Consider the following 72089-nt stretch of genomic DNA (forward strand, 5'->3'; position numbering starts at 1 on the left):
CCTAAAGTCTTATCGTAAAAAAGAAGAAGAGAAAGGGATGATCACTTCGATGGGATCGGCCTCCTTGATCGCTTCGAGGGGATCGACCCTCCTTGATCGCTTCGAGGGGATCGACCTCCTAGGGTTTGTCAAAGATAAAAATAGTATTTTTCATAAATTACTGAAAAGAAGCAGTTACATCCCTATTTATAGAGTTCCACCCAAAGTCTATCAGGACTTGAACTCTAATAATAAATAAATATTAAATAAACCTCTACTTGACTCTAATTGAACCAAATCGACTCAATAAACAACTGGACTAAACAGACTCAATAAACATTATTCAAAAGCTCAAAAAAAGGGTCCTAACAGTTCCTCCCTCTTCAAATCGGCCTTGTCCTCAAGGCTGAGCAGCATCAATCTCTGGGAGCTTCTCTTTCAGCACTTTAGCCATAGACTATCTGTAACGCATCACAACCCGTTGATCAAGTAAGTATGATCTCCACTTTTTAATAGTGTAAGCAACAAGTCGGTCTTTCAATGTAGCAATCATTGCATGAAACTTCTGACCCTGTATAATCAATTTTATCTTTGAACCTTTGCTATCACAAGTGAAAATCCGTCCATCAACGATCTTTACTTCGAATCTGTCATAGTCTTCAATGTGGTGGGCCAATCGGTCAACAGTCTCACTATCCATAAAATTGTTAGTGCTACCAGTATCAATCAAAACTATAACAGGCTGATGTTCCAGAGTTTCGCTAACTTCCATAGTTTGCGGGTTAGAGTAGTCGGCTAATGCATGCATTGTATATATGGTAGGTCCAACATCATTATTAGAATTTATACCTTCATGATCAGAGTCCATATTCTTAGCTTTCGGTTCCTCTCCAATTGGTTCAATCATCAAAAGTTGCCCTTGTTTACATCGGTGCTCCATACTCCATTTTTCATCATAATACAAACCCCTTGCTGATCTTTCCTTGCTAATTTTTTTCTCATGTAGATTTGCAAATGAGATCGCAGCTACCATAGTACGGGGTTGACGAGCCTTAACTTCACAACGGATCTCTGGAATAAGCCCTTCAATAAATGTATCCAGAAGTTGTCGGTTCGACCAATCTCTAGCTTGATTTGATAATGTTTGAAACCTACTCTGATATTCTAACACTGTAGAAGTTTGATGAATTTTGGCGAGCTGGTAATCAACATTCTCATATTCGGATGGGCCAAAGCGAACAAGAAGCCCTCTTTTGAACTGCTCCCACGAAGGAACTCCGTGAAACGTTTCATACCAATCGTACCACTGGAGTGCATCTCCCTCGAGTTGGATTGAGGCCACTTCTACCTTGGATTATTCTGGGGTTCTGTGAAAACGGAAAATATTTTCTGCCTTAGAGATCCAATTGGTCGGATCTCCATCTTTCCATCTCGGAAATTTCATCTTCATGTGTGAGTAATTTGTGTCATAATCTTGGGGCCATTTTCTTGTATTTTCAGATCTTTGCAACGTAGAACTTGAGCCCCCATTTTGTTGAAATTTGCTGAGTCTCTCCAGCAGGCTCTTTTTGAAATCATTAAGTGTTTCTTGCAGTCAGTTCTCAATTCTGATTTCCAATGCTTCCATTTGTGCTTTCACCGAATTATCAGTGGCCATTGTGTAAGACTGCAAATTTGTAATCTCAACTCCTGTTTTTGGTGTCGGTCAAGGACATCAATACTGTCGATGCGAAGTTGCCGAGGAGGTGGACGCCAAGGGCAGTGCTGTGATCGCTGCGTTGGAGGAAGAGTAGCTGCCCTGTTTCTATCGCTGCGTGAGGTGAGAGTGCTGGGGTTGGAAGACGACTGCGTTGATGTGGTTGCAGTTGCTGCGACCCAAGGGGCGATCGCCGAGCAATGGGGTTGAGGCAAGGCAGCGTACTTACTGTGGTTGCTGCGTTCGCTGTTGGAGAGCGGCTGCTGCAGAACTAGGGGTTGGTCGTTGGCCGGGAGCGACGACGATGGTTACAATCGGCGACTGCGGCAGCAGAGGGTGCCACTATTTTTGTTGCTGCGTACTCTGTTTTTGTCACACCACCGAAGGAGTTGGCCGGAAGGATCACGAGCAGTAGAGGAGAAGGCTGCGGTGACTGGCAGCAGCGGTGGTCGCTGGCCGGAGCGCAGCGTTGGCGGTGGAGAAGGAGGCAGCGAGGGTCGCGGCCGGAATCGACGGGGCTGCAGCAACAGAGGAAGCTCTGTTTCTGCAACCGTTGCAACGAGGGCTGCGGCTGCGACCCAAGGGGGGGGCACGACGAGGGTTGCGGCTGGGAGGCGGGCGGCGGTGATAGAGCGATCGAGAAGCAGCGGCGGCGGTGGAGAAAAAGGCAGCGAGCGTCGTCGCTGGCCGGGAAGTTACGATGCTGGAGATGGGAAACAGGGTGCTCTGTTTCTATCGCACCACAACCGGGAGCCGCTGGCGATGCTGGCAACGGCGGTGCGGCGGTGATCGTGCGGCCGAGAAGCAGCGGCAACGGTGGAGAAGGAGGAGTCGGCAAAGAGCGAGTGGATGAAGGTCGATTGCCAAAGGAGTGAACACAATCAAAGGTGGAAGAGGCCATACAATATGTTGGTAGAGGCCACACATGGACGGATCGCAATCCGAGTTCATCCCATAATGATCATAATGCAATGGAGATGTCACCAGGAGGCGACATGGTGTAGCGAATCGTGGTGGAATAGTTCGTGGCAATGTGATACACATAGATTGTAGTCCCGTGAGGGATTATCTCATACGGAGGTATGATCGGGAGCTATTGGAAGCTCTATTTCGGTGAACACAACATCAAGAAAGGCTATGGATTCAATGAGTGATGGTCATGGTACCGTAGAGGCGGGTTTTCCATGCGTGCATTGAGTTTTGCATCGGATGAAAGCAATGGTTATCAGCATATGGGGGCTATGTACTACTGAGAAAAAAGTTCGAATGCAACCAGTGAGCCCCATGGGAGGGACTTGATCATGCAGAGGTATGATCGAAGTAGTTAGAGAGTTGGACTACTCTAGAGCCCATATTCGCTTAAGGGGGCCCGACAAGTCAGAAGATAAGGTTGAGTAAGCGAACGTTGCTACCAAGGAAGCTAAGGAGAACAGAATCGATGTGAACCCTGAAACATGATGGTAGAGACCATGCATGGGAGTTGCAGTCTGTCTTTCCATCGATCAAGGGGAATTGCTTGGAAAACATAGAGGTGTTGAAGCAGGGGGTCGAAAGATGTTAAGAAGCAACGACGAGTCCAGAGAAACTTAGCTACCCAAAACCAAGCATCGATTAGAATAGAGGTGGACTCGGAGGAGTGTCACAGTGCCATAGAGGCAGATCTACCGATCGTAAAGAAAGGGATATAGATGTGAGGCGACGGATAATAGGGCCATAGGCATGACAGCGCCATAGTACCGCAGAGGCAGGACTTCCGTGAAGTCATTGATCCCTTGCTCTCATGAAGGGAGAGTGCTTGGTCATGAAAGGGGCCGAGAAGGTGGAGTATGCAGAGGCAAACTCTAAGTACCAAGACAAGGCTGAAGGGCAGCGGCCAAAGAACTTCGTAAGACCGGTGTCAATGAGCTTCTCATCAAAATAGCTAAAAGTGAATGATTTTGGGTCGTGCAAGAGTACATGACCAAGGAACGAAGTAGGCAGTATGCGATATTGTACCTTTGCTACTCAGTGGAGTAGGCGGCAAGGTTGATGAAGAAGATAGTACAATCCTAGAGGCGACCAAAACTATTTGAGACTTACTCCAAATGGAGTGAAAACTTCTTGCATTCCAGAAGTTTGATGGCATTGAGAAGGTGAATCACAGTAGCTAACTCAACGCAAGGAGTGCAAACACTTCAAGTGCTTCAGAAGTGTGAGCAAAGAGCATGCGAAAGCTAGTAACCAGCTTGATGCATGGAGTATAACCCTCGAGGAGGCGGACAAAGTCAAGTAACCTTTGCCTTCTCAACTCTTAATAGAATGGGTGAAACTGAGTATCCCAATTCTCTTATCTATCCAGCAGAGGAACTCTTCACAGGTTCAAAGACCCTTTGAAGATAATGGAAGATAATAATTATCAAATCCTCACCAATGGTAATCAGTGCTATTGAGAGTAGATTATCCGCTTCATTTCCCAACAGAATGTCAATCGAAAGCGAAAGTGATGCAAATCTACTTGGAAGTGACAACTAAGTGAAAGAAGAGTAGATGGGCAAATTTGGTGAAGGACCCAAAACTTCAAAAGTTTGTGAGGCGATGCTCGTTAAACCTCCAATAAGCATCCACCCAGTTTAAGCAGTATGAGACATTTGGGAGACTGGCGCATAGTAAGGATGGTCCTTTTTTTCATCTAAAGGATCCGCAGGAACCAACAGGGATGTACACAACTCAGCCAAACCCACACTAGAGTCAGAGTCATTAGCGAGTTAAAGTAGTGTGGCAGATCAAAAGTTTGACTACTCAACAATAGTAGTAGAGAGCAGCTAGGAGCCAAGAGGCGCATTATAGTTAGAGCAGAAGATTGAAGGCTCAACAAAGACGATGGGTTGCAGTGTCGGCAAAGGCTTCAACTAAGAACGTCGAAGGAATAAATGGAGGTTTGTTCATGCTTATGTATGTCTGTATCTCTTGGTTTGTTCATGCTTTGTACAACATGTAGAGAGACGGTCGAAGGCTTAATAGCCCCATTTTAGTTGGGTTTGGTAGCCGTTTTAGGCTTGTAAATAAAGATTATGTTAAGTGGATACTTATGAGAGATATTCGATCTATAGTGGACCATTTTGATCCTTTGTTGTGTAACCATTCAGAGCTTGCAAAGTGTATTTGTAATTTGCATTGGCTATGAAGTATTTTTGAAAATGTTTGCTTGTGAATCTCGAGTGAGGCGCTTTCTCTAACCCATTTTCTCTTTTGTAGGTCCTAAGAGACCATTGGAGGTTTCAGGAAGGTTGACCTTTACGGACGGACACGCAAGGGTGCCCACGGCTTAAGCAAAACCAGCTAAGTTCGTGATAGAGTGGCAAACAAGCTACTCGACATCTGCATTAGTGGCCCTTTCGCTGCTCGGCAATTGCATCAGTGTCGACGCAAATGTAAAGCAGCATTGCTCGGCAACTGCATCGGCGCTAACGTAGATGCAGAGCAGCACTACTCTCCATCTACATCAACGTTGATGCAAATGCAAAATAACTAAAGGGCCACTCGGTAACTACGTCAACATCGACACAGACAATGTTGCTCTATATCTATGTCGACGTCGATGTAAATAGAAAGTAGCGAAAGGGTCACTTGGCAACTGCATTGACATCGACATAGTGCAGAGCAACCCTCGCCTCTCGTCATTGATCTTCTCATCCACAACAACCACCCGAGCAACCTTTCTGTCGCTTTGCATCTGCGTTAGCACCGATGTAGTTATCGAGCAATGCCACTCGGCAACTGCGTCGGTGGACGTAAATATAAAACGGCCCTCACCTATTATCACCGCTCTCCTCATCCACAATAATCACCCACGACCTCCAGTGACATCGATGTTTACCACCATCAATACTATCCGTCACTATCAACTAGAACGTTAAAATTATCTTTTTATCATTTGTTTTTGTATTTCTGTCTATAAAACCAACAATATTATAGTAAATAAAATTAAATATTTCACTTTCATAATTATAAAAAATTTAATATAAATTTTTTAAATATAAAAATCAAGATGCTAAGAAAATTTAACTAGATAAAAGATAATATACAATTAGATTAACCCGAGAAGAGAGGAGAGGAACAAGGGTGTAGTTTAAACATTATGGTAGTTTAAACTTGGGAGTTGTCTAGTGCATTATTGTAAAAGCCTGTTGTCGGAGTGTGATACGTGTCCTATTTTTATTGATGGCTCACCTGTGTGCATGCTTTGATAAAAGCTGGAAAAGGGATTAAAGAACGCAGACCAAATTCAAATACAACCATGGATGCACGGAGGGGCAAAGCAAAACCAACACATGCAGAAAGACAACACGCTGTACAGAAGAATACAACTACGCAAAAGCAAACATAATAATTCTTTAGTTCAAGAATCCATAGCAGACCCCGACCGGAATAGATAACCATGTCCTAAAAAGCATCCACGCTTCTCATCACTACCAAAGTGTAGGTTGATTCTAATCATCGCCCCCTATTGGTCGGTCGGACTTGAAAACCAATTAAATTCAAAAGAGTAGGTCAATCAAACACCCATTCCAAACAAACAAAGCAAAAAACGAGTTCCGATGATAGAATACAGATTAGACGTGTTAGACAAATCTACACTGAACCTGGACATTTAGATTCCAACACATGATAGCCTGTGCAACATGGAACCATCACGTTGTGAAGAATGTCCAGAGCTTCCTCCCCACTGAAGCATTCTGTTGCTCGCATTCCTCCTCATCCTCATCCTCATCATCTGAAGGAGATGCTGGTCTGCTTCCAGTGGCTGCATCATCCAGAATATGCCCATCTTCTCCACTCTGATAGCTGACTTCAACTGATTTCACAGTATCATCATTACTCTCTGCCTAAGCACATGAGATACAGCACATTAGGCCTGATCCATACCAAGTACTCGAAAAAAGAAAGGCAATGAATGTTTATGCATCTCAGACTCACAAACTAAACTCCAATGTCCCGAGCATATCCTAGTTGACCAAAGTAGGCCAACTAATTTAGCGATATTCCATACAAGCTCCCAATAGGTAATGAGCCATGTGAGCTACTCCTAGTTCAACTTTAAAAAAAAGTCTTCTTTCAACAAATAGTTTCTCTAACAATTAGTAAAAGTTCCAATCAACAGCGATGTATCTGAATAGCATGATCACATTGCTGATTTTGTGAAATACATTCCAAGTGTTATGCATCTATCTACAATAATAAACAAAAATATTTCATATATCCTGACCTAGTCTAATGAAGTCTGTCATATAATGAACCCAATTCCAAAAACCGAACGACATCTATAAAACCAAGAAGCTGCAGAAAATTCACATCCCAAGTCATTCAATTCCCGATGCAATCTAAAGACTTCAACTTACTTGAACAATCTTCTGGGAGGATATCTCACGTACTTCTGCGATACCTACCGCAGCTGTCTTTTGCAGCATATTTGATGCTATTATGCTATTAACAACATCTGACACAGGTTCAACCGCAGGTCTAGAGGATCCTTCACCACCAATTTCCTCCAGTATCTCATTTCCAGTTAATTGTCGATCATAGCCAGCCTTAAATCCTTTAGTCTGATCAGACATTGTTTGAGCTGCAGTAGTGGTAGCTGCACTGAAAGACAGAAACAAACTTGAAAAGTGAGCTACTTGTTTTCATTGCTATGGTTCCAATGCCAAAAAAACAAGATTATAATGCTAGGGAACTAGTTAAAAAATGTAAGCGAGAAGCATGAACAGCGGCAAGGCAAGCATCTCCTCGATACATTCCATTCACACCCGTTATCATAAGAAATAACCCAACTTCTCATTAGAAAGGAGACTGAATAGTTCCAATTTTTTACTATACCACATGATTATGAAAATCATACTTAAGTAGCTTTGATGGGAGCCAACTTACATTGTTGACCGTCTGAAATTGTAGCGCTTCTCTACAGGAACTGCAGAAGCCAATATCTGCCTCCTTTTGCGGTGTCCTCCAAGTGAAATGCTCTCAGAGTGTGCCTCACTATCCTCAGCATCCGGATCACTATTTGTCACTCCAGATGTCTGAGCAACACGCCGCTTCCGCCCTGCACTTCTCACCGTCCTAGTAGAATGGACTAAATCTCCTTGGATATTCTCTGGGGCATTTACAGGATCTTTTGCTTCCCCATTATGTGGTCCATGATTCTTCTCATCAGAACTCTGCTCAAGGATAGCTTTTGCATCTTTAACAACTGCCTTAATGGTGTGTGTTCTCTTTACAGCTTTTGGCCTTCCTCTCCTGCCAGGTTGAGATTGTCTTTGTTTTAAAGACACGCGTAGGTTGTCACTTCCAGCAGGTGCATATTTTTCTCTATCATTTAGAGAAACAGAGGGCATAGCCAGCTGGTCTACTACATCCCTGACACCATTATCCATCTGGGTCTGGGTCCTCATAATATGAATAGAATTATTTGCTACTTCAAAAGAAGGTTCTGGCTCCTCTACAACTCCACATAGCCTTTTAGATTCTACATTGTCTCCTATCCCAGTAACAGATTGGGCCCTCTGGCTGTCAGAAGAATCAACAACACCATAGGATGCTGCAGGTTTATGGCTGGCTTCACCATCAAAAGCTTCTCTGTCGAGACTTGAATAAAGATTAGAATTGTCCAGTGGACGCTGAGAAGAATCCAAAACCTTTTTCCCAGGAGAAAGGTTAAAAAGTCTTGAACATTTTTGCAGCCATGACATGCGGCCACCAGAAGCTGCAGGAGAAACCTTAGCATTAGTAGTCTCAGCATTTGTGTCATTCAGATGCTCTTCAAAACCCAGGTTTGGTAGTTGAACATCTCCTGCATCTTGGATGCAGAAAGTGTCCAAAACACCAACTAAAAGCCCACAGTTTTTGCATGTCTTCTGCTCAGCCTGAGCCAAAAAGCGTTCTTTCTCCTTCATAAATTCCTCCCTTTGTTCTTTAAGATTCCTGCTAAGCATCCGAAGAGCATCAATGTCCTTCTGAATCTCAAGACGGTCAATTTCCAGCCTTTTTCTGTACGAAGAGAGATCTTCTTTTTCTCTTTCTAATCGATCTTCTTCCATTTTTAGCTTCTGAATCTTTAAATCATTTGAACTGCTCAAAGATTTCATTTGGTTAAAATCCAAATCCCTTTTTCTCTGAAAATCATTCTCTTTATCAAGCAATTTCTTCTCCGTATCCTCCTGTCTTTTCTGCATATCCATCTCAAGCTCATGCTTGCAAAGCTCGAGTTCTCGAGCCATATCAGCTCGTTCCCGCTTGAGCACCTCAAGGGCCTCCAACCTCTCATGCTCCATTATTTCCCCAAAGGCTTCTGTCTTCTGATTTAGTTCCTCCAATTCCCTCTCAAAATTAGCTCTTGCTACCAGAGCCTCATTGTTCAGCCTTTCTTCTTCATCATGTCGCCATTTTTCAAACTTCTCTCTTTCATCATTAAATTTCTTTCTCTCTGCTTCTAATGCTAACCTTTTCTCATCTAGCACTTCCCATTCTTCTTCAAACTTCTCCCTTTGCTGTTGTAGATCCTCGGTATCTCGAAGAAGTGATTCCTTCAATATCCTGCAATCCTCACTTTCTTGCTTTAAATTGGACTGCAGCAGTAGATGTTCTTCCCTCTCTCCCTTGGTCAGCCTAAGATTTTCTTCTTCCTTCATAATTTGTTCTTTCCTTGATTCGATTGCAGCCTTTAAGCTCTCAAGATCAGATTTAGACTTCAGAAACTCCTCACTATCACTAGCCAGTTGTTGCCTTTCTTTCTCCAATTTCTTTTCATCATTTTGGACAGATTCCTCCCACTTCTTCAAATCATTTGATTTTAAATCGACGTCTTTCTCCTTATCCATCAATTTTTGCAAGTTCATTTGTAAAGCCTGTTCTCTTTTTGTGATTTGCTCCTCCATACTGTCAATTTCCCTTCTCTTCTTCTCCACTTCACGTATTTTACATTCTATCTCCTTACTCAAAGATTTTCTCCTTTTCTCTAAATCTAACTCGAACTCCTCTTTCTTGGAGCTTATTAACAAATTGTGATCATCAAGAAGCTTTTGAATCTCAACCTACAGAATAAAAATAAAATAAAATAAAAGGCCAGTATCAATGACATGAAAGAGAAAATAAGAGATCAAATCGCAAGAGACATCTCTTGGATACAGAAGTATTAGAGAACTCAGGATAATCCAGTTCGATCTTTAAACTAAAGAGCACATTTAAGAAACAAATGAAAGTACAAATTCAACAAGAGTCCAATGTCAGACTAAGTGAAAAATAGTACCATGTCTTTCGTAATTATTAAAATTAAAAATAGTACCATGTTTTTCAGAAAAGAAAAAGAATGCTATTTATCAAATTTATGACAAGTATAATTTATAATGAGATGGCAAGGACTTGAGGGAGCATTCTATTAGCAAATATAAACACTTCAAACAAAACTCACTCTTTCTCTAGCATTAAGTTTTTCTTCTCTTGAAATCAAGTCTTTTTCCTTATTCTCCAGGCTTTCAACCTTAACATCTACTTCCTGCAATTGAGTCAAGTACCACGTTACAGATGACAACTAATATCAGTATAAACAATACAGGAGTCTGCACCTTTTCTTTGGCAGCTAAAGAACCAAGTCTTTTTGTAATTTCTTCTTCTTTTGTCTTCAAAGACTTTTTGGTGGCTTCAATCATCTTCCGAGCCTCTTCAGCATCTGCTTCTTTCTTCTTAAGAACCCTATCTGCCTCATTAGTTCGATCCTCTCTTTCGTTAAGATACCTCTGCGTCTCAACAAGCCTCTTCTGACTATCTTGAAGCTTTTGTTCCCAGTCACGCAGGTGTTCTCTTTGTTCAGTAATGTCCTTTTCATGTAACTTCCGTCTAGACACCAAGAGTATCATACAAGGATGACATACAACAAGAAAGAAAATACTACACCCAAACGGAACTTAACCAAATCCAGAGTGAAATTGGCAGACAAATCAAGAAATGACGTAAAAAGACATACCCAGAATCAAATAAGAGATACTCTTTTTGAAGTTTATGTTCACGAGCTTCCACATCCTCCAATTTTCTGTCAACATCAGAACTTTTACGACTTGCTTCTGCTAGCTTGGCATCTGCGGCATGCAACTTTTGTTCAACTTCCAAATATTTTTCTTCTAATCCGATTTCTAGGGCATGGGCATCATCTAACTTCTTATCAGATGTAAACTTGACTTCTGCAAGTTCAGAACGCATCTCACGCAAAGCCTTTTCGAGCTGCAAATGTTGTGAATCCATAAAAAAAGAAAGAAAACACTTAGGTAACAAGGATAATCACCGCACATAGAAGAGGTATAGGAAAGTAAACTAATGAAAAGGAACCATACAAGATTATGTGATGATAAGCTTATTTCAATCATAGAGTAAAAAAGTCAAACTTTGCAGAGAATGTTGGTGGTGAATGTTAGGAAAGACCATAAATAATCAAAGAAGATCCATTTGGTAATGGACCCTCTAGCTAGTGACCTGAAAGGATTCACGTAGTTGATTTCAAACAATAACAGTACCCTCTATTTAATAACTGGAAAGGATTTGTGCAGTTGATTCCAAATAATTGGGAGCAACAGCTCCTTTTTTTTGGGGGGAACAATAGATTGATAATGTTGAAAGAAGGAACTTACCAAATCACCTCCAGGAATCAGAAAATGTTCTTAACGGAACAATACCACAAGTAACAGATATCACTTGCTCATCTTCTAGGGTCATGCAGATTAGGTTAAGAAGCCAAACATTATTCAAGCTCTATAACAAATTAAAAAAAGGAAGTTCCCAAAGAAGTAACATTGAAAAATGAGGGGAGAGAGACAGGGAAGCAAAAGAATCTGGAGAAACAAAAAATAGATGATGAATTAATTAGTTCACATCTCTTGACATAGCATAGACCATTTCTATCCAATTTTATACTAAAGTAACTCTTCCACTTATTCACAAGCAAAATAAAATAAACCGCTTGAGAAAGTGTCAACACCTAAAATGACCCAGCTTATAAACTAGTCTCATAACAAGATTTAATCCAGACACAAAGACAAACTGTGCTTGTTAATGAGCAAGTGGCATGAAAAGTATGATTGCCACATTGATTTCACATGTGAAGTTATTATAAGCATTCAAACATCACTGAGTGCTCCCATTATGTTTCAAAAACAAAATATTTAATAACATATTATGCCAAAGGCATAAAAATAGAAAAAATCTTTAACCTGATGCAGAAAGAGATCCTAACTTATGATACAAGGAACCATGGTTTTTTCAAATATCATTGTTGTGTACAGATGGTACCAACCATATCACAAAGACCTGGTACCACAAAGGCATACATGCACGGCTATACTTGTCAGCGTCTAGTACCTATATATCACCTACATTTTTGGTATTTGATTTTATGAACAAAGGCATAACATATCATTGCATAGTACCTATATATCACCTACATTTTGGTATTTTATTTTGTGAACGAAGGCATAACATATCAATGAAACAAACTAGCGATTCCAATAATGACATTGGAACTTACAGCCTTGCTAAGAACCACAACCATATTAATTACATGTTCATGTTTATCCATGGAAAATTACTGCACAAAAAGAAGAACTGACTCAATGAGAATTTTAAGTCAGAAAGATGATATCCAATAGCACATATCTAGAAATCTAGTTTGCTCAACAAGAATTATCATGCTTATTCTTAAAAGAAGAAACATGATTTAGCATGACCCTAGAGGCTTTTGTTCAACAAAAAAATTGAAGATGAGTGAGAATTAAATTCAACTCATACATCTGAGACACACTGTTGTTCAACTCCCAAGGCCTTCTGCAAATTCTCTTCTCGTTTTGCAAATTCAGAAATGGAAGCCAAGCATGCTGATTTTTCCTTTTTTAGAGTTTCATCTACTTCTGCAAGTGCTTGACGAATTTCTTCATACTTCGAAGCCCAGTCCTTCTTCTCAATCAAAAGAAGACCCATGTTGTATTGATATTCGTGAAGCTACATATAAAACATTTGATGAATATAATTCACTTAGCACAGTTCATATTTAATTGTTAGACAAAAACGATAAAGAAACCAAAATAAACATGCTTGTCAATAAACAAAATTGAAGTAGAACTTTTCATACTTTCATTGTGGATGTCACAGATGCATAAAATAAACACAGAAATATTGCTAAACAAAATAAACGAAGTTTTCGCTCCATCTGGATCTCGATGGAATTCACCCTCCACAAAGAAAAATAAAATATTATAGTTCCCCCAGTTCGTCCATTCCTTACTGACAGGATAAATAGCAAAACAGAAAGTAGAACTGAATGTAATGCCGGTATATTTATGCGGAACTACACTAGCATACTCCAAAAGAGAAACACTGATGTAGCCAAGTAAACAATCATCAGATCACTATTTCAAAGCATAACCTTATCATGAAATCCACAAAAAGACCAACTCAGTCCAATTAAACTCCAAAAATACATGTGTTACTTATATGTTCTCAATCTACAAGCATGCAAAATAAGAAAAGCAATGAACAGAAAAAAGATGCACTATCCCTTTGCAAAAATGTAGCATAGAAAAATCCAGCCACTCCATGTTATCTCATGAAATCAAGGAGACAAAGCCAGAAACCTTTCACCCTCTAACTTTAATTACTTGATATCAGACTTCAACTCTCAACCATGGCATGTGCATTTGTCTATGCACTCCATCTCTTTCCGGTTTACAAAAAAGAGAGGGAGACGGAAAAAGAGTGACATCACAATCAACTCCTCATACTCACCACTCCCCTTTCCTATGACAGATGCTTGGCCCTAAGGAAGAGATGCAAACAAGAACATGAAGATTAGATGAAAAGAAGAAAGAAGAGAGGTGCTCACCATTAACTTAAGGCCACGCACATTGTCTAGCACTTGGGACAATACATGCTAATATATTCTATAACAAAAGTCAACAAAACAGAGTTCTTTCAAAATTCCAACCTACGCATTTATACTATACAAGGCTTCGCCACAAGTACTTTCTAAACCATGCTACAATGTTTGCAAAGTTGCCGCTTGTCACCCTATATATTGCATAAAGAAATCCATGTGAATACCAAAATTAAAAAATATTTGATAATTCTGAAAGATAAAATATTTATTTTATTAATTTCTGAAATAAAAAACAATGCATGGCATGAGTTGATAGCTAGTTCAAACAAAAATAGAATCAACCAATAATTAAAGCATACTTTTTTCGGATATATCAGACTCAACATACACAGTCTCTCTTTCAATGATTATGGAATTTGCTACCTGTATTACACTTCCCTTTCAACCAAAGTCATGTTAGATAGCTTACACATCCTTTGCCAAAAATGAGACAACACTAATTGGAAATATAGATCAATTGTATCCAAGGACAGAAATGGGCAGGGTGCTACATCAAAAGGCATAGAAATATCCGAACCAAAGAAAATGGCACATAAACAAGTCAAAATATCCAATGGGTTGAAAGAGGTCATAAGAACCAGGACTTTTAGGTCCAAGATTCAAGACATGCAAATAACTTTTCCTTGTAGGATACAATTCAGTCTTGCCTTGTAAACGAGAAGTTGTCCATCCCCCAAATAACATGCAAGTTGACTTCTGACACAAAATTCCACTAAGAAGCCATCAACTATATAATACAATCCATAATTAACACAAGAATTTGAACGTTCACAATTAGCATGGTTAGGGATCTGCATAAACAAAACATTAAGACAGCAAGCAAACAAAGCGACGATGTGACCACTTACCTCCTTCTCCAGTTCTGAAATCCTCTGAACGAGAGCGTCCCTGTCCTTCCTCTGCAGGCTGGACTCATCCAGCAGTCCAGCCTCTCTGAAACTCCGCCATACCTCCGCATCGCCTTGATCCACAACCCCAATGCTGCCATTCTCTCCAAGTAAAGCCTGCAGTGGAGGTGGCGGAGGCAGCGCCTCCACCGCGCTCTTCCCCTTGCCCTTCAAGAAGGCTACTCCACTGCCAGTCCTAGTGTTCACCGCAGGGGTCTTCATCCTATTGTCGACCCCATCGCCATACCTTGGCGAAGGCGACCACCCTTTTCTCTGCGGCGTAAACATCAAGAACCCCAGCTCCTCATCAAGAAACTTTAAGACGAAGACCAGCACGAACGGAAGGGCCTCCCGGTCCCAAATTGGAGACCCCACAATCCAATACTAACAATACAGACGCTAATATCGGCACCTCCAAATCAAGAAAAGAAGATGGAAGACTAGAAAGAAGGCGAGCAAGAATCCGCGAATTTGTTCAAGGATTTGGCCAACAGGGGAACTTGGATCAAGGGGGCTTCAGAACCCTAGTCCGAATAGAAACCTCAGATATATTAGGGGAACAGAAATCGCGGGGAAAAGTGGGAGGAGGGAGGAGATGGAAAAGAAAGAAAGAGAGGGAGGGGGAGAGAGGGCAAAAAAAACCTAGAATTGGAGGAGAAACAGAGAACGCAGAACGGGAGGATGAGAGGGTAACTTTTCGTCGCTGGGCCTCGCGACCGCACCCTTTTGCCCCGTTTCTTCTCGCGATCGCTACCGCTACCGCTTTTAACTGGACCGGCACCACCGTTGTCGGTGCTTTATCATGACGAATCTGCCCCTGCGCTCACCACGGCAACGGTTGTTTCGTCATTCCACTATATGAGACGACGTGGAACGGTGAAGTTTGTGACCATGTCGACCAAAATACCCTTTTATCAACACCATCCCCTTTGATGCACGCAATCTTCCGTCGATCCGGACGGCGCTGTGCGGTTGGACTCGAACCGGTTGAGTCGCGGTGACCCAGTAAATAAGGTGCGTTGGGGGGGGGGGGGGGGGGGGGAATGGTGGGGATTGACGGAATGTTGACCAGATTCGCCGTTGACGCACCGAATGCGGTGGCCTCGACTCGGACGTTCGAGTCGCTAAGGTCCAATAACGAAGGACATTTATGGGAATCGAGGGGGGAACGAAGTCGGTGGGGCCTGCGTTCTCGTAAAGATTTGGATTTATTAGTGATAGTATTTATTATATTTCCCGTATTTGTGTCTTTTTTGTTTTGTTTTGTTTGATGAGGCGGTCATCGTTTGGATGGTTCGATTTTTTCTTTAGATTACTTTTCATCACTTAATTTCAAAAAGTGTAAATTGGAAATATGGTTTTTAAGGCTATGATGGACGGTCTCGGTGACAGAATCAAGCTGCCGGTCTTCCAATTTTCCCGAGGGAATAAGCTCGTTCCAAGGAGAAAAATAGACGGGTCTTGTTTTTACATTTTATATGGGAGGGAATCGGTGAGGAGAGGAAGAGTTCCAAATTGTGGTGACCAGAAATGTTTAGGGACAATGGGAAGAGCTCTCTCGGTAGGGGTGTTGTCGAAGTAAGTAATTTAATTATTAAAGGAGTGAGATCATAAAATTATTTAGGTAAATGAAAAATTGAAGACTAACTAATAAAATATTTGCGTCTAAATAGCATTACCAAAAACATGATCAAATTAAACCAAAATACGAGCAGAATCATGATGATCGTTACCATCATATATATTTAAAATATAAAAACCTCAAGTTTATTAAATCATAATATTTAATAAAAAATATCTAAAATAATGAGGGTCTAAAATATAATTGAAATCACCCAAAATGTATTGAGGTAAATTCAAAAAGTTCCCATAAACAATTTATTTATCATTTATGGGAAACGACAAATAAATAAATAAATATGATTTATTTGCCGTCTATTTGATATGATTTATTTGATATAATTCTTTATCTCATAATTTCTAAAAAAAAATTCATAAACGATTTATTTGTTATAATAAAGATAAGAGGCATAAAGGATGAGATTGATATATTAAGACAGATAATTATCACATAAGAGGAGCCGAACCTCTTGCCAAAGGCATTATTGACGACAAAAGAAAGATGTTAGGTGCAACGATCATGTCTAATGCTCGTTTTGAACCATTGGGCTATTGCTCCTTCGTCTTCACCCATGATAATTCAAATGGCAGAAATCAGTTCTATATCTATTGTCAACCGACACACCAAAAGCTCTCCCCCTTCTTCTTCTGTCTTTCGTACTTTCATTAGTAAAACCGAGAACGTTAAAATAAATAAAAATAAATATTTTATTTTTATAACTATAAAAATTTTAATATAATTTTTTAAAAATTGAAATATTAAAAAAATAATATAAATATATAATTAAATCATATGCCCTTAAAAATTATTGTTTTTAGCTTATTCTAAGGCCATATTACTGGGAGGTAAGCACACCGTCAAGCGACCTGAGCTTGCTGCTCATTCCAACAATTCTTCACCTTAATTTCCCTTTGTTCGGCCAAATAGCAATTAACAACACGATGTTTGCATGTAGAAGATGATTTATCTCTGAATGTTCCTCTTCCCGACACCCAACATGATGCAAACACCAGAAATTCTCAATGATGACACAGGATAGGCTGCAGATACCTGCACTTTATTGCAGGAGTAAGCAGTTTACATCAGCATGTTACGTGAGCATTGTGTTTTAATGGACTAACAATACGTGAGCAAAAAGGCCGGAACTCTTGTGGAGTGGTATCCATGAAAGAGGAGCAAAGTTGGTGGCATACATATATATACAGATTTTTGACGCAAAAAGCCACCAGAATTAAGTGACAATATTTGACATATTTACCAGAAATCCACCTAGCTGTTGTTTTGAGACTGTTGTTTTGAGAAGAGCAAGCGGCGCCATCAGATAGTGAAATCTAGCAAGCCCCAACAGGAGTTCAAGGTGACTTTGTGATGAATAGCCACTGCAAGAGAAAGGAGACGCCGAATCAGAAGCAGCGAACACTTGCTGATACCGAAACAACTAAGTCAACTGCTCGATATTTGCTCAAACTCATAATTCCTCCAAGTTTCAAATTGATATAACCAGTGGCATTGTCTGCTAAAGCCTTGCAAATTCAAAATTTTTGATAATGGGTGATCTTCGTTGAAACTAGAAATGATGTGAATTACTGCAACTGAATAAACATGAAAAGGAACATTAAAAAAATTTTGTTCTTTTCTCCAAGAAAGAACTTACCAATTTCCTTGGGGCGTGATGCATTAGGTTCTGGACAGGAAAGTGGACAGCAAGTTATTGAATCGCTGTACTTTTGCATCATGTACTTGTGAAGGTTGTGAATGGTCATGACATACGGTTCCTCCAGAACATCTCCTTTTATTTCTAGCTCGGAATAAAATATCTTCTGTGTCTAACACATAAGACACCTGGGAAACAAAGCAAGAAAAATTACCTAATATATTCACACAACTAACAAGTTTGGAGATTAAGGCAGGGCTTCCAATCAAGTACCTTAGAAGAACAAGAAGAAATCTTGCATTCCAAACCATTGATAACTTGGATTCCATCCATGGCCTTGCCAACCACAGAATGCTCATTATCATCCCCATATTTTCGTTTATTCCTGCAGAAATTTAACCAGTCAAGCATGGGATTCCATAAGAACACGTGACGAGCCCCAATCACCCTTACCTTCCCAGGAAGACACCCTGTGCTCCTTTCCTAACCAAAACACTCGACAGAAAATCACTGTACAGATAAGATGAAAAGTTGGGATCTACTGAGACAGCAGCAGCTTCAGGATTTACATGTCCATGTTCCAAGAGCTGAATAGATAGTTGGGTCACATCTGAAGTCTGCGAAAACTGAAAAGAGAAAAAGAAGTGACTATTTCAAATAATTAGATACTGTAATTGTTTAACTCTCCATAATCAAATATTTGAAACAGTCCACATTTATAGTCACATCTTCTTCCTTATAGCCCACTAAAGCAAGAACAAAATGTTGAATACTACAAACTGTCACGGACAAATCTATAAACAGTGTATTTGATGCAATACTCATATATGTCCGTATTTTTCGGTTTTATTCATGCTTTGCACAGCATGTAAAGGGTTGATAGTAGGCTTAGCAGCCCCATTTTCTTTGGTTTTGGTGGCTGTCTTAGAATTGTAAACAAAGATTGTGTCATATGGGCACTTGTGGGGATTTCGGTCTGTAGTGGACCATTTTGGATTCTTTGTTGTGCGACCGTTCAAAGTTTGTGAAGTCTGTTTGTAATTTGCATTGGCTATGAAGTGTTTACCGAAATGATTGCTTGTGGATACCGAGTGAAACACTTTCTCTATCCGTTTTCTTTTTTGTAGGTCCTAAGAGATCATAGGAGGTTTCGGGGAGACTGACCTTTGCGGACGAACACGTAATGGTGCTGCACGACTTAGACAAAACTAGCTAAGTGCGTGATATATGGTATCAGAGCGGGACAAGCACACATAGAAATACTTGGCATGCAAATGTGGGGGACCTAGCGAGACTATGTTGAGGGCAACCAATATGTGCGATCGTTTAGGGGAAACGAACATGGAGATGTAGGGAAAAGAAGTCGCTCAGAGGAGCAGGCATCTGAGATTGACATTCAAAGGAATAGCCAACTCTTCGCACAAGAGGCACCATAAGGACAAGCAAGCTGGGAAGAATGCGTAGTGCACAAAAGTTAGGATGGCTGAGTTCGAGCTACGGCTCGACGTTGGCAACCATACTTGATGGTGCTCAAGGCAAGCGAGGTGCTTGGTAAAGGATAAGACCATGCAAAGTGGAATGGGTTGCTCAACGACCGAAAGAGTTGTGCAAAGATCACGAAGGTGAGGGGAATTGCTAATTCGAAGACTTCGATACCCATGCAAGGGCTTGTATACAGACGATGGAATGTTCGTGGCCATCCCAAGGCGACCGAAACTCGGCGCCATGAAGCATTAAAACTTTCTCTTCGGCATGAAAAGGATACGTATGTAGGAGGCTGAAGTATGCAACGAGTTCAGCATGTTGCTAAGCCTCGAGGGTTGCAGCAGGGGCTGTATTGGCGAGGAGTCTCAATCTAGTAAGTGCATTTGTGGGGGTAGAACAATGCATAGTTTATTCAACAAGGTAGAGTTGTCCAAGGAGATGGTGGTCTCTGAAACTTCTAGAGGGAAGGATGCGAAAAGAGAAATTGCTCCAACGAGACAAATACCTTAGAGGGGATAAGTCCCGATTCTCTATAGGAAGAATCATGTGCAACGGACCGAGCGAGTGACGAGGAGTCATCGCATGATCTCGCATAAGGTAATGCATTGGAGGATGCATTGTGAGATTAAGTCGGGGAGTGACCCAAGGCAACACAAAATGAAGGCACACTTGGAGCTGATATGGAGATCGAACTCAATGGAGGGTCGACCCATGGAATGGTGGGCGCGAGGGCCACCATCAACTCAATGCAAATCGAGGAGTGGAGTAACTTGGGTGTAACTTAGTGAAACACCCAAACCGCATGAAGAGAGTCGACATAGAAGATGGAACATGGAGCGGAGGCACGAAACTTTCCTTGGACAGAGGTCAAGGACATGAACTCTTGCAGAGGCAAGAGCGGGATTATGTCGTTCCATGGGTCCTTCATTCTGATGGAGCAGACTCTTCTTGCATGGTGTCAAAGACGAAGGGAGCTTCGAGGCACATACACCCTATCTCGAAGAAGCATTTACCGGAGGAACCAAGGCGACTCAACTTGCGGAGGCAAAGTTAGGTTCAGAAGGCCTTGGAACGGGACAAGAGGATACAGAGGAGGGTACTCTTAAAGAATACACCACAGTGCTGCCATTCAAGTTGCCATGAAGGAAGTAGAGCGCAGCGGAGATTGTGCTAATAGGGGCAGAGGCCTAGGATCCAGACAATGGTGCACCAATTTCAGCGAAGTCAGTGAACTTCGAGAGCTACTAGGCGACGGACTGTTCTAAAGCTGTGATTTATCTGGGTATGACCCAAGAGCGGGGTGAACGAAAGTCGATTGTCAAATGAGCGAACACAATCGAAGGTAGAAGAGGCCTTGCGATGTGTTGGCAAAGGCCACATATGGAGGGATCACAATCCAAGTTCATCCTATAATGATCAGAATGCAATGGAGATGTTATCAGAGGCGATATGGTGCAGTGGATCGTGGTGGAACAGTTCGTGGCAATGCGATACACACACGATCTAATCCAACGAGGGACTAGATCATACGGAGGTATGATCGGGAGCTACTAGGAGCTCCACTTCGGTGAACAACACGATAGCAAGAAAAGCTATAGATTCAAGGAGTGAATGTCATGGTATCACAGAGGCGAATCTTCTGTGCATGCATCGAATTTTGCATTGGATAAAAACCTTGGTCATCAACATAGGGGGTTGTGTACCAACAAGGGAGAATATCGAATGCAAAGTACCAGTGAGTCCCATGGGGGGGACTTGATCATGCAGAGGTATGATCGAAGCGACTGGCGAGTTAGACTGCTCCAGAGCACATATTCGCTTAAGGTAGCCCGATAAGTCAGAGGGCAAGACCGAGTAAACGAATGTTGCTACCAAGGAAGCTAAGGAGAACAAAATCGATGCAACCCTGCGACATGATGGCGGAGGTCATGCATGGGAGTTATAGTCTGTCTTTCCATCGACAAAGGGAAACTGCTCGGAAAACATAGATGTGTTGAAATAGGAGGTCGAAAGGGGTGAGGAAGCGACAATGAGTCTAGAGGGACTTAGCTACCCAAAAACCAGTGAGTCCCATAGGGGGGACTTGATCATGCAGAGGTATGATCGAAGCGGCTAAAGAGTTGGATTGCTTCAGAGCTCATATTCGCTTAAGAGAGAGCCCGACAAGTCAGAGGACAAGACCGAGTAAGCAAACGTTGCTACCAAGGAAGCTAAAGAGAACATAATCGGTGCAAACCCAATAACATGATGGCGGAGGCCATGCATGGGAGTTGTAATCTGTCTTTCCACCAACCAAGGGGAATTGCTCGGAGAACACAAAGGTGTTGAAGCAGAGGGTCGAAAGGGGCGAGGAAGCGACGAGTCCAAAGGGACATAGCTACCCAAAAACCAAGTATCGGTTAGAATGACGGTGGACTCATAGGAGTGCCACAGAGGCAAATCCACCGATTGCAAAGAAAGGGACGCAGATGCGAGGCGACGAATAGTAGGGCCATGGGCATGGCAGCACCATGGTCCCACAAAGGCGAGACTTTCGTGAAGTCATCGATCCCTTGTTCTCATGGAGGGAAAGCGCTTAGTCGTGAAAGGGGCCGAGGAGGTGGAGCATGTAGAGGCAAACTCCAAGTACCGAGACAAGACTGAAGGGCAGAGGCTAGGGAACTTCGTAAGATCGGTGTCAACGAGCTTCTCATCAAGATAGCCGAAAGTAGAGGACTTCAGGTCGATGCAAAAGTGCTCGACTAAAAAACAAAGTAGGCAGTATGCGGTGCTGTACCTTTGGACTCAGAGAAGTAGATGGCAAAGATGATGGAGAATACGGTACAATCCTAGAGGCGACCAAAACTATTAAAGACTTGCTCCAAGTTAGGGTGAAAACTTCTTGCATTCCAAAAGTTCGATGGCATTGAGAAGGTGAATCGCAGTAGCTAACTCAACGTAAGGAGTGCAAACACTTCGAGTGCTTCAGAAGTGTGAGTAAAGAGCAGGCGAAGGCTAGTAACCAGCTCGATGCATGGAGTACAAACCTCGAGGAGACGAAGCGAAGTCAAGTAACCTTTGCCTTCTAAACTCTTAAGAGAATTGGCGAAATCGAGTACCCCAATTCTCTTATCTATCTAGCAGAGGAGCTCTAACAGGTTCAAAGACCCTTCGAAGAAACTTAGTGAAAGAAAATAGTTGTCAAATCCTCACCAAAAGTGATCAGTGCCACTGAAAGTAGATTATCCGCTTCATTTCCCAATAGAATACCAATCGAAAGTGGAAGTAATACGAACCTACTTAGAAGTGACGATTAAGTGGAAGAAGAATCGATGAGCAAATTCTACGGAGGAATAACCCAAAAACTTTAAAGTCTACAAGACAATGCTCGTTAAAGATCCAACAAGCATCAACCTAGTTCAAGCGACATGAGACATTTGAGAGACTGGCGCATACTAAGAATGATCTTTTCTTTCATCTGAGGGATCTGCAAGAAACAAGAAGGATCAACCTAGCTCAACCGACCCCACACCTGAGTCAAAGTCATTGGCGAGTTGAACCAGCATGACGGATCAAAGTTCGACTACTCAACAGTGGCAGAGTGCAGCCGAGAGCCAAGAGGTGCATTGCAACTGGAGCAAAAGATTGAAGACTCAACAAAGATGAGGAGATACAGCGTCAGCAAAGGCTTCGACGAGGACGTCGAAGGAATTAGTGAGGGAGAATGTCACGGACAAATCTATAAACGGTGTGTTTGATGTAATGCTCATGTATGTCCATATCTTTCGGTTTTGTTCATGTTTTGCATAGCATGTAAAGGGCTGATAGTAGACTTAGCAATCCCATTTTCTTTGGTTTTGGTGGTTGTCTTAGGCTTGTAAACAAAGGTTATGTTATGTGAGAATTTCAGTCCGTAGTGGACCATTTTGGACCCTTTATTGTGCGACCGTTCAGAGCTTATGAAGTATGTTTATAATTTGCATTAGCTATGAAGTATTTACTGAAATGATTGCTTGTGGATCCCGAGTGAGACGCTTTCTCTAATCTGTTTTCTCTTTTGTAGGTCATAAGGGACCATAGGAGGTTTCGAGGAAGCTGACCTTTGCGGACGAACATGCAAGGGTGTTGCACGACTTAGGCAAAACTAGTTAAGTGACATACTACATGCAACAATTCTTTAACAACAAATCACTACAACAAGTACGCATAAAAGGACATGAATGAAAAACAAAATGGATATTCATCACCCTAAACATGCAGGGACAAAGGAGATAAAAGAAGCTTACAAATTCAAATCTGTATATGCTCTCATCATGAAGGACACAAGCATTCTCATGATAGACGAGATCAAAAGATCTTCCTGTTTGCCTTGATTTTTCATACAAGTATAGTTGAAGAAGCTTATTATCTGTCTCATCTGAAGCTATTGCTTGAAGCTGAAAACAAAAAAAAAACATAAGTGCACCCTTAGAAAAAAGGATACAGTTATTCAAGAACCATATAATATGTTATATATGTACATCAGTACCTGTTTAACTATTTTATATATTAGCTTGTCCATTGTAAAAAGCACATATGACTGAGTTCCAATGATACCACGGCAATCATCTTCAAACTTGGTATTGTCAGCAGAACCATCAAGAAGGTTGAATAGAGCACTCATAAATCTGCAAAGCCATATAAGAGACTTTTATGCATGATAATCCACGCCCAAGCACAAATAAAAGGTGAAAGACGTGGTTATTGATGTATAGTACTTGGCATACAAATCAGGAGGGCTTGTATCTTTAGAACTTTTCCATTTTTTTTCAGAAGCTGATGAGTTTGTCTTGGCTGAAAGTATCCTTTCATACAAAGTCTGCTATGAAATAATATAAATATAAATTATGACTAGAAATATATGCTATAAGCTAAGTAAATGCAAAAAAGTCTGACCTGATGAAGCCGAAACAGCACATAATATGAATCATTTCCATAAAAGATCCGTGATGATTTATCTTGCTCATCATGCAGTGCTGCAGGCACATGCCTGGCAAGAGGTTTAACTGTATGCAGAAATAGTTCTCCTTCAGCATCATGTGCATCAGCCTTACCTTCGCTTATAGCTTTTGCATCCTGATCATCATGCTCAGCATCATCCTCTTCCTCTTGATCTTCATGGGAACATTCCTCACCATCACCAGATTCACTGCTTGAGACATCCTCACCAGCCTCAGATGCATTTCCACTGACCTCCGTAGAGCGTTGAGCACTTTCCTCACATTCATCATCAGCAGCAGCACCAGAACCATTATCCCCAGCATCCTCTCCACAAGAAGCCTCTACATCTCCAGGCCTGACTTGGTACTGTCCGCTAGCAGAAGTATCTTTCCCTGTATGAGCTACATTTGTAGCAGCATCCTCAAGAGCCACACAATTATCCTCATCAAGATCTCCATTAGGTGATAATTCTCCTTCTTCTCTTTCAACTTTGAGATTATTAAGGGATACAAAAACATCATTAGGTCTGTAGTATTTGTTGCTTTCAGTGATGCTACCACCATTAATTGATATGATTTGCAATCCAGTTTGCCCACCCTAGCAGATTTTTTATAGTCATATCAAGTATTAGATGAAATCATCAATTCTAAGACAGACCAAGAAATACTGTTATTATGCAAACAGCACTTGGGTTCATAACTTCATATACACATGGAAGGCCAAAGATATGACCATTTATTTGCTGTTTTTTTAATGTTGCCATAAGGAATTTATAGACAGTGCATCCCTCATATTAGTACTAGTCAGACATAACAAGCTTCTATAGACTTTTTATGTAAACCAAAACTAATCATAACTGCTGCAAGAATTTCATGTGAGCAGACAACTCAAAATTAAAATAAAAAGTTTTCCGAAGGTGGTGCAAATTGAGGCATTACACCAAGCGTGGAGAGAAGAAAGATCAACCCAAATCTCTTTGGATTGGTCATTACCTAACATATTTTCAGTTTTGCCTAGTTGTTTTCCTATTATGGGAATAATTCTAATACTTTAGAGGGGATTTTTGTATAACACAACATCTCCCAAGTTTCTATTTTTATTTCCTAGACTACCCAAATTGAAGAAAAAATAAGAATCTTGATTAAAGATTATACTTCTATAAGTTTCATTACGATACAAAGATGGAAGCCTTCATATCAGATGTATAATAAAAATGAAAGAATATTCGCCAAGGCCAATATGAAAATTCATCTTCCTCAAAAAATGGAAAGACTAAATGATTGATTTGACTTGATTATTTTTATTTTTATTAATTTTATAATTTTTTTATTTCTTGTACTTGAGGGCCTATAAGAAGGTGAAAGGTACTACAATCGGAACATCACTTAATGTTTGGATGAATGAGTTTCTTCCTCACAATATATATTGCCAGTGTAAGGCCACAACCTTCCCTCAAAGTGGAGTTCAAAAGAGCTGGAGCGCGCTTAAGAAGTTAGCAATTTATTATCTTCCGCTCCTTTCTTCCCCAAATATCATACCGCCTGAATTTTACCATTGCAAAATCTCTATTATCCCGTATTCTCTACTATCCTAGACTTTTCTTTGACAATACATGATCCATCAAACCCCAAATTGCTAAAAACCTAACATTGTTGAAGGTACTTAGAACCTCACAACCAAGCCAAGCTACTCAAGAAGAGAGATTTTGTATTTTTCTCCCTCAAAAGTAGCGTGTCTGAATTTGCACTACTTACTCTTTTATTATTTGACTTGAGAATTTTGTGAACAGAGCTTGTTCTATCGAACCCTCTCCTCTTTCTTTTGTTCTTATTTCTATATTTCACCATTTCTGCTCCCAAACCACTAAGCTTATCACACTTTAGGTTATCCTATGTCAAAAGGAAACTAGTCAAATCATCACAATGACCATATGCCTTTGGTATGCCGTGGACCATGTGTCCCGACCCTGTTGGTATAATCCAATATAGCTGGAATTAACCAGCAGAAATCATAACTTAAATCCTTGAAAAAGATGACATCAAATAGCAACTATCCTAACAAAAAGTCCTCTAAGGGTTAATCACCAAAACATCAATCATAAGTCATGTACCTGAGTAAAAAATAAAAACAAAGTTATACCTCTGAATATGGCAAATTCTCATTAGTAGCCCGAGCTTCAACTAGTGTCTCTGTTCCACAATGGTCAGTTCCTATAGATCCACAGCTAACCCCTTGAAAAGAAAATCAGAGAAGGTAAGATAAAGTCACTTTGCAATAAAAAAATGAAATATCAAAAATGAAAAAGATGTAACTCTTGAACCTGATGCAATCTCCTGGCTTATTTTATTGTGACTTTGTTCAGCTCTACCAGCAACAGAATCTGGCACAGTTATCTCAGGCATTTCATCAGCCACAGAAGCACAACATTGCACTCTTCCTTGAAGTGGACTACTACAAATATTTTCACCACAGTTAGTGGCTTGAATTGTGTCATAAAATCCATTTTCAGTAACTGTTGTGTCCCCATCAGCTGACTTAGTCGTGAATGAAGGTGCTTGTTCAGATGGAATGTTCTGATCACCATTACATTGTTTGGTATTATAAGCACCAGGATTCCCATTGCTTTCACCCAAACCTGGCATAATGGTTTTGACAGCATGACTCTTAGGCTTCACATCTTGCAAACTTTTTACTCCTTGGTTTCGAGGTTGAACACCAAATAGGGGCTCCAAAATGGTAGTCCATATCTTCATGACTTTGTCGAACTGATCAGAAAATGTGCAAACTTCGCCACATGAATATTTAATGATCCGATATAAATCCTCATGAATATCCATGTCTATATACTCAAATTCCATAGTGGGAACTATGGGACGCCTATTTCTACCAGCAATGGCAAGAAGAACGTCATCCTCCTTCTTCATCTTGTCATTTATATCTTTGATCTCAGCCAGCAAAGCTGTCAGAAAAAGTAAGCAACATATAAACATATTTACAGCAACATAAACGACAACATCTAAATTTGTAACTTAACACCGTCTACAAGAATCAAGAATCCCCATTTTAAATGCAAAAGACTTCCATTTAGTCATCATACTCAAAAAGTTGTAAATGACCAAGACATACCTTTTGTGCTCAAGCTCTTTGAATCCTGTTGCTTGAAATAGAAACTACGATGGTCCAGCGATTTATGATAGTTTTTAGCATATATTTCTGCCCAAACTTTATTAAAATCTGAACGGCACCTAAACCATTCCTCTTGCTTTTGCTTTAGGCGGGTTAATATGACTGGCAATGCAAGGCTAGCATTCTTCCGAAGCACATCCATGACATCAAGTCCATGATCTCCATATAATCGCTCAATGCATCTCAAATGCAAAGCTATTTGAGAAGAGAAAACAAACAAAAATAAGAAAATCAAAACAATGTAATAAGAAACAGAAAAAAAGACAATATAATGAAAAGCTGAAAAGGAGAAAATGCACTAAAAAAGATCCATTAATTTTATGCATACTAACAAGTAAGGTGATCTTCAACACGAAATGGATTCTCTGATTTGACAGGGTCTTGCATCATTTCTAGCAAGTCCTCCACTAGCTTAGTGGTCGCATTAACCGATTCCAATAACATATCCAGCTCAAATCTGGAAACATCTCATGGATAAAATGGAAGTCAATGATAGACCATATAGTCAAAGAAAGAATGATTGCCATAAAATACTGATATGGAGATTAAAAAAAGGACCTAAAAAACAAAATACAGAAAATAGTGAGTCAACACTTGGTAAGGGTTTATTTTCCTTTTTTTTGTCTTGTTTGGGGGGGTGGGGGCAATTGGGCAGATAAATTTGGAAAAAATCTGATTAAGTACCTATCGTCTTCGCATCTAAATAAGCTTTCTTCATATTGGTTTTTGCGCATGTGCTTGAAGGAATAATCCTCGCTTCCAGAAGTCACTGACACCCATACATCATTTAAGACTGATGCTCCAAGTTCAGTCCTGTGGCTAGCAGGAGGGATTGAATACTACAGAGTACAGGCAAAAGTGTGAATAAGAAACATGGAAAGTGAAAAGTGACAAGTTGCAAAAAGAAAATATTAAACTTGGATAATATTTACATTTTTTGGCAGAAGACGATAACTTGGGGTACAACGTTGACAATTTGAGAGGTCAAGCTCTGAAATTGGTTTACATATATTATATTTTTCTTTGCTCGATAGCAAAGAAGACTTGTGAGAGGTCCCATCCCTAGAATTGAAAAGAGCACCTTTATCAACCCTGTCTCCTTCCTTATTTCTCTCCCTCCTTTCATGAACTTTCTCCTGCTCATCCATTTCACACTCCCTTTCTCTGTCTCTATCCTCTATCTTAACTGGTCGAGCCATATGTCCTTCATTGCACAAGGATTTTGTTAGTCCAAGAAATAACAGCCTATTTTATGAACTAAACAGAAAACATATTCTGTTAGTACTGTCAGAAAAAGGTATTTTTCTTATCCAGAAAAAGAAACGAAATTCAACTGCAAACATTTGAAAGGAATAAGATCTGTGGACATACTTTTTCTGAATACGCCTTCAAGAAATCCATCTGCACAGAAGGTTTCAATTAGAAAACTATGAAAGTAATGTATATGATTGAAGCATCTTGATAAAACATGTAACACAGATGGAACCCTAGAAACCTGAAAAACATACCCACCTATATTCTCACAATGGGCCAAAAATTCATTGAAACCTTCCATGAGATCAGGAAACTTCCCCAGGATATCACTTACCTGTAACAAGAAGCATTAGCTTACAGAAGCAATCAAGAAATCTATATTTACCCAAGCACTACGGGTCTTTAAATGACAGAATAACTAACATAAACTTCTTTCACAAACTGAATAACCATGAGATTAATATTCAACAAATGATGACCCATTATGACATGACGTGACACAATGATCAAAATTTTTCATAAAGTACTCAATGAGCTTTAGATGCATACAAAACCACAATGCAGATATGCACAAGGCATTAATAGCTTAATGGACACAACTATTGAGCCAGAGACATGTACACTAAGGATAGGAACAAAAAACAAAAACACACAAAAAAAAACCCATATGACTCGATGATCTCTACAGAGGTGCCCAGCTTATTCTATGTACAAAAGTAGGTCAAAAGCATATCCTTCCATGAAAAACAGTGCCTAAATAAGATAAGGTAAATAAAATGTCACATATACTAACTCAATATTGCAAAAAATTTATGGACTGTTAAACAAACCATCTGCCATAGTAAAAGGGGCAGAGTAGAACACTCAATTTCCATCAATAAGAGATTTGGGGAAAGCCAATGTATACATCTGTCAACATAACTTTTGCCATTTGACCACATATGTATTGAATTTCACCTATAGATGATCTAAGTTCCTTACTCTGAACACTGCCATCATCTTTCTTTCACGTATCATCTTTAGAAGATGAATCTAAGTTTTCATTCAGCTCATGCACTAGATCATACCAGTGTTTTAAAAAACGCTAGATGCTCGCCTAGGCACCTGCCCGAGCGAAGCAAGATGCTTTAAAATATTAAAATATTAAAATATATAATACAATTAATAAACGTGATTATATAAATAGAATACAATATTAAATTAAATTTTTTTATGAATCTTCTTTGTTGCTATGTACACTTGCTATTAATCCTGAAACTCTAATAACATTTCTAAATAAATAGAGATGAACAATGCTAGATAGAGACTAATAACAATTCTAAATAGGGATTAGTTCTAAATAAGTCAACAGTTCTAAGGATTAATATCAATTTTAGTTTATTATATGATAGCAGCAGTTTTAATATCAAATAAGGATTAATATTCCACTGTTAATAGTATTTAATCCACTATTAACAATAATCATAACGGTAGAGGGGGAGAAAAGGAGTCACCGACGGTTGAACGTGGAAAAGAAGAGGGCGATGGTAATAGAGGAACCTTCAGACGACAACAGCAATAGTGGAGGAAGCTATGGATAGCGACAGCAACAACAAAGAAAGCTACAGACAATGGCAGTGACGGTAGAGGAAGCTACGGATGACCACGTCAGGGGGGGAGGAAGCTTCAGATGTGTCCATCGGTGGCAGAGAAAGTTGCGGCCCTATCCCTCGACGATGAAAGGAGCTGCACACAGAAGCAACTTCGGTGGAGGGAACTGCACACGAAAGCTACAGCAGCGGGAGCTTCGAACCCATCCGTTGATGGCAGAGGAAGAATCGGACCTGTAGGTCAACAACGGCTACGCACGAAGGCAGCGATGGGACCAGAGCGGTGAAGTACCTAGTGTTAATGGGTAGGAACTAGGAAGGGTTTACTGATACTATTTACTGTGCTAGGTTCGATTGAACCAATTAAGTTACTATTCAACCGAACCAGTGTTGGCCATCTAGTTCAATTGCTCGCCTTCAACCAGGCACTCGCCCGAGGCATCCAACGCATGGGCTCAAGTGAGCACCCAAGCAACGCTTCATTAAAGCACTTCACCCGACAACTGTGCGAGGCTCTCGGGCCTTGCCTCGCCTCGCCCAAGCGCCTTTTTAAAACACTGGATCATACTAGAACCGAATCATATTCAGTATCAACCTTTTTGACATAAGACAACTTTAGAGTGTCTTCTGCTTAATGAGCCAAGGATCCAGCATGCTAACAAATCATTAACTACTTCAAATTATGCTGCATCAATCATCAATGTATATTCCTGCTTGGCACACCAGCAGGATCAACATTGTCTCTCGACATTTTCATAGTTCAATAACACTCCACAGTCAGCCTCGAGTTTAAGGTGTTAAACGATAGTTCAGCAGCCTGCTCTACTCGATATATTTATATATGGACTACTATAGACCATTGGTACAGGAGTGTCTTCAATCTTTGTGTCAAAGGAAGTCAAGATAATTACACTAATTTCTTAGTTTTTCAATAATCAGGAATACTCATTTCACACCTTTTGAAGTCCTAAATGACTATTAGTTATTCAATGACTCTTTAATTAGTTTTCATTTACTTTAAATTATAAATATAGTAAAGAAATTAATCATCCATGCTTGGAGAGTTGTTCCAAGCTTGTTAGTATATACCTCATGCTTGAAAGATTTAGGGGCATAGAGTGTTTTGCATACAAGCCTTATTTCTTAAGTGATGTCCTGTGTCACGTCTTTTTGGTGGATTCCTTGTTCCTTAGATTGGTAAGTTCTTAAGTCTTATATCCCTAGTTAGACTCCTTGGGTAGTGATATTTTATCCCTTGAATGTTTTACTAGGGTGGTGAGCTTGTTTATCTACCCTTCAATCTATTCTACTTATTTTTCTCTCCATTCTGTCCATCCCGGTATCAATCATCGTTAGCTGATTTGCATATTTCTTATAATCATATACTCAATATGCAGTCTGTATCTGCACAAAATCCAAGAGTGGTCTCATCAATATTTGGTTATTGCACCTTGAAAATGCATAAACAGCACTAAGAAAGTGCAAACAGTTACCTTATCAGAAAAACATTAACTAGAATTGTTGCTTATAAGACTTCAATATTCTCTCCAGGTTTTGCACTTTTTCATCTTAATCATAATCACTATGTCAATTACGCATATTTCAAGTGTCTAAACAGCTACCATAAGTCACAAGAGTATACAAGGTAAACTTAGGAGGCTAGCAGTAGACAACCTAATCCTAATTTTTGTGGTTGTTAAGCATACTTCAAGCAGCTACCTGCTTTACTAGAGAACTAACACACGGCATAAGAGTATTGAAAGTGAAATTGGAAGGTTAGGGAGCAGGGGAACAAATGATGCACAGAAAGGCACTAACAATTATGAAGGTGCAACCAAATGGGATAATATGTACATCAACTAAGGCAATGTCTGCAGAGTGATACCAATGCTGCCACAAACAAGATGCAAACCTTATCGAGAACAAGATGAGATGGCAGAACATAATCATCGATGGTTACAACACCAGCCTGGATGACGGCAAAGGAAATATAGCAACAAAGATGATCACAAACATTTACTTAGGCAACTGTAATAAGCAGCTATGTGCCCCAAAAGAATAGGCTCCCTAAACAGTTAGAATGAAAAAATTATTTTTAGACGTGACGAGTACTGTATTAATTAAGCATTGGCAATACTAGGCCAATCAGGAAAGAAAAATGTCAAATTGATATATAACATGTGGATCATGTTTCATAAGATGGATAGTCTTCCCATTGACCTACATCTAGGTATCAATTAGTTGAAACACTTAGACAATTAATAATCTATGCAGGGTTTGAAATCCCGATCCAATATTGTATTCAACGCATTATCAGATTGATATAGTATTGATATTTGGGATAATATACCTACATCTTTTACCCAATATCACTGAAAAAAATCAAAAATTAATATCATGGTATTAGGTCATTACTGTGCATTGAACCTTGGTGGAAGTGAGAAATACCTATTAGTCTGTACTGGACCTGCCTGTATCTGAAACCTTGAATGTACATACTTCCTATTTTGTCCGATCAAATAAAAGTAAATTATCAACTTCATAAATATCTACAGTGTGGTCCTTTCGGCCATTAATTTTCTTTACTAGCTATGACATTGTCAAACTTATGTGGTAGATGTTATTTAAAAACTTATGCCCTTCTAAATTATTAGTTGGAGACAATTAGGCACCAAGTTATTTAAAAACTGAGGAAGTATGAAGTGCAAAGTAGAACAAAACAACAGGTCAACTATTGTGAATAACAATTGTTGGAATTCTAGTAAGTTGTAAAACTAGCACAGAAGCCTTCAATGTATTGATGCTTCAATATTCAAAAGCTTACCAGATTCTTTAATTCTGTTCTGTTTATTATTTCTTTGCTATATATGTGAAGGCATTTCAAAAATTCCTGGTATGTATCAGGAGACAACTTCTCCTTGACTTTCTCGCAAAAGTTAAATTCTCGGGTATATACACCTGCCACATTGAAATTGAACGAAGGATAAAACTTTAACAGATTATACATTTGCACTACAGAACCATTAATCACTAGTATAAACTTGTAACTAGACAAATGCACCATAGCCAGCAAATAGTCGATTTAACCAAGTTATTCTAACAAACAAAAGAAGTATCTCTACACATTCATCAAACCTAACTGCATAAATCAGTCTACAAATTCACTGGATGGACATAACTGAAGCACATCTCTCCAGATGTAAAAATCTATTACTCGAACCAGTTACACAGGAGTTCAGCACTTCACGCTCAAGCAAACCTAAAACTTCCAAGAAAATTAGACCTCTAATGGCAATTACCAATCAAGTGGATCTCCCTTTCTGTCTGTTTAAGGTGATCAAGCCAACTAGGAAGACAAAGCATGATAATGATGCCACATCCAGAGACAAATTCAGGTTGGACTTAAATCAAACAGCAAATTTTAGAAGACTTACTCTTCAAAGCATTCTTATCATCAAATGATGAAACTGAAAAACTATAGATGCCAATATTCTTGGCACGATCACCTCCTTGTTGCATCGGCTCATCAATAGAGTCATCCACCCTTCTAGATGAAATTTTATGCCTACACTCTGAATTTTCTAAATCTCCACAATCATGCTCTGAGTCCTCATCTCGTTCGTGGTCTCTCTTGTCCCTGTCTTCCTTCTTATCTGTTTCCTTCTCTGCACGTCTTCTCTGCCTACCATGCTCTGTATCAAGACAATCAACACTAGAGTCACGATCGGTACGTGACATATATGCTGTCTCCCTCTGTAAACTCAAGAAAAGGTTCATTTTAGTTCAAGAAATGAAGATATATTTAAAGTTGACTTGTCTCAGAAAAATGTGCACACAAAGATAGCAGCAAATTTATCCAAACTGAAACATGAGTCATGAAAGGTTATAGAAAAGCAGGATCTGACAACTTCTTTTACTAGACCAAAAGTGAATTCTTTTCTGTTACACTGAAAAATACATGGTCAACTCCATTTAGGTGAATCCTTAAATTGCAACTCTTCAATCGTGACAACAAGCAACACACCTTATCCCCATAAACATTCTTAAAGTTGACTTGTCTTAAAAACATATGCACACAAAGATAGCAGCAAATTTATCCAAACTGAAACATGAATCAAGAAAGGTTATAGAAAAGTATGACATGACAACTTCCTTTACTAGGTCAAAAGTGAATTCTTTTTTGCTACAATAAAAAAATACATAGTCAACTCCTTTTAGGTGAATCGTTAAATTGCAGCTTTTCAATCGTGACAACAAGCAACACACCTTATCCGCATAAACATTCCTTACTGCTGGCATCAGAAAGCTCCTGTCATCTCGGCGCACAAAGCCTCGACCAGAATATGCATGTTGTGGGGCAAATGTTGCCGAGGCATCAGGTAAAAAATGTATAAATTCTTCGAGCAAATCTTGATGATTCTGAAAGAGAGCTGCAACCTAGAAATATATAAGCACACACAATTGTTCAATCCAGACATGTTCGCATAAGCCACGGTTTTATCTAAAAGCAAAATACCTCTTGGTAGACCTCATGGATTGACTTATCCTCCCTTCGGTACATATTTAAAATATCCAAGAATGACTTGTAAACACGATCATCATTCTGGAAACGATTCTGCAGCAGAAGAAATGCATCAAATGAGTACGTATGAAGAAGTAGCAAAGAAGTTTTAGGATTAAAATAATTTTTGACCGCATATATACCTTAATTTTGTTAACAAAGGTGATTGCTTCCTCAAATTCAACTGGTTTCTTGTCTTCTGGTTGCTTAATCTCATATCCCTTGGGCAAGAAGGTATTAAAACCCAATATCAAATCCAGATGCCCCTTAAATAATTCCTTCACCCTCATAATAACCCCATTAGTGTCAATCCTGCAAGCTCACAAGAGGAAATACAGGTAATGAGTAAAGAAGCATTAAATACAACTCGACTGGAGATCAAGGGCAAAAAAAAGAACTTGAGAGCACTAGTGATAAATAGAGAAGAGATCAAACTGAACCTCTGGCTCTTGAAGTCTTTCATGACTTCAAGGAATTCATCATATTTTTCCCTTTTGTCTTGAAAGACATCCTTGACAGCCTTCAGGTAGGCTAGGGCATCGTTGGTGGTGAGCTTGGGAGTGGTACCAACTGCTGGAGCCGGCGGCATATGGGTTTGCCCGGACCTGGACCAAAACCCACTGAATTACAACAGATCCAAGACCACATATCATCTTCGACCAAAACGACCACAAAAAGGAAAGAAATAAAGGGAGATAATTCACTTTTCTCGTTGAGCGAGTTTTTCTTACAATAAATGATGATCCCAACAATTCTATATATCTGAATTGAAGAAGAAAAAAACATTAAATAGAATGATCGGGTAATGGTAGCTTCCCGAATTTGATTGAAATACAAGAGCAAGATGAAACCCGAAGCTTTCCAATATCCACTTCTCTCGCGGACAACAAGGGACGTAAAATTCCAAAACTCCCTAAAAACCGAAATAATCTGAGGAAAACATCGCATTTATCCGAAATATCAGCCCTAGAAGAATGATAACACGGCCCAAACAAACCGTGAGAAAAGTCGACTCCGTTAAGGAAAGAAATCGATACGCGAGCAACTCACAGATCGGCTCGGGGAACGTTGGGCCGCTTGAGCTGAGAACCCATCAATGCCTCCTCCCACTATCATAGAGTCATCTAACAACCAAGGAAGAAAAAACCCTGCAGAGACACCAAAATCGCCTCCTTTCCCCTATTTCCACCAATAATCCACGGATCAAACCCTGAATCCTCGATCTTTGTCCTCCGCGCGCCCCCTTCCTCGACTCGAATTCCGGTCGACCCGATATAAGAGCGTGAATTAGGGCGGATCGAAGTAAAACAAGCTCGAGGAAGAAGTCCAAGCGAAGGCTGCCGAAACGAGAGAGGAGAGAGAGGGGGCGATTAGCCGCTCTTTGCCTCTATCTATGGAGCGGAGGGAGCGCGAGCCAGGGGGAGAGAGAGAGAGAAAGAGGGGCAGATGAGTCTTGAAACCAAGGGACTGGAGGGGTGAAAGCTCGCTTATATATCCAGTGCCAGTTACTGAGACCATCTCTTCTCCGAACCCAACCCCTTCCAGCCGTCGGATCGGCAGGCGACGCCTCCTGATCAAGCGTCCTCTCTCCCGCCCATCCAACGGTAGCTGGTGAACACCGCCTCGTCCGTCCGATCGATGGGCTTAACTGCGGTGGCAGGGGTGGATGCGGAGTTACCGAAACTGGTTCCCGTAAGAGAAATCCTGGTGCGGTGAGGTCACCGGACGCCTCCGGTTTTTCGCTAGTGATCCGAGTCTAGACAGATCAACAGGCGAGCGAGCGAGCGAGCACGAATCGGATGGATTGGACTTCGTGATCGAGGTTGCGTGTTAGGTGTTATCATCGATCAATCGAGGAAGTGTGTATGAATACGTACGCAGGGTATTTTGTATGGCTTCTTTGTCCTCGAAAAGATGATTCCGAGGGTAAGGAACAAATTCCTCGTGTACCACGCAAGTCATGGTTCAAGTCCATCTAAGTTGACTACAGCAAGGAAGTGTTGATGTTGGATCTCAACTCAATACTAATTTCAATAATCAATTGAATTTTATTACGAATTAATGTATCAAAAATAATATGTTGAGTTATATCGTTCGATATCAGTAAATAATAATAATAATACGGCATTAACACCAAGTTCCAACGTACCAACGTAAAAGAACAGCTTGTGGGGTTGCACGCAAATGTCGATGTGTTTGGGTGCCAAAGCAAAAAACACGGCAATGATTCGAACAGAATTCTTCCCAGCAGAGCAAAAGTGCACTGTTATTGTCTTCTTCTTCTTTGTTGGATCGGCTATATGTGCATCAATTATGTCGATTCAACAACCCTAACCTCTACGAGAAAAGAAGGATGTCAATCATCAGTTGTTCATGGCCAGGAAGCTGCCGAACCAGAACAGCCCTCGTTGAGCTATCACCTCCCCCCAACGAAGGTTGCCGCCTCCTTGAGCTCCAAACTGCAGCTGTCTCGCCGTCGGACTCCCTCTCTTCGATCCTCCTCCAATTATTCTTGAGCCGTTTCTGGTGCCTTCTCAGCACACTTCTCCTAGACGTCACCGTCAATCCGTGCGGTAATCTGATGAAGTTGAAGCCAGTAATCTGGAGGAGCAGCAACGATATACGATGGCGCAGTCATTAACTGCAATCCTCTACGATATTGGACATTGTATTTGACCTGAAGCAGCGTGGAAGAAAAAGAGGGGACCTATGTTTTTCTTTTCTTTTTCTTTTTTTAGTGAGTATTTTGGAGGACAGGGAATCCAAAAAAAAAAATATTTAAGTAAAAGATTTTTGGATTTAGAATCTATTATATTAATATATATACTTATGTATCTTATGTTCTGACAGAGAAATGATAAAAAAAATAATTAAATATTACTCGTATGTCTCTTTATTATATCTAAAAAGAATTAAGTGAAAAAAATAAAAAATACGTTAACTTTACATTCAACTTTCTATATATAGTTGATTATCAATAATACAAACGCGCTCGTATTATCATCAAAGTAAGGAATTGAACATCGACATATGTTTTTAATTAAAAAAAAAAAAAGATTATATCAATAGGCATAAAAGTTAATGGACTCGACCTTAATACCAATCAATCACTTATAAAAAAAAAATATACTAAATGAAGAACAGCAGTCGGAAACAAAATAGGTGAAATAGTAGACTAAAGAGAGATTTTTCTCCATCACTTTTAAGGGCATGCAGTCGGGTCACTCTTTGAATGAAGAACAACATTTAATTATAACTATTTTCAAGCATTTATGAGATAAATTAATATGAAATAGTAGGCTAAGTCAAAAAAAGCAAAATAGGTGATTTAAGGGTGACAAATAAAAAAAATTCAAATGCTGCCCTAACCAAATTACTATCCGCGAGAAGAAGAAACTTTATTTGATGAATTAAAACAGAATTTCAATTTTATTTTTCAAATCAAGACAAGATTCGAGAAACTTTTATTTAGTTTTATAAAAAATTATGGACAAATGATAGGATTCAATATTGGAATTCCTCTCTTTTCTTAAACATAAATTTAGTTTCGGATTCTGATAGAGATAAACTAATTTTACCTTTCTATAAGAATGAAATCTTTTGAAACCCGTCCATTTTGGTAAAAACTTAGGAATATAATTAGTGATCATATTATTGCAGTTTTCAAACAATTTAATGAGACAGCAATTTTTGAAGAAGACTGGACTAAAATATATATATTTTTTGTTTTCATTCCCAAAAGCACAAACCTTGCTATAGTTACCAATTATTGACCGATATTCCTTTGTAATATTAAATGTAGAATTGTGTTTAATTTTTTTTCTCAATAACTTGATTTCAATTGAGTAATTTGATTTTATTAAGCATAGTAGCATACACAATAACATTTTGATGGCTCAAGAGATTCCATATTTTATGTTCGATTCTAGGGATAAAAATTATCATTTAATCACTAAAATATATATGAAAAAAAAACAAATGATAAATTATCTTGGAATGCTATTATTATAGTTCTTCATTTATTTAACTTTTTTATATATTTATTAATCAGATAAGAGAGTGTATATCTTCTCCTTTATTCTTGTGCTATATTAATAATGTTCTCTTTTATCTTTATATTTTCTTGTGGCTCAAATTTTCTCTCACGTACTTAATAATGCTTGTTATAGAGGTACTCTTAATCCTTTTAACTTTAATAATAAATTTAATGTATAGAGATGATATCTTACTTGTGTTTAGATCTAATAAAAAATCATGTACAACCGTCGCTTATCAAAAAATTAATTAAATCTTAGAAAATCTATAAATATTTTTCCCCGGAAAACTTATAGATAAATTCGAATAAGATTAATTCCTTTTTCAATATTAAGAAGCATCCTTAGCTTTTAAATATTTAGGCACTACAATTAATTGCCTCTTGCAGGATTTCTCTTTCTACTTTTGATTCTACTATTCAACACATGAAAAGCAGACTTGGTAATCAGGGCAGGTTCCAAATTGTCTCACGATCACAGACTTACTCTTATTAAATCAGTTTTTCGTCTTTTGGATGCTAAAAGAAAGAAAAAACAAACAATGAGATCCTGTCTTTGACATACTGATCATAGTACTAAAAGTATGTCTCTTATTTCATGAGATGTGGTTAGCTGTTCCAAAGATTAAGATGGCCTTAATATTCTTAATATTAAATTATTTCAATTTGATCTTCAAATTATATATATATATATATATATATATATATATATATATATCTATATATCTTAATAAAGTTATATAATCTTTATGGATGAATTTCTACCATGATAAATCTAGTTGGTGTTGGAGTCATTTCATTCAGACCTTTATAGTTTTGAGATCTCAATTGACTACTTGACATTTCTTTTCAGTCAATACGTACGTAACATGGAGTTATATAATGATCAAATACTTATTTCTAAACTGATAAATGATGGTAATTAGAATTTCATCTTACTTCAGAAATTATTTGGTAACGTTAGTGCTAATAAATTTGCTAATAGTGAGATATCTCATCCCCAAAAGATGAGTATGTCGGAGGTCTGTTTTAATATGGGAGTGTTCTAATAGTGAGATCATTAATCGGAATCGATTTTGATATGCCTAATTGATTTATAATTTTAAATAATTTTAAATATATATATTTTTTAAATGAATCGATTCAATTTAATTAAATGGAACACCCATATCATTTATAAAATTAATCGGTTTAAACTTGTTAAGGACTTAGGATAGTAAATTCAATAGGATTGATATCCTTTAAATTAAAGGATAAACTCAAACAATATCTGTTTATAATATAATCCTCAAATTGAATCATTGATGAATTAATTTAGACCAAACTTATTCTTGATTTAATTTATGTTCGATTTCAATTTGATTTGATTTTTTTGGTTTAATTTATGTTCGATTTTAATTTGATTTGATTTTTTGGTTTAATTTATATTCGATTTTAATTTGATTTGATTTGATTTTTTTGGTTCAAATTGAACATCCTATTCTAATAAATAGCCATCAATTAGACTAGCACATACATTCCTCTCTATCGGGCATAATAATCCATATGACAACTTGGATTCCTCTTTATTAAGGATAATAATTCATTTATCAATTTGGATCTATGGCGTAGAGTTTGGTTAATTCTTGTCATTCCAAAAGTAATTTTATTCTGTACCTAAAATGAGAATTTATAATGTACGCTTTTACTATTTGTGTGAGCATCTCACATAGGTGATCTTCTTTTCAATCATAAATATTAACTTTGTATATTCTTTTTTTTTAGGCGCATGGAAGGTCATGATTTAACTAAGCCTAGCTACTATATTCTTAAGAAAATTATTACTAATAATCTTTGATTGATTTAGAATATTAAAAATATCCTTGTATTTAATGAGATTGACATCCCCCTGTAAGTATATTCAGAATTTAATCTACATGATGAGCAATCTTATGTTAAGAGGATATGGAATAAACCTTTACGAGGATGGATCAAATTCAATATAGATGGTATAGTTTTTTATTGTTTTGGTAGGTTGTAAACTAAATGAGAGGATGGATAGGTGCTAAAATGAGACATTTGCAAATAAGAAGGCTAACATCCCCACAGCCTATCAGACATTCTATATGTTTCCTATAAGAATAGTAAGACTAAAACCTACATAACTATTTTTTACATAATAATTATTACATAATTCTGTTCATAATTAATCGATCCACAAGACATATATTATATGACGCAAACCATAATCAATCCATCCATAGTCCATTCATAGTTGTTCAATAAATTAATTATATAATTCAATCGAATAATTGTTCTATTGCTCATCTAAAAAATTAAGATATAATTATATGAACAAACTATAGTTTAGTAAACACTATGACTCACATGCTAATCAAAACTTATCATAAATAGTTATTTTTTTTAAATATATACTTTTTTTTATGCATTCAACATATATTTTCAAAACATTCATGCAAATTCAAGTATTTTCTTTATGTTGATACAATTTATAAAATTATAACTTGTTAACATAAAATGCTTGAATATCAAATCATTCATCATGTTTATACAGTTTGTAAAGCATCAATTTCATATACTTTTCAAATAATGACTTCCTAATAATACTTTTCGATGGAAGATATATTTAAATGTATTTTCATAATGAAAATATAAGTATAGATAATGTCACATATTGGAGCATAAAATATTATAGCGCAAAGATTATCATTCGTATAAATATAGCTGAAGTTAAATATAACTAAGATGTACATGTCAAAATAAAAATCATAGTAATATTAATGGATGAGGTCATATTGTATCCCGTTGATACGTCTCATATTTAATCTTCATGTAGACAACACATATCTTCCCTTATTCAAGGTCTAAAAAAGAATAATTTTTAAAATATATTTTATTATATAACTCTTGTTAGTAGGAGCCACATCATCTATATCTTAATGTTACTAAAAACAATATATTAGTAACTTTATTACAAAACTAGGAGCTTTAATAAATCTTTTATATATAATTTTAAAATTGATGCAATCATATATCATTTAAAACTAACAATATTTATCTATTTTTTAATCATTTTAAATATAATATTGGATAGATATTTTCATTTGAATAATATAATATTAATCAATAAATATTTATAACATAACACATGTTGTTCGAATCATATGCTTTTCCAACTTATCAACATATAAATTATTTTGAATATTTTAAATAATAAACTGAATTGTATTTCATTAAAATTATATATATTTATAAATTTCAAACGTATGCATTAATACTTTGGACAACAGACGCAAACGAAGTCATTAGATATTTACGTTAATTTCATAACCTCACCAATAAGTATATATTTCTAATGCCTCCTTTTATTCTCTTATTTTTCCAAAATTATTATTTTTATATTTTTATTTTATTCACAATATGACATCACGATTCATCAAATTTATAATCCAAAATGTAAATCTAATTAACAGAGAGTCTTTTTTTTTCTTCTATTTTTTTTCTCCTTCTTTTCTTTTTTGACGGTGGCCAGTAAAATATTTAATCTCATTTTTTCTCACACTGTTAATTCTGTTATGTGTAGAAAATAACCCTAAAACAAGGTAAAAAAAGTAATTTTATAACCCTTGTGTTATTACTAACTTTTTTCTGCTCATTCGCATCTTCCTACACCCAACATCTACTTTGCACAGCTTCCCACCACCAACACGAGATTGTCACCTCTTTCGCAACCCAAACGGCACTCTCCTCTGTATGCACGTTATCAGTGGTCCTCCCGTAGGAGTTGAACCATTTTGTTTGTACATACTTCCTCCACGTCTACGACGATGCGTGCATACCTGTGCTTCTTACGACTATGACAATGCATATTAGTTTTACGACGCGCTCAAGCAAATCTCGACTAAGACGAATACCGTCCGAAGGATGCGAAGGAGTATCACGATGCACATCAGCTTTGCGATCTCGAATTCTATGACAAGATTGATATCCACGATGTAGTGGGCATCGTCTGTGACGATCACATCGATATACTCATGGTAGCCACCAATGGCTTTGTCGGCTCTCATCGACACGCCATCGCGTCGCCCTCCGACACGGTTAGCACGGGCTCGAGCGAGCGCCACCGGTCTATGCCCCGAGCAGGTATGGTCGTTGGATTTCATGGAGCCGAGGCCATCTTCTGGGCCATTTGCTGGTGCAAGGTCGAGGTATGAGGTCGTGCCACATGCGTTCGCTGCAGAGGCGTTCACGAAAGGGCCGTCAACGACGCGAGTGATGTCGGCAAGCACTGTATTGATGGTTGTTGCATGATACGGTGTATCTCTTCCCACACGCACCACATTGTGCCTCGCCGGTCCCACTCCCTTCTTCTTACATGTGGCCCCACGTGTTCAAACGAGTCTTGCGTGAGGTTTGATGTTTCCAAAACGGATAAGGCCTGATGGTGTTATGCGACAGCTAACGAAGCCAAAACATGGCTTGTTGCGCACGGCACTTAAATCACATCACACTGTGACGTGGAAACCAACGATTTCATCGGGCCCCAAGTTTTGCACTTCCTACCTGTCACAGAACGCCACGTCACCAAGAGACACCAGTTGGGTCCCGTTTGTCTCGCTTGCTCTCTTCATAAAACATGCAATCGGGACTGCAAGTGAACAACGAGCTCTGCGTCGTGATGGCGGCCGCCGTTAACAACATCGCCGCCACCTTCTCCACCGCATCCCGTTCCTCCCCCCACGTCCCGACGACGCCCACGGTAGCGTTGTCCGCCGCCAGCTCCCGGCCCATCTCCGCCTCGTGGAACCCCCACTCCGTTCTCCCTCGCTCCCGCCGCTCCTCGCTTCTCGGCATCTACGGCCTCCCAGGCCCTCGGCCTCGTCCCCTCCGCCTGCCCGGTCCTTCTGCCGCCCCTCCTCCGCGCACCATTTCTGCTGGCGATCGCCTCCCCGACGCGACCCTATCCTACCTCGACCGCAGCGGCGCCGTCCGCACCGTATCCATCTCCGGCCTTACTCGCGGCAGGAGGACCGTCATAATGGCCGTTCCAGGCGCCTTCGCGCCCCCGCGGCGTCCCCGATGGTGGAGCGGCAGTGGCCCCACCTTCGGGCTCTCTGCCGAGGGGCTTGTGAAGAGGGCGGCGGAGATGAAACAAAGAGGCGGCGGCGGGGTGGTGGTCGCCTGCGTGGCGGCGAACGATGTGTACGTGATGAGGGCGTGGGGGGAGCAGCTCGGGGCGGCGGAGGCCGGCGTGACGATGCTGTCGGACCCCGACGCTGAGCTCGCAAGGGCGCTCGGTTTGGCTCTTGACCTCCGGGGAGGTACCGAGGGGTTTGGGATGCGATCCGAGGGTTACCTCTTGGTTGCAGCGGACGGAGTGGTGAAGGCGCTCTTCAGGAACTACCAAAACGGCGGTGGCGCTGCTATTGTTAGATCCGACGATGTCTTCAAAGTGCTGTGACGGAGGTTTCCCTGTTTTAGTTAGGATAAAACTGTGAAAGAAATGGAAGGTAGAAAAGATGGAATTTTGGGTGTGTGGACTGTGGCAAGGCAAGCGAGTAGCCATATTTCCCGTCTCCTTCCGGATTTTGATGATGTTTTTAATGAAGAAGAACATTGTGGTTGTAGAACATCTTGAACTTAGTATGCTTTTGTTTGATAAACTTATATTGAGTTGGTGTTTGCTGCTTCCTCGGTGTCATGCAGGACTAGGAGCAGGGGAGATGGTTCTCGTCTTCAAGATCTGGATGGAAGTGTTGAGAGCTTACAGCCACTTGGGTGAGTCATATAGGTGTATGCTCATAGAGATTTCCGATCGACTCCTCGGCGGTCAGAGGAATTCAGCATTGTCCTTCTGGAGTTTCTTGCGTTTAGATCTCGAAACTGTGACCTAACGCACATAGAATTTATGAACATTTTCTCAGTAAAACTATTTGCTGAGATTGTAGAATCACTCACCGTCACCAAAATATACGATGGGAATGCCACAGAGGTAACTCCTCCTCGATTCGCACAGAGGGTGGTTGATGGAGATTACGAGGTGCCTCAGTCACTGGTGCTTTGCTTTGGCCAAGTTGACCTCAGGTTTCTGCAAGACACTGATAGCCTTGGCGACCATGTTTTACCTCTATTTGTGAATCATCATGAAGCCACTTGCCAAATTGACTAAATCATTTATAAGAATACATTTGGAGACTACAACGACATCTTCGTCAATCCATAATAAGCGACCCTTTTGTTCTTTTTTTTTTCTTTTTCTTTAGATAATTATAATATATTATCCGTAGTCTTCAAATATTTGACTTTTGATCATGCTGACATCTACCTATGTCAAAAAAAATCATATTTTGTCGAGCTAACTTCTCATCATTCATTTTCTCATATTTATTTTTTTTCATATTAATATGAATATTAAAATTTCTTCAACTTGTTTTAGAGTTACCATATCATTTTTGCACATTATCATCTAAATAAAGTTAGCATAAGAGTCGACAAATGATGCAAGAAATAACAGTACCTTATCTTCTTCATTAATATTTAAATTAACTTTCTTTAATTGATTTAATATTCTTTTATATATGTTTAGATGGTCTACCGAATTCCTATATTCTTCCCTCCTCGACTTATATACTTTAGTTATAACTTGCTAGTCAAATTCCAAGTATAGCTTTAATATATTTATCCCTTATAACACAATGAAATCATTATCAATAACATTATTAATAATATTATTAGTAATGTAAAAATGAATAGTACTTACATATTTTACCTCAAGTTGTTCCTAATCTTCATCGTTCAACTTTTCAATCTTTGTTGTTCATTTTTTTGTTTTATTTACTTATCCCTTCAACATTCTTTATTACCATCTTCTACGATGAAATTAGTTCTTCCATCAAGATTTTCTCTATAGTAAAACCTACTGAAACAATTCATTATATTCTTGTTGTATCTTTCATCACCGTGGAGAAAAAGAATATTTCTAAAATTAACAAAAAAAAAATCCTACAAGGACGTAGCAAAAAATCAATGACTAAAGCGTTGAATCTCTGATTTTGATGATGAAATCAATTGATGTGTTAGTCATCTAATATGCATTTAAGTGATGCAGGACTAGCTTCGATCAAGGAGAGACAAATTGATTAAAGTAGGAGGAATCAGACGTTGGGCTGGAGTGAACTTATCAGAAAATTGGACGTCGGGCCAGAGGATCGGTCGACATATTGGCAGAAGGCTTCGTGTCATAAGTTCGGGCATTGGGCCAAAAAGATCAGACATTGCGTCAAGGAGATCGGATGTTGCGGGAAGACAACATTGCTAGTCATAAGTGCCTAGCAAGCCAATCATGTGAGTGATGACACGTGTGACTTGATACAGAATCTTTTTGCTTATTATATTTTGGCATATATCACTTTATCACTATTGTATATATGTATGTATATTGTGATGTCTTTGGATTTGTGCAATGGGAATCAGATCGTGATGAGATCACGATAATGAGATCGATTCACCTTTAAACACAGATCCTAAATAATCCAGGTCACAGGTTACTCGAGAGGGATATCGTGATAACCGGACAGACTGGTGTGCTGTATACCTGTCCATATGATGGATGCAGTTGGTCTCATAGCTGCCCGTGTAGGGACACTAGGGATACAATACAAGTGCTCATTGGAGAACGAGTTCACTAATTGATCCGCTTACGGAATGCTGGATAGTTGATGATGCCTTATTGTCAGACAGCGATTCCGTAGTCCTAGTGGTGTATCTGGTCCTTAGACTTGAGACACCAAGGATGTCTTGTATGAGTGCTCCACTCTTTGATACCAGACTTATAGGTTTGGCTGTCCGAGATCTAGTACAGCTGGTCATTGGGAGTGGTAGTCGACCTTACGAGGGCTATTGAGTGTCAATAGAGGATCATCCACTCTCGGCGTCATGAGAGGAATATCCCATGTGTTCTTGCTCAGACAAATCCCTGGCCAGGGTCATTCGGGTTGAGAGAAAAAGAGTTCTCCGGGAGAATCCGATTAGAGCGAGACTCGAGTAGAAACCGTATGGGTCTGACAGCACCATACTCGATGGTCTCTAGGATATTAGATGGATGAGGGACTATAGATACACGGTAACTGAGGATAGATAGGTCCAATGGATTGGATTCCCCTGTATCGTATGGGGACTACGGCGTAGTGGCCTAGTACGTCCGGAGTCGATGAGTCGAGTGAATTATTACAGAGATAATAATTCACTGAGTTAGAAGGAGTTCTGACAGGTATGACTCACGGCCAGCTCGATATTGGGCCTAGAGGGTCACACACATATGGTAGGCATTGCGATGAGTAGAGGTTTGGATATAAGATATCCGACAGAGCCCTTGTCTTATTGGATATCCAATAAGCCCTTGAATTATTGGATCCCATGGATGAGATCCAATAAGAGCCCATGAGAGATTATTGGATAGAGATCTACTAATCTAAAAGGCTTGGGTTATTGGATACAGATCCAATACCCACTAGGGGAGGATCCATTAGGGTTTGACAGGGGACCTCTATAAATAGGAGGGATTCAAAGCCTCATAGGCTAGAGCCTTTGCTTGCCTCTCCTATTCTCCTTTCCCTCTCCACCTCAGAGTAGGCTTGGAGTTTTGAGGAGCGTTGTCACAGCCCTGTTGTGTGGATCACCGCTAGAGAGGAGGACGCTTGACCTCCTTCACCCTCTCTTAAAGATCTACAAGGAAACAGGGATATACGATCTCCCTAGGTAACACAATCTACTCTATACGTAATTTTTCAGTTTCGCAGATTTTGCGCACCAATCTTCGCATGACGACGAACATCTCTTTGAGAATCAGGAATTTTATTTTCTTGTTCTTCCGCTGCGCATGTGATGTCGCCCCCAAGATTTCCCAACAAACATGTCGAATTGGCAATATGTCGAAGGAGATGATGATGCGCCAAATGATCGGACGAAGCGCCAAATGAACTAATGACATATCAGATACATAGGATTCATGCTTATAATAATTTGTCTAGATTGAGTTAGTTTAGGTCTAATTAAGTCAATATTGGGATGAAACAATGTCAACTCAATTAGGGGCTAATTGTGCCTGAATCAGGGCTGAATTGAGCTTATTGTTTGACTTATTCAGGATCCTGTAGTAAGATCTGGCGGTTGTACTGCCTAAACTTGGTAGTGGTACCGCGTGTAATCAAATCAAATAGTTAAGTTAGGAATTAATTTTTTTTCCTTACTTGTCATTGTAATTTAGGAAATCTTAATATATTTCCTTATTTGCTATTATGAATTAGGAAATAACTATTAAGCATTCCAAATAGAATGATATCATATTTGTTAGTATATTAAATAGAAATAATTTATATTAAATAAATATAAAAATTAAAAATATTTTTTCTTTAATGGAGGCTCACCTCCTCTTATTAAAGGGGAGGGATTTCTCTCCTTTATTCCTCACCTAGCGGAGCCCAGTAGCGAGAGGAACGAGAAGTTACACCCTACTGATGAGAGATAGGTTTCCCTACATTTCTTGAAAATAAAAGTTTTAGTTTTAATTTTAATTTTTTAAATATTGAAAGTTTTGTAGTTTGAAAATAGTTATCAATTATTTAAATATCAAAATTTTTTATTATTATATTAAAATCTATTAGTTGAAGTTTTTTTTTATAATGTTCTTTGACCCCTAAACATGTTAAAAATTGATATGTTTTATATATTAAATATATGATATTTTCTAGCATTACAACTTATCTTTAATCTTATCTGGATTAAAATTTTTATTAGATTAAAATATGTTATCTAAAATTATTGATATTCTTTGATTTGAAATTTAAAATGTGTTATTCTAGATAATTTAAAATTTATTTGACTAGAATATGTTAAAATTATATGTGTTGAAAGTATGATTTCTATTTGAATTTAGAAGGTTATTTCTTTGTATTAAAGCTTATCTTTAATGTGTAATTATGTTTTTATTTATATAATTGTTAGTGAATATATGTTATGGTATGAAATTGAATATGAATTGGATTGAAATTACTCATAGGCAGACCCAATTAGTAGACTAGGCCCAGCCCGTATGCCAAGCTCAACCCATGGGTTAGGCTATGACCTATAGGCTAACCCATCCCAACCATCATGAGCGGTCATATGCGACGCACATTATCAGTCCATGGGCCAGGGCTAGGCCAGCCTGGTGTGATGCATGCCCAGTCATGTGAAATGAACGTGACCAGAATATAGGCTGGCCTAGTCTAGTCCAATATTATTATTGAATTTGAACTCAAATATTGATTAGTCTAGATTGATTTAGGGTGATTATGAATTGATTGAATTATTCAAGTCAGTTTAACCTAAATTGAACCTAATCTAGTCCAAATTATACTAGTCTAGGGTGGTTTCAGACTAGTTAAATTAGGATTAGAGATCAGTTTAGTTAGGTTCTAGTAAATCATATTTAATTGGATCGATTGTAATATGGTTCAAGTCAATTTAAAGGCTAATTTGTATTATTTGATATTGATGTTATTTGAAAGAGATGTTTTAAATATTTTTTTTCATTTTGATATAGACATGACCGATGCGAGATTATGTTATTTCCCTACCGAGAGTAGGTAGGGTGATTCCCTTCGGGGATTAACGAGCCGTCAAACATGGCGGTTGGATGATTCCTTAATCCGTCGTTAGGAGGAACGTGTCCCTACTTTGGTGGGTGAGGGACACCACTCCATCCGCTATTAGGAGTGCGATATGAGTTTGCCTCCATCGGCTGTTAGGAGAACACAAACTCATCCTGTAAGATAAAGCCTCTTCATCCACTGTTGGGGAAGTGCTCATTTGAGTATTTGATATACGGCAATAGGATGATTAAATTTTGATCATGTATTCATTTTGAGTTGACTTTTGGGCTTCCTACTCCGTGTTACTGAATTATCTTTGTTTTTTATTTTCATAATAGCATCCCTTTAGTACTAAATCAGATTACAGTGGAGAGCAAATCTTCCTCTACCGTTAGGTAGAGCCATTTGGATGATTCTTGAAGTTAATATCACTATGTTTACTTTTCTACTTGTGATTTGATGAATAAATGAATTGTAATAAATGTTTATAAATGATAAACAAAGTGATGTTTATCTACTTCTCCGTGGAAATATATGATAAAAAAAAAATTCAGTATGTGACAACGCCGGTACCCCTAAATGTTTATAAATTTTTTCACTACATCTGAAAAATGAATGCAAGAAATATCTCTCTAGAGTTAACTCACACCTAAATCCTGAATCCTTTTTAAAACCTCTCATATAAATCATAAAAATCTTTTATCTCAACTCTCTCTCTCTCTCTCTCTCTTTTATTATACTTGAATCCTTGATCATAATCATAATTCTAATTGTATGATGAGTTAAAATCTAATTATGATTCTTTTGAATAATTTAAATATATAGTTAAAAAATTAAAATATTTACCAAACTTCACAGTATGTGGTTGTTTAGGAAAAGGAGATAGGCATGCAGAAGAGTAGGGGACACGTTTTCTCTTTGTTATATTTGCACAAAGAAGAGTTGTATGCACACACGACCGCTACTTTGATTTCCTTGCATTACTGGTGTTTTGATTACTTATCCTGAATTTTTGGATAGTAAAATCCATCAAAATTCTAATTTATAGACGACAGTAGTAACAGCTTGGCTGTCTGTAGTGAGTAATGAATTGAAACCTATAATCCTGATCTCATCCTATTCTATTTGATCCATTTCTGTGCAAATACGTTGTCTTGTCTTAAAGGAGATTCATTCCTAACATACAGATTCCAACAATAGTTTTCCCATCGTGGTGTTATTACAAAACTAGTTATCGACGTGTCTAATGACATTCCACTGATCTAATGTGGGATAAATAATTACCTTTTCATAAAAAAATATTGTTACTAGGAGAGGCCTGTATTTGTATTTATAGAGTGATGGCCCTGATTATCTATGGTCATGAAAGATTTATTGTATTAGATCTAATTGATCGATGAATTATTAGCTATTAAGATTTGATATTTAGATGATGCAATACGGATGATAGGACTGTAAACATAAAAATTATAATATATTATTTTTATATAAAAAAATTTAATATCAAAAAATTAAAATAAAAAAATTACGATGTTGCATCTTTTGTTGCTACTCAAAAGATTTTTATATATTCTACATTGTCGTCAAATTCAAAAGTTATAATATTACTGATATGTAAAAAAAAACTATGCTCATCTTATTCTTTCTTCCTATCATTCATATGATCATTATGAATTATGGATTAAGGAAAGAAAAAAATTATAATCTCAATAATTTTACTTTATGTATCCAATTTAAATCTATTTTTTATTAATCAATAATTATAATCAAAATTTAATTATATTTATAATATATTTAGATCAAACTATATAATGTAAGCCGATGTATATAAAAAATAATATGACGTCGGTATGACGTTCATTATAAAGCAGACTTTTCACGGCTACTTTATAGATTTCTAAAAGGTTTGGGACATCCTACTTATAAGAACAAAACTAAGGGAAAAATACTGTTGGACAAACCAACGGGTATTTAGATGTGAATTCTTCTTGTTTCTCGAGCATCAGATTGCAGTTATCATGAGCTTAGCGACGAAGCGATGGGCAAGAACCGGAATACCGAGTCTGAGACCTCACATCACAACAATTGCCTCCGTCGAAGGGTAAATTCTACTCTTAACGTTTCTTCCCACAAACGAGCACAAAGGTTATGTGAATTCTCAAGTAACATCAAGTTGGTTCTCGTCGTGAGAGCATATTATGATCACCTACTATGTATGCATTGACCACAACAGTCAGTCTCCATCATCTTCTGAGTTCTCTTTTCCAGGATTTTAAACTATTCAATTATTTCTTTGGCAACAGATTTAGGGGTTTTGATGGAAATTATATATATATATATATATATATTTATATAAAGTGCTCGGAATAGAATATTTCGTAAGAAGAATATGATGATCCATCGCTAGATCGGAAGCACGCTTTGCGTAGTCGGATCGGACACGGACCCGAAGCTGTTCCACGGCATCTGATGCTTTTCGTTAGTTGGAGACCTTATCCAACCCGCTACCTAATTATCTTATTGTATGCATCTAATCATGATCATCACTTTGCTAACACAAACAAAAAAAAAAGCATATATAAAGGTGCGTGTGTAGTTTCTTCTCTTCAAGCCCTTCTAACGCATTAAAAGAGGACAGATCGAGCGCAAGCGTCACACGACAACAAAAAAAAAGCTTCTCTACCCCTCCCCCTTCTACTGCTATATAGGCTTTGCAGGCAACAGCAGCAGCAGCAGCAGCAGCAGCAGCAAAAGCTCGCGAAATGGACCCCGTCACGGCGGAGAAGATTGCGGCTAGGCGTCGATACCGACGGATCCGCCACGTCCAGACTCTCCTCTGCTGCCTCGAGGCTCTCTCCGCTTTTTGCCTACTCTCCTGGTCCACTGCCCGGCTCCCGGCTGCTGCCAGACTCTCCGCCGGCCTCCTCCGACGCGTCGCCCCCGTCCTACTCGGCCCCCGCTTCGTGTTCCTCCTTGGCAACGCCATCGTCCTCGCCCTCTTCGCCATGTCGGGCCGTCACCCCGGCTCCGCAGCTCCCTCCGCCAGCGGCGGGGAGATCCACGACCAGTTCCTCTCCTACGAAAGCCGGGGGATCCGGTCGCATGCGGCCGGGAAGGAGAAGGCGCCGCGCGCGTGGCGGAGGAGCCGGTCGGAGAGGATGGAGCGGCGGCGGGGTCACCGTGTGCCGGAGCTCCGCCGTTCTAAGTCGGAGGTCTCCTGCCAAGAGGTGGCGGTTGCGGCGACGGAGAAGGAGGAGAGGGAGGCCGACGCGGAGGAGTTCCGGCGGACGATCGAGGCGTTCATCTCGGAGCAGCTGAGGAGATTCCACCGGGAGGAGTCCACAGCCGCAGTTGTCGCTTCCGCAGGAACACCAGACACCACCACCACCACTACGACGATATCGTGCTTTGGAACATATTATTGCTAAGGTGTATAGTTTTTATTATCTGAAGCTGTAAACAGTTGATGCAACTGCTGGAAATATTATGCTTCATTCCACGTATACATTAAAATTCAGAAGAAAAAAAAAAATCGAACAAGAATAAAGCTATTTGGTATCCGGCACTTTACGCCTTTATACCCTTCATAATCAACTTTCCTCTCCTCAGGAGGAATTAATCCATTCCCACAACAAATTAATCGAGGTGGAAAATATTTTAATTAGTATATGAAGTCATTTATGTCATGTCTACACCTAATTATCCGCCATCGGAAATACCCTTTCCCTCCAACGTTCACATATTTACGGCTGCACATATGATGATGCAATTAAATATCTCCTTATTGATTTTACTTAATAGCATTGACTTTCGAATGCAATGGTTGCTTGGAGGAACTTAGTTTATGCCTTTGTTGATTCTTTCTCAAGCATGAAGAGGAAAAGCTAAACAGAAAGTAAAACATGATTCAAGAATATTAAATCGTAGCTTCTTTGGAGTCCCAAAAAGATTTATTGAAAAAAACAAAAAAAAAAAATCTTGACAATCTACATCATGTTTTTAATAATTTAAAGAATCAGGCTTTGAGAATACATTCAAGAACAGAGTGAATGCTGATAGAAATATCGATCCATTAGGAAGCAGCATATGCTGCTGTCGTTTCATGGGATCCTCCTGCTCACCACCCTGTCCGGTAACGTCTTCCATGGATGGATCTAAGAACAGAAACGATCAACATGCAGAGAGAGAGAGAGAGGAGTCAGAGCAGGAAAACCCTTCCGAAGGAACCACAAAGCTGGAGAGCTCACCGGAAGCGCATTTACCAGTTCGACAACCTACCGATCCCTATCCTGCTATAACATCATACGAAGAAGAGAGAATAGATGCTCCGCATCTGTCTCATCCTCTTCTACCTTCTCTCTTATCCGAAAAGCATTGCATGCAGCACTTTTGGAACATATCCGATCACGATCGCATCACCGTGGAGTGCAGTTCTAATATTACCGGGGAACTGAATGCAGAAAAGGGCGGATCGCAGAGAGCATTTTGCTAACGCGGCTTCCAACTCGGATTCTAAGCATTTTCTGGAGAATAAGCAGCACAAGCAAATTGCAAGATATTTATTTCACGACTTTGGACTACTAAATGTTGTGGACAAACTTATACCTGAAAACATAATTTGTTGATGTTAGTGTCAAAATTAACTCGATCCACGTCACAGAGTCAAACCAACTTGATTCAGTTCCTAAAAGTTGTATATGTCGAGTTATGAAATTAGGTTAAACTTTGATAAGAGATTGATTTAAGTGTGCTCGTGAGATTAGAAAGTTGTTAATTTAGTTAAGATCCTTTCTCGTACACAGTTCGAATTGGATTTGACCTTCCACTCTTCTTGAGTTCGAAGCAGCAAGTAGACGTGCCCCTCTCTTTCCACTCTTCTTGTGCTCCTCTGCTCTTCTAACCATTCTTCTAACCATTCTTTTCATTCCTCTTTACAAGGAGTCCTTTCTTATACACAATTATGATACCTAACTTGAAGGCTAATGTGATAATTTAATTGGTTTATATGATGTTACGAGTTTATTTAGATAATTTATAGTGTTCTCAAAAAGACTTATAATGTTTTAATTATAGTAGCAAAAAATAATGTAACACGCCTTTGTCCCTATTTAGATGTTGCTATTCCTAATTTGGTATATCAATTGGTTAAGTATTTTCTAATAGCCTTCAAATATTTTTGTTACGACTTAGGTTAGAAGGTTCGGCTATGTATGCTACTGGAGCACTTTTTTACTATTGCGTCATTATTTTTTTCGTCAATAATTAGTTTTGATACTCCAGTCCAATAATTCTTCTTCTAATTATTAGTCAATAATTAGGTTCGGAGATGCATACTACTGAATAATGACACGTGTGACTTGATATGTAATATTTTTATTTATTATTATTATTTGATGTTTTATCACTTTATATTGTTACTTAATTGAATACATTGTGATGTCTATGAATCTATGTAATGGGAATCGCATCGTGATAAGATCACGATAATAATACCGATTTGCCTTTAAATACAAAACCTAAATAATATCAATCATAGGTTACTCGAGAAGTATATCGAGATAGCCGAATAAATTGGTATGCTATATACCCGTCCATATGATGGATGTAGCTGGTCTCATAGCTGCTTGTGTGGGGACGGATATAGTACAAGTACTCATTGGAGAATGAGTTCACTAATGATTCGCTTACGGAATATTAGATGGTTAATGATGCCTTATTGTCGGACAGTAATTCCGTAGTCATAGTGGTGTATCTGGTCCTTAGACTTGAGACACCAAGAATACCTTGTATGATGTTCCAGATTTAGCACAGCCGATCATCTTGAGTGATAGCTAACCTTATGAGAACTATTGAGTGTCGATAGAGAATCATTCACTCTCAATGTCATGAGAGGAATATCTCATATATTATTGCTCTAACAAATCTCTGGGTAGGGTCATTTGGATTCAGAGAGAAATAGTTCTCTAGGAGAATCCAATTAGAGCGAGACTCGAGCAGAAACCGTATGGGTCTGACAGCACCATACCCAGTATATGGTCTGTGAGATATTAGATAAATGAGGGACTATAGGTATATGATAACTGAGGATAAACAGGTCCAATGGATTTGATTCCCTTGTATCGTTTAGGGAATGCAGCGTAGTAGCCTAGTACATCCACAATCAATGAGTCGAGTGAATTATTAAGATAATAATTATTGAGTCAGAAGGAGTTCTGACAGGTATGACTCATGGCCAGCTCGATATTGGGCCTAGAGGGTCACACATATATGGTAGGTGTTATGATGAGTAGATATTCGGATATGAGATATCCGTCCGAGCTCCTATCTTATTGGAAATCTAATAAGCCTCTGGATTATTGGATCATATGGATGAGATCCAATAAGAGCCAATGAGAAATTATTGGATAGAGATCCACTAATCTAAGAGACTTGGGCAATTGGATGGAGATTCAATATCCAATAGGGCAGGATCCATTAGGGTTAATTTGACAAAGGATCTCTATAAATAGGAGGGAACCAATTATTCATGAGTTAGAACCTCTTTGGGTTACCATCTTCTATTCTTCTCCCCTTCTCCTCCTTAGATAGCAGGCTTGGAGTTTTGAGGAGCATTATCGCAGCCTTACCATATGGATCACCACTAGAGAGGAGGGCGCTTGACTTCCTTCATCTTCTCCTACAGATCTGCAAGGATTCAGGGATATACGATCTCCCTAGGTAACAGAATATTAAATATACATAGTTTTAAGTTTCGTGGATTTTACGCACTAATCTTCACATGACTACAAACACATCTTTAAAAAATTTAGGATTTTATTTTATGATATTCCGCTGCGCATTTGATGTCGCCCCCTAGATTTCCCTATAGGGGTATCAAAGCTAGGTTGTTCATGTGAAAGATTAGTTTTAAATTGCGTGTTATGTTTTGGAGAAGCTTTTTACATCAAAATCGTTGATGCAAAAGAAAGCAAGGGCAACAATTGTTGTTGCCCTCGCATATAGTATCCTGCTACCATCGGTGTGCGTGCAACGTCGATCGCAAGTAGGCAACACAGTGCCGATGCACGCGTAGGTGCTACACTTGCAGCAGCCGATCGACAGGGGTTGGCAGCCCATGGGTGCCCCATCCACGGGCGCTACCTGCGAGCACAACATATGCAAGGGCAGCACAGCCCATGAGTGACCCGCCTATAAGGGCGGTGCTCGCCGGCGGGTGAGCTGTCTGCAAGGGCGGGGCCCTGCAGGGGGCAACAGTTGCCCTTAAGGGGTTGTGCCACCCGGCACAGCACCCGCAAACGAGCTGCCTATAGCGGTGCTCGCAAGTGAACCGCCAGGGCAAAGGGAGTGCCCCCACCCCCACTCCTGCAACGATTGCCGCCGGTAGGGTAGCGACGGTTGTAGCATAGCAAAGGAGATGGGGAGGGTTTGGTGTTTTTGGCAAAAGATAGTTTTTCCCCTCAGAATTTCAGAAATTGTGAATTCTATTTTTTTGTCCAAATTTTTGAAATACCCCTCAGAATTTAAAAAATTCCCTACATGTCCCTAATTTTAGAAAATAATAATTAATTAAAAAGTTTAATATTATTATTATTATTATTATTATTATTATTATTATTATTATTATCTAGTAGTCCTAAATGATGATGTGTATATGTGATGTATGATATGTGAACAGATGATCATGGACCATGTGATGTATGTGTACTTGTGAGTATTATTATTAGAGCCTACGAGCCTCTATTTTATTTCTCGTTTATTGTCGGGCCTACGTGTCTATGATTAAGTTGTAATTGCATGAGGAGGCATAGCGAGAGCATAAAAGCAATAGCGGGACCCACGATGCCGAGATGGATGATCGTGATGCATGGAGATGCGTCGAGATACCGACGAAACCGACGAGGATAAGATAAATGATCACAGTGCATTAAGATGCACTGCTGCAAACATAGATCTGGATGTGAGTGATTAGGCCCATTGGCTCGGGCCTGGTTACATTAGGTTGTGGTCCATGATCATCTGGTGTGATTACTCATATGATGTGTAAATGCTTATACATCTACTAGATATGTATATATATTTGTATACGATGTAAATATATATTAAATATGTATATGTGTGACATATCATATTAGGAGACCGAATCAAAATTCTCTCTCTCGATAATATTAAGTCAGTAAACGTAAGACAATTAGATTGACCCATGTGACCTTCCATCATTATAGGTAGGGACCGATTCTCGATATAGGTTGAGTTGGTCGAGTCCCTCAAGGCTCACCTATATCGTGATTCGCTATCTTGCCTACGACATAGAGATGTCACAAGTGACATGAGGACATTGTATGCTTGGTTTAGTTCCTCGAGGGCATATCATCGAATCAGACTCATCTTATAACGATGGTGCTGACTTAACTGAACACCATGGTTGGTCGAGTCCCTCGAGACCATGGTGATTCAGAGGTCGAACATGATAGGAATCAAAAGTAGTTATGATCGTCAAAAGTTGCCTACCTTTTGGGCTTAGTATGATTGGTCCAGTCCCTCGAGGTTATACAAAGAAGATAATTGGATCTCGATCCCTACTAGAAGTCTGCCGGAGACTTCTGTTTCACGTTTTGAGAGTGTAGCGTGACTTGTTAGTAAAATAGTGAGAGTATATTAAGTTAGAAGTCCATATCTTATTTGTTTATTTTTTTTATAAAATCTGCATGTTATTTATTTCTACTGCATATTTATTTTCAGAAAAATATCACTTTCAAATCCCTTACGTGGCATACTTGATGTCAACCGCCTTAGTCATCCGAATTATATAGATTAGCTTTGCAACTTAAGAATTGTTCTCACGGTAGAGAAAATCGCGTACGTCCTTGATACAATGATGCCTACGCCCGAGAAGGGGCAAGCGAGGATGAGATCACTCGCTACGTGAAGTACATAGATGACTCCACTCTTGCTCAGTATTACATGTTGGGTTCTATGACTCCCGAGTTACAGAAACAACATGAAAAGATGGATGTCAGATCTTCTATATGTCCGCAAACTATTTAAGGAATAGGGAAGGGCTCAATGATATAAGATATCCAAAAGTATTTTCTGTGCTAAGATGACTAAGGGTACATCAGTTTAGAACCATATCATAAAAATGATTGAGTGAATAGAGAAACTCACAGGTCTAGAAATGGTCCTAGAGGATAACCTGTGTGTGGATCTTATGCTTTAGTCCCTACCAGATTCATTTTCATAATTTATTATGAATTTTAAAATGAATAAGCTTGAGGTGACTCTCCCTGAGCTTCTCAATATGTTAAGGGACGCAGAGAACACTATCAAGAAAGAGAAGCCAGTTCTCTATACTGGTGAGACCAGAAAGAAAAGAAAAATAGAAAAGTCCCTTAAGAAGGGTAAGGGCAAGGGTAGACCGGGTAAACCAAAGGTTACTAAGAAAGACCCAACAAAGGACAAAGGCCAATGCTTCCACTACGGTAAAGATGGACACTGAAAGAGGAACTAAAAAGAGTATCTTACAGAGAGGGTGAAATAAAACTTTGGAAAAGCTTTAGGTACATTCATGATCAGTCTCCATTTGTCAAACTCTTATGATAACATAGGTATTGGATACCGGTAGTGCTTATCATATTTACAATTTGTTGTAGATTTTGGCAAGACCTAGAAAATTAGCGAGAGGCAAGATGAACCTCAAGATGGGCAAAGAAGCAAAAGTTGTTGCAGTAGTTATTGGCGAGGTCGACCTACATCTACCTGGTGGAGCTATTATTATATTGGATGCATGATATTTTGTTCCTTCTATTATCTAAATTATTATTTCTATTTGATGCTTGATAGTCAGTGGATATAAATTAGTTTTTGAAAAAAATGGTTGTTCAATATTATTAGATGATGAGATCATCACGAGAGAAATATTACATAATGGTTTGTTTACGCTAGACACTACTCCACATATTATGAATGTAATTGTGTCTAAGAGAAAACGATATGAGGTGAATAGTGCATACTCGTGGCATTGTAGGCTAGGTCACATCCATGAGAGAAGGTTTCAAAAGTTGCTAAAGGAAGAATATCTAGATTCATTCGACTATGAGTCATATGCAACTTGCGAGCCTTGCTTTCATATAAAACTAACAAACTCTCCTTTTAGTGGAACTAGAGAGAGAGCCGTGGAACTCATACATAGTGATGTATAAGGGCCCATGTCAACTCATGTTATAGGTAGTTACTCCTATTTTATTACTTTTACTGATGATTTCTCAAGGTATGGACTTGTGTACTTGATGAAGTACAAGTCCGAGGCCTTTGAGAAATTTAGAGAGTATAAGAATAAAGTGAAAAACTAGACTGGAAAGAGTATCAAGACTCTTCGATCAGATCAAGAAGGTGAGTATTTGAGTTCAGAGTTCGCTCAATTTCTCAAGGACTATGGGATTTTGTCCCAATGGACACCTCCTTATACACCTTAGCTCAATGGTGTATATGAAAGGAGGAATCATACATTGTTAGACATGGTGTGATCCATGATAAGTTTCGTTAACATACCCATCTCATTCTGGGGATACGCCATAGAGACTATAGCGTACCTTCTGAATAGAGTTCCAACTAAGTCGATAGTGTTTACACCATATGAGATGTGGAAAGGCAAAAAGCCCGACCTTAAGGTTGTTAAGATTTGGGGCTACTCTGTCCACGTTAAAAAACATAACCCCGATAAGTTTGAATCAAGGACGGAGTAGTGCAAGTTCATAAGATACCTAAGGAAACTTGTGGGTATTATTTCTATCATCTCGAGGACCAAAAGGTTTTTATAGCCAAGAGAGCGGTGTTCCTTGAGAAGGAACACATTCTTGGTGGAGACAATGGGAGCATGATAGAGTTGAGTGAGGTTGGAGAACCTAGCTTAAGCACTACTTCACAGCCCGAGGGATTTTAGATACCTAGCACACAAGATCCGATTTTACGTATGTCCGGTAAAGTATCTCATCCTCCTAAGAGATATATGAGACATATTAAAAGAGAGAATATTGAGGGCATTGATCCTTAGACCTACGAGGAGGTTATTACGAGTATAGACTCCGGGAAGTGGCAAAAAGTCATAAATCCTAAGATGGATTCCATGTACTCCAATAAAGTTTGGAACCTAGTTGATGCACCCGAGGATATTGTACCCATCGGTTGCAAGTGGATCTTCAAGAAGAAGATTAGAGTAGATGAAAAGGTAGAGACCTATAAAGCAAGGCTAGTGCCTAAGAGGTATTGTCAAAGGAAATATGTTGACTATGACGAAACCTTCTCACCCATAGTCACCCATAGTCATGCTAAAATCCATCCAAATTCTATTGACTATTGCAGCATACTATGATTATGAGATCTGACAAATGGATGTGAAAAATCATATTCCTCAATGGCAACCTCGAGGAGGAGGTGTATATGATACAACTTGAGGGATTCGTGTCCAAGGACTACCCAAATGAGGTGTGTAGGTTGCTTAAGTCTATTTATGGACTAAAGCAAGCTTCCCGAATTGGAACATAAGATTTGATGAGGTAATCAAATATTATGACTTCCTTAATAACGAAGATGAGCCTTGTGTGTACAAGAAGGTAAGTATGAGCGCTATCACCTTCTTGGTGTTATATGTGGATGACATCCTAATTATTGTGAATGATGTAAGAATGTTATCCACAATAAAGACTTGGTTATTTAGACACTTCTCTACGAAGGACTTAGGGGAAGCATCTTATATCTTAGGGATTCAGATCTATAGAGATAGATCTAAGAGGATACTTGGCTTGTTTCAATCCAGGTATATAAACACCATTGTCAAAAGGTGTCATGAAAAATTTTAAGGGAGGTCTCATAGATATGGGATATCGCTTTCTAGGAGTATATCCCTAAAGACTCATGAAGAAAGGGCGAACATGGATAGGATACCCTATGCCTCAGCGATAGGGTCTATAATGTATGTCATGCTATGTATCAAGCATGATATAGCGCATGCTCTGAATGTCGCAAGCAGGTATCAAGCGGATCCAAGCTTGAAGCACTGGAAAGTAGTAAAGTGTATCCTTAAATACTTGAAAAGGACTAAAGATTTTTTACTAGTATATGGAGGTAGTAGCCTTAGGGTTGAAGGCTACACGGACTCGAGTTTTCAGTCCGATGTCGATGATAGCAAGTTGAATTCGGGATATGTGTACACCCTGAATAGAGGAGCAGTGTGCTGGAAGAGTTCTAACAATATACTACTATTGACTCGACCACAGAGGTGGAGTACATTGCTACAGTAGAGACAGCAAAAGAGGAAGTATAGATAAAGAAGTTCATCACAGATCTAGGAGTCGTGCCGAGCAAGGAGGAGTCGATTCCCTTATATTGTGACAACAATGAGACGATTGCTCAAATGAGGGAACTTGAGTTTCATCAAAAGTGTTCTAAGAAGGTTCCAGCTTATTAAAGAGATCATGGCTCGATAGATATAGCAGTGGAAAGAGTTTCATCTGAAGATAATATCATAGATCCACTGACAAAGTCATTGTCTCAGATTGTCTTTGAGCATCACATGGGTCTGATGGAGATTAGACACATAGGTGATTGCTTTAGGTAAAGTAGGAGATTGTTAGTCATAGGTGTCCTGCAAGTCAATCACGTGAGTGATGACATATGTGACTTGATACACAGTCTTTTTGCTTATTATTACTTGATGTTTTATCACTTTATATTGCCTATTGCTTGAATATATTATGATGTCCATGGATCTGTGTAATGAGAATCCGATCGTAATGAGATCACAATAATAAGATCGATTAGCCTTTAAATACAGGTCTTAAATCATCCCGGTCATAGCTTACTCAAGAGGGATATCGAGATAACCGAACAGACTAATGTGCTTATATACTCATCTATATGATGGATGCAGCTGGTCTCATAGCTGCTCGTGTGGGGATACTAGGATACAATATAGATGCTCATTGGAGAATAAGTTCACTAATTGATTCGCTGACCAGATGGTTGATGATGCCTTATTATTAGATAGCGATTCCGTAGTCCCAATGGTGTATTTGATCCTTAGACTTGAGACACCAAAGATGTCTTGTATGAGTACTTCATTCTTTGATTCCAGACTTATAGGTCTAGAGGTTCCGGATTTAGCACAACCGATCATCGGGAGTGGTAGCCAATCTTACAAGGACTATTGAGTATCGATAGAGGATCATCTACTCTTGATGTCATGAGAAAAATATCTCATGTGTTCTTGCTCAGACAAATCCCTAGCTTGGGTCATTCAGATTGAGAGAGAAAGAATTCTCCGAGAGAATCCGATTAGAGTGAGACTCGACCACAAATCGTATGGGTCTGACAGCACCATCCTTGGTATATAGTCTTTGGGATATTAGATGGATTAGAGAGTATAGGTATATGGTAATTGAGGATAAACGAGTCTAATGGATTGGATTCTCCTGTATCGTTTAAGGACTATAACGTAGTGGCATAGTATGTCCATAGCCGATGAGTCGAGTGAATTATTAAGATAATAATTTATTGAGCCAGAATGAGTTCTGATAGGTATGAATCATGACCAACTCAATATTAGGCCTAGAGGGTCACACACATATAGTAGGCATTGCGTAGAGGTTTAAATAGAGATATCCGCCGAAATCCCTATCTTATTGGATATCCAATAAATCTCTGAATTATTGGATCCTATTGATGAAATCTAATAAGAGCAAATGAGAGATTATTAGATAGAAATTCACTAATTTAAGAGGCTTGGGTAGTTGGATGGAGATCCAATACCCAATAGGGTAGGATTAATTAGAGTTAAGTGGATAGAGAACCTCTATAAATAAGAGGAAACTAATAGTTCATGGGCTAGGCTAGAGCATCTTTGGGTTACCATTTCTTATTCTCCTCCCCTTCTCCTCTTCAGATAGCAGGCTGAAGTTTTGAGGAGCATCATCACAGCTTTGCTATATGGATCACTGCTAGAGATGATGACGCTTGACTTCCTTCATCATCTCTTATAGATCTGTAAAGATTCAGGATATACGATCTTCCTAAGTAACACAATCTTTAATATACACAATTTTAAGTTTTACGGATTTTACGTACCAACCTTCGCATGACAACAAACACATCTTTGGAAAATTTAAAAATTTTGTTTTATGTTCTTCCACTGCACATGTGATGTCACCCCTTAGATTTTCCTACATATACCGCTTATTCTATTTAGGGAAAGGATTTGATGATCTTCATCTTTTCTTCAAGTTGATTTACAATTTGTGGGAGGCTCCATAGATTCGCCAAAAGATGAGAGAACTAGAAAGAGGAAAATAAATCTAAATTATCTTGCGAAGAAAAAGAATACCAAAACATGCAACTATGGGAGGACTTCGTTAGCGACAAGCTCGGACTTCTTGTGCCCAAGTTGGGACTTTTGCAACTTGATGTTGCCTCCCTCTTTCTTTTCTCCTAGCACCGACTATCTTTAGACTATCGCTCGCTCTTTCTATGCTCTTTCGTTTATATTTTGTGTGGCTGCCAACAACCCCTTTATTTATAGTTATAGTGGGGAAACTTTCAGATTCATTTACACGACACGACTCCTAAGTACACTTGAACGACTCCTAGACTCCTAATTAAAGATGAACTCGGTAGCTTCAATCCGAGACGAAGCTAGCTGTTCTTGAACAGTTTCCATGAAGCACATTTGTTAGTAGAATATTCCTACATAAATATGATGTACTATCCTTATCGCTGATCCACTAGCATTAGCAATAAAACGTTGTATAAATCCATGATGTGTTTGTCTAATATTATATATACATTTTGCCCACATCTCGAGTTCAACCAATATGATCACGAGCATGAAGCTTCTGATGATATAGCAAATGAACAAATCAAGCCAGAGCAATGCGTCCGAATGCTTCAACATCTAAAAGACATCAGTTTGCTCCAAGTGAAATATAGCGTCAGTTCTAAAAGCAATACAAGGTGTGATATAGGCAAAAAAGCGCAATGAAAGACAAAAGATTCGATTCCCTCGAAAGTTTGATGTGCTTTTGCTATAATTTGAAGCTTAATAATTTTATTTTAAGTTGAATACATTACCTTTTTTATGGAAGAATTTATGATTAAATTATCGTAAGTAGAAATTGTGATTGAAAATTAAGAAAAAAAAGTAATATTTTTTTTTTCATTTTCTTTCGTCTGTTATAGCTTTTAGCATTATTAAGTAAATCGAATCCTGACTAAAGAATTAAACACATTGCATATGAATTATCTTTGCACTGTTAACTGATTCCAAGTCGTTGCCTTTTGCCCCCAAAAAGACAAAGAGCAGAGCTTGAGATTTCTAGTTACCATATGGCCATCGAGCCTACACTTTTATTCGCATAAAAAGAAAAAGTAAAAGAATCGACAAGAGGTCTTTCAAGCAAAACAATACTATCTAAAGGTTAAACTCCATCTACTTAAGGTTATAATATATTATCCTTAAGCATCAGTCAGTCAATATTCCTGAGCCAATATCGATAGTAATAAGCACAAGCCTTGTTTTGTTCTTGAGCCTACGTTTTCTTAATGTTGCTTCGATTGATTGTTCTTCTCCAGGTTTTTGCTCTGATGTTGGATGGCAATCGCGTCTACCCTATTTTGACAGGGTCTCCAGGATTGATCTTTCTACTCCTTCCTATGATGATCACTAGTTTTGAAGATGTGATACCCATAGCATTCATTCATCGCTCCATGTAAATTTTCATATCATTTTTTGTAATCGAGCTCTTTTAAGTTTCCTTCACGAACGGTGGCTTCTCGGTTTATCTTACGTGAAGGGATGGAGTTGATAGGATCCCATAAACGCAGTGTGAAAGAGGGTCCCATAAACAGTGCTCAGTCGTGAGTTGGGGACATGTGAGTGGACGTCCACATTGCAGCGTGACAGAGGACGGGTCTTGAAATCGATTGATTGGACGACTGTCCTAACAAGACCTGTGACGCTGAGCTTTTTCTTTCCTACGCAATGACTTGCAAGTCGGTGCCGTCCGGGCAGAACGACAAGCAATGTCTTGTGAGATTTCCATGTGCTTTGTTACAGGTGACGCAAACCGAACCAAACTTCTTCCTCGTTTCACATTACCAAGGTTTGTACAATCTAAATGTGGCAGATAAGTAATGGAACTTGAGAACCTTCTTGGTGATGATAACTCAAAATACAGAAGCTCGTAATATGTTCTCCTCCTCCAACTTTCTTGTCAGGGCGATCACTATGTTGGTCACCTGAGGTTTGTTTCTGGAGTAGTAGCCCTCCAACAAGCTAGTGTACCTCGAGAACAGCTCTTCCATTATGCCTTCTCCGAAGTGGCTCTCCAGCATGGACTCCAGCACGGCTCTGACCCCCTTGGCCATGCGTTTTGCATGAGTGATCTCGCCGAGCGCGGCCGCCTCCTGCTTAGTCTGTCGGCTGCCGTGGGCTGCATCCCAACTCGCTTCGAAGAGATCCAGTGTTCTGATGGAGAATGACCCTTCTCTTTCGATCTCTTGTTTAACCTCCTCCAAAGAGGGTGAGAAGTAGGGGGCGTTGAAGGAATCCACCTTCTCCTCTTCGATGATTCCCTGGGAAAAGCACTGCATCCGGTCAGCGGACCAAGAGGGGAACAAAAGGAAGAAGAAAAAGTAGAGAGAAAACAGTCATCGTAAAAGGTAATGGTTGGCAACACCTCTCGTGAAGATGTGCAGGTGGGGCGTGGCGAAGATTAACCGATGGTGAGAAATTTTGGAGGTTACTGAAGCTTAACTGGTAAAGAGAAGATAGATAGGAAAGCAACAAGATAAGTACCTGTGAGGCCATGTCCATGAGAGCCTCTCCTAGTAGTTCCCACATGTAGCTGTACTCTGGCCACGATGGCTCGGACCCTCTCGTCCTGCCCATCAATGTTAACACCATGTGGCCTCCTGCAACTATTTCTTTGGCGCGGCACTTGAGAAACAATGAGAAGTCCTTCCGAAACTGCATCAGGTATGCTTCTGCAACGCAATTAGGGCTGGTCTTGGAAAGGTAGATCTTTCCTTTGTTCATCGGTGCATTAGATTTATCTTGAAGCTCGAGAGGAACCTGAAACGGAGCAGCATGACGATTACTATATTGTTCCGTGCATGAGGAGAGGAAGATATATGACGGTGGCTTTGTTTACTTGCAAATGAACGTCTTTTTGGGGATATGACCCATCTTTCTCAAGGGGAGAACGCACCACTCGAGATCTAAAACAAGTTAAACTGTTGGATTGTACGATCTGATGACTGTCGTGTATACTTTGCTTCATGTTCCAAGTAAGGCCTAACTACAGTCTCCTGACTCGTCGACCTTATCCGAGACACCGCATCATCAACCTCATGCAGTCTACTAGTGTGCATAGCTTGGATTATGCATGCATGTGATCGTGTGCAAACTGTGTGTCAAGAAGCAAACTACCTGAGAGAGCCAATGAAGGCTCGACGAGGAGTGGACAAAGTGCAAGGTCCTGCTCGGGAACAGGCGCCCGTAAAACGACCCAGGTACTCCTGACACGAAGAACTGCCCGCACCCGGAACTCTCCATCCTCCTCCTCTGCTGGTAGAACTCGGGCAGCGACCTAAAGATGGTGTTGAAGTCGTTCGCAGGCAGGTCGTTGAGGAGCAAGTGGAACTCCGGGGGCGAGCGTCGGAGCTGAAGGCACCTTTGCTCGACCGCCTCCATCATGTCGAAGGCAGAGAACAGCGCGTTCGGCCCCGATGAGCAGCCTAGTTCCGCGATGATCATGTTCTCAGGGAAGAAGGTGGAGTAGAACTCCACGACCGCGTCCACTCGAACGGCCTTCGTCGACGACACTATCACGCTCTGCAAAGAGAATTCAGGTTTCGTTGGGTCAAAACAACGTCTCTCTACATCTTCTCCTCGGCTGAAACGGGTACGTAGAAGACGATGAATCGATGAGAAGGACGGAAAGGAACAAGAAAGACGTACTTGTATGGTGCAGTTCCTGGCATAGCTCAAGTCACCGGATCCGCCATTCATGCAGAAGGCCTTTTGAAGCTCCATGACAAGCGATCAACTTGCTCTCGGGCTGTCTCTGCTATGTTTTGTTGGGTGAACGACTGCCGGCGGCTACACATATATACGAACACAAACAGCACCTCCCTCGCTCTCCCCCGCCCCTCCCTCCTCCATTTGGGTGAGATCCATTTGCAGCACTTGTTCATTTTTGCACGAGAAACCGATGACGAAGTCTGGTGATGTGACGTCCACCAACATTGTCCCGTCCACCACTGTGTTACATAAAGCGGCAATTTAGCATTTTTTTTTTCCTTCCCTTTTTTGCTCCATGAGCGGATGCGTTCGACGTTACAAGTCATCGCGCAACTTGCTGGTCCACTCGTTTGGATTCGACGATAAGGGAATCATTTGATTGCATAAGTATCAGGTTTCAGAAATCTGTTCTCTACAGTGAGACAAGAGAGAGAGAGAGAGAGTGCATTGAACATGTGGCTTTTTACTTTTTGCGCCAACCAACAGGAGATGGGATTTTGTCTTGTGGATATAAGTAAATTACGTAACACGATTTCACTGAAAACAAGTTTCTCTTATCCTATTATTACATCAACTATTTCAGGCTTTCGAGTGACAAGAGCTCCGATAAAGGCTGGCATGGGTATCTCGATCACATTTACGTGATGTAGTTGGACGAGTTAGAGCGTGAAAAGCACCGTAGAAAGAGCTCTTCTGCAGTGTCTCTTTCATAAGAAATACGAACCAGAACCACTCTGCCGACCCATGAACGAGATGGTGAGATGAAGGCAAGGGTGGTTTGTCCGCCTCGGTGATTGCCGACACACAGGAACGAAATGGACCGTTCGTTTATCGATGGGGTCATGGGATGTCCCAACTTGCAACCCGCCAACATCGATTTTCACGTTAATTCAGTGATGGAATGATGATGTTGCGACAACCATAATCGAGTTATCTGTAAATGGGCACAAGAATTCTGAGCATAACTTGTCAGCATCAGTTCCAAGTTCCTGTGGCCGGCACATCTGGAAAGTATCATGACTGATGTGATTCCTTGTTCGACGGCAACCTGGCATGGCGAAAAGCTTGATCGTATCGAGCCATCAGTTAATTTATTTTTTTGGGTGTAGAAATCACAAAAGGATTACGCCCATCCATCAGATGACGGCGGCCCTGCTTGATTACTTGGTACTGGTCCAGCTTGTTTCGTGAATCACGTGCTGCCAATGCTAGCTGGTTCCAACTACCTCTTTTATTGCTGAAGACCCACACCAACGTGCATTCCAACGTCATGCCCACATCGTTTCCCAAGGACAGGATATGGGGGCACACGCGACCAGGAACCAACCACTTAGTGGACTCTGCGACACCCAACGTTTTATTTCGGGAACTCCTTAATATATAAATATATATATATATATATATATATATATATATATATATATATATATATATATATATATATATATATATATATATAATGATTTGAATAGCGAGAATTTGGTCGTATATTCAATGCAGATTAGTCGTCACAAGTGTTGCGAGCATAGATTTCGAGTGGCCCGCAAGACAATGGAAGCCATGTTGTTTCTCTTTCTTACGAGAATTTTTCGAGGACGGCACTCCAATATGTCTGCATCCAACTAGAAATATTATCACAGTCAACTCGGCTAAATATAGAGGACGCAAAGCACTAAATGTGCATTATCATCACATTTTAAATGGAAGAAGCGAAGTTCATGTGAACCATCATCCCCCGCAGTCTCCCGCCCGTACACGGCAATCAGTACACGCCAAAATCCAATCATTTGTTTTGCTTATTTGTGAGAGTAGCTGCAGTTAATATTCGATTTATTTTATTGGATTCACTCGTACTATTATTTCTAAATCTTGATTTATGGATCATTTGAGTCGAACTGGTTCATGCTAATATATATAATTTAATATTAATTCAACTTATAACTCTGATTAAATTCTTTCCCTTTTTTAGACGTGATGATAATTAAAAAATGAGTCAAAGTTTAATCATATCGAGCTTAGTAATTATGTAAAAAATTCAATATACATCTCTGATTTTTTAGGTCATATATATATATATATATATATATATATATATATATATATATATATATATATATATATATATATATATATAATTTTATCAACAAGAATGTTCATTGGGAACTGTGTTAATTCAGAAATAGCACTCTGAACGAATAATTAATAGGTTAATTACATATTATCTTTTGTAATTAATTATTTTTAATATTTATATTTTAAAAATTATATTAAGATCCTTATATTTATTAAAATATAATATTTAATTATATTTTTTCTTATATCATCGATTTTATTGATGAAAATATCATAGGATTTACTATTGAATCCTCTATCTTACTTTGATTTATCATTGATTATATATGATATTTTTGTTAACAAAATCAACGGGGTAAGAAGTATAAGTAACTTAAAATAATGTTAGGATCGAAATACTAAGAATAATTAATTAGAAAAGGTAATATATAATTAATCAACAGTTTATTATATTATTAGATAATATTTAAAGAAAAGATAGATAATATTTAAGGAAAACACTATTGATCAGTGCATATATTTGAAGTGCATATATCTGAAGGTAAGTTGGAGTAAGTTTATTATATTAGTCTTATATGTGGATGATATTTTACTTGCTAGTAGTGATCTTGGTTTATTGCACGAAACTAAGATATTTCTCAACAAGAACTTTAGATATTTCTCAACAAGAACTTTAAGATGTTTAATATGAATGAGACAATCTATGCTATCGGCATTGAGATATTCAAGAATAGATCTCAAGGATTATTAGGATTGTCTCAGAAAGGATATATTAATCATATATTGGAGAAATTTAATATGTAGCTATGCTCAGCTAATGATATACCTATTACTAGAGGTGAAAAATTCAGGCAAAATTGATGCCAAAAAATGACTTAGAAAGAATCAAATGAAGAATATTCCTTATGGTGTGCAGTTGGAAGTCTATTATGTACTCGAATATATACAAGACCAGATATTAGTTTTGTAGTTACAATGCTGGTAAGATACCAAAGCAACCCAGGAATAAATCATTGGAAAGCTAAAAAAAAAGTAATGAGATATCTACAGGAGACAAAAGATTATATACTCATATATAAGAGATCAAATCAACTTTAGAATATTTAGATGTTAATTTTGTAAATTGCCTCAACAGTAGCAAGTTCACTTCAGGATTTATATTCATGTTAGCTGGTGGAGCAATTTCTTAGAAAAGGGCAAAGCAATTGTTATTGCATCATTAATAATGGAATCTGAATTTGTGACATGCTTTGATGCTACAAATCAAGCTTTATGACTATAAAATTTCATCTCAAGACTTAATCAATTCAATTGCTAGGTAGTTGAAGATATTTTGTGATAACACCACAGTAGTTTTCTTCTCTAAGAATAACAAGTACTCTACTAGTTCCAATCACATCAAGATAAAGTACTTGGTGGTTAGAGAAAGAGTCCAAAAACAATAAGTCTCAATTGAGAATCTGAGCACCACTATGATGATTACTAATCCATTGACAAAAGATTTACAGTGTAAAATATTTAAAGAACATGTTCTTAGAATGAGACTTGTGAGCAAGTCATAAAAGATATGGTGATGTATGTTTATATGAATGTTATTATTGATATTTTTTTTGCTTAATTAAAGTTATTTATTTTTGCTATCCTATTTATATTTATATTTATGCACGTAATAGTTGAATGTAATAACAGGATTACCTTAATAACATAAATTACAAGGGCTACTATGGACTATATTAGGAAAGACTAACAATGTTGTGGTACACAAAAGGGAGTATGATATTGATGATATACAATCGCTATAACTTGCATTGATAGTTGGACTTAATATTGTATTATTATGTTTATTGGACTATTAGCTTGTTTTAAAATTCATGACCATGTATAAAATGCTTTTCAAAATTCTTTAGAATCCAATTAAGTAAAATTATTTTTAAATAAATTTTATCTAATTTATTTTAATTTTAAATATCTTTTTATATCTTATCAATTAATGAGTCAGGAGAATATTAGATTTTATAGCCTTTTATAATTGGATAGGATATATATCATACAACTAATTGGATTATGATGACATATATTGACCAATAGAAAAGAAGTCCACTCAAAGTAAGATTCCTTAGGAGATGTCCTTGATGAGAGGAACTCTCCTAATTAATTATCCTGGACCCTTTGCTCTCGCTTATAAATAGACAAGACCTCTATGGACTAAAAAGAAGAAAAAAAGAAGAGACGTTATGTATCTTATGAAATGATAGGAAAAGAAGAGAATGATCTAGTTCCTTTTTACAGATTGACAACAATCTTCGATCTAAAGATGATGCCCTTACAGATCAAAACAAATATCTCTTTTTTAAATGACATCAAAAGGTACGCATCGGAAAACTAGATCTAATTATATTTGATTTTAATCCTAGCATAAAAGATTATTTTTATATTTAATATAACATATTATAGATTTTAT

General features: G+C 38.9%; 5 protein-coding genes across 12 annotated transcripts; 2 read left to right on the plus strand and 3 right to left on the minus strand.

Moving 5' to 3' along the window:
- Positions 1–6022: 6022 nt before the first annotated feature.
- LOC103971497 (nuclear matrix constituent protein 1) lies at positions 6023–15263 on the minus strand. Its single transcript, XM_009385522.3, has 8 exons — positions 14474–15263; positions 12482–12691; positions 10671–10924; positions 10273–10543; positions 10119–10202; positions 7583–9741; positions 7054–7297; positions 6023–6540 (listed from the first exon to the last, which is right to left on the minus strand). Exons 1-8 carry the CDS (start codon positions 14798–14800, stop codon positions 6346–6348), a joined length of 3744 nt encoding a protein of 1247 aa, XP_009383797.3. The 5' UTR covers positions 14801–15263; the 3' UTR covers positions 6023–6345.
- A 1908-nt stretch (positions 15264–17171) lies between these two features.
- On the minus strand, positions 17172–36280 carry LOC103971466 (paired amphipathic helix protein Sin3-like 4). Of its 8 annotated transcripts, none has more exons than XM_009385495.3 (23): positions 35872–36280; positions 35262–35426; positions 34965–35133; positions 34777–34875; positions 34527–34697; positions 33695–34013; positions 33085–33218; positions 28930–29005; positions 28789–28818; positions 28350–28621; positions 28102–28256; positions 27750–27874; positions 27358–27612; positions 26552–27190; positions 26371–26462; positions 24187–24828; positions 24018–24109; positions 23780–23918; positions 23538–23687; positions 18241–18413; positions 18061–18172; positions 17788–17975; positions 17172–17512 (listed from the first exon to the last, which is right to left on the minus strand). In XM_009385495.3, exons 1-22 carry the CDS (start codon positions 35913–35915, stop codon positions 17811–17813), a joined length of 4218 nt encoding a protein of 1405 aa, XP_009383770.2. In that variant the 5' UTR covers positions 35916–36280; the 3' UTR covers positions 17172–17512; positions 17788–17810. The 8 variants fall into 8 exon arrangements, 6 of the variants coding, with proteins under 6 accessions (XP_009383770.2, XP_009383768.2, XP_065030109.1 ...); XM_009385493.3 differs by having other exon boundaries at positions 24009–24109; XM_009385494.3 differs by lacking the exon at positions 17172–17512 and adding an exon at positions 17519–17656 and having other exon boundaries at positions 24009–24109.
- A 7218-nt stretch (positions 36281–43498) lies between these two features.
- Positions 43499–44807, plus strand: LOC135653396 (peroxiredoxin-2E-2, chloroplastic-like). The gene is made up of 2 exons (XM_065175332.1): positions 43499–44475; positions 44561–44807. The coding sequence occupies exon 1, from the start codon at positions 43533–43535 to the stop codon at positions 44313–44315; it is 783 nt and encodes a 260-aa protein (XP_065031404.1). The 5' UTR covers positions 43499–43532; the 3' UTR covers positions 44316–44475; positions 44561–44807.
- Positions 44808–52099: 7292 nt separating this feature from the next.
- LOC135653368 (uncharacterized) lies at positions 52100–53050 on the plus strand. The gene has a single exon (XM_065175281.1). The coding sequence runs from the start codon at positions 52248–52250 to the stop codon at positions 52911–52913; it is 666 nt and encodes a 221-aa protein (XP_065031353.1). The 5' UTR covers positions 52100–52247; the 3' UTR covers positions 52914–53050.
- A 12549-nt stretch (positions 53051–65599) lies between these two features.
- Positions 65600–67685, minus strand: LOC135652862 (probable jasmonic acid carboxyl methyltransferase 2). The gene is made up of 4 exons (XM_065174167.1): positions 67493–67685; positions 66962–67366; positions 66329–66604; positions 65600–66105 (listed from the first exon to the last, which is right to left on the minus strand). Exons 1-4 carry the CDS (start codon positions 67565–67567, stop codon positions 65698–65700), a joined length of 1164 nt encoding a protein of 387 aa, XP_065030239.1. The 5' UTR covers positions 67568–67685; the 3' UTR covers positions 65600–65697.
- Positions 67686–72089: the final 4404 nt, after the last annotated feature.

The sequence above is a fragment of the Musa acuminata genome, chromosome BXJ3-11 (genome assembly GCF_036884655.1).
Source record: "Musa acuminata AAA Group cultivar baxijiao chromosome BXJ3-11, Cavendish_Baxijiao_AAA, whole genome shotgun sequence".
Taxonomy (NCBI): Eukaryota; Viridiplantae; Streptophyta; class Magnoliopsida; order Zingiberales; family Musaceae; genus Musa; species Musa acuminata.

Excerpts from the sequence above, each read along its gene's own strand:
- LOC103971497 (XM_009385522.3), bottom strand. The coding sequence starts at position 14,800 with ATGTTTACGCCGCAGAGAAAAGGGTGGTCGCCTTCGCCAAGGTATGGC. Across the intron at positions 9,742-10,118 it reads AACTTAATGCTAGAGAAAGA|GTTGAGATTCAAAAGCTTCT; the intron begins GTGAGTTTTGTT and ends TTTATTCTGTAG. Across the intron at positions 7,298-7,582 it reads AATTTCAGACGGTCAACAAT|TGCAGCTACCACTACTGCAG; the intron begins GTAAGTTGGCTC and ends TCTGTCTTTCAG.
- LOC103971466 (XM_009385493.3), bottom strand. The coding sequence starts at position 35,915 with ATGGGTTCTCAGCTCAAGCGGCCCAACGTTCCCCGAGCCGATCT. Across the intron at positions 34,014-34,526 it reads GGAATGTTTATGCGGATAAG|AGGGAGACAGCATATATGTC; the intron begins GTGTGTTGCTTG and ends TTGAGTTTACAG. Across the intron at positions 27,875-28,101 it reads TTTAGATGCGAAGACGATAG|ATTTGAGCTGGATATGTTAT; the intron begins GTACTTAATCAG and ends AGATGTTTCCAG.
- LOC135653396 (XM_065175332.1), top strand. The coding sequence starts at position 43,533 with ATGGCGGCCGCCGTTAACAACATCGCCGCCACCTTCTCCACCGCATCC.
- LOC135653368 (XM_065175281.1), top strand. The coding sequence starts at position 52,248 with ATGGACCCCGTCACGGCGGAGAAGATTGCGGCTAGGCGTCGATACCGA.
- LOC135652862 (XM_065174167.1), bottom strand. The coding sequence starts at position 67,567 with ATGGAGCTTCAAAAGGCCTTCTGCATGAATGGCGGATCCGGTGACTTG. Across the intron at positions 67,367-67,492 it reads CCAGGAACTGCACCATACAA|AGCGTGATAGTGTCGTCGAC; the intron begins GTACGTCTTTCT and ends TTCTCTTTGCAG. Across the intron at positions 66,106-66,328 it reads TCATGGACATGGCCTCACAG|GGAATCATCGAAGAGGAGAA; the intron begins GTACTTATCTTG and ends TGCTTTTCCCAG.